Below are 72,089 nucleotides of genomic sequence, written 5' to 3'. Positions count from 1 at the left end.
CTTGATTTTTAGATTCACTTGTTGATAGATATGTATTTGTTGTTCAAAATTTTATCTTTACCTTTTTCTTCTTCCTTCTCTTCTTAAAGGATACCTTTCAGCATTTCATATAATACTGGTTTGGTAGTGATGAACTCCTTTAGCTTTTCCTTATCTGTGAAGCTCTTTATCTGACCTTCAATTCTGAATGATAGCTTTGCTGGGTAAAGTATCTTGGTTGTAGGTTCTTGGCATTCATCACTTTGAATATTTCTTGCCACTCCCTTCTGGCCTGCATAGTTTCTATTGAGAAATCAGCTGACAGTCGTATGGGTACTCCCTTGTAGATAATTAACTGTTTTTCTCTTGCTGCTTTTAATATTCTCTCTTTATCTTTTGCTCTTGGCATTTTAATGATGATGTGTCTTGGTGTGGTCCTCTTTGGATTCCTTTTGTTTGGGGTTTTCTGCACTTCCTGGACTTGTAAGTCTATTTCTTTCACCAGGTAGGGGAAGTTTTCTGTCATTATTTCTTCAAATAGGTTTTCAATATCTTGCTCTCTCTCTTCTTCTGGCACTCCTCTAATTCTGATGTTGGTATGCTTGAAGCTGTCCCAGAGGCTCCTTACACTCTCTTCATATTTTTGGATTCTTTTTTCTTTTTGCTTTTCTGATTAGGTGTTTTTTGCTTCTTCATATTTCAAATCTTCGACTTGATTCTTGTGATCCTTTAGTCTGCTGTTGGATTATTCTTTATTATTATTCTTTATTTCAGTCAGTGTGTGCTTAATTTTTAGTAGGTCCTTTTTCTTATCCTTGAGGGTCTCACTAGATTTATCGAGGGTCTCACTAAATTTATTGGCAGTTTCTAGAATATTCTTGAGTAACCTTATAATAGTAATTTTGAACTCTATATCCAGTAGTTTGCTTTCCTCCATTTCTTTCATTTGTGACCTGTTTCTTTGTCTCCACATTTTTATGCTTCCCTGTGTTGATAGAGTGGCTTTCTGTGCTAGGTGTCCTATAGGACCCAATGGCTCAGCCTCCCCAATTACCTGAGGTGGACATTTTTGGTGCACCCCTTTGTGGGCTTTGTGCACAATCTTGTTGTAGTTAAGCCTTGATTGTTGTTGGTATCACTGGGAGGAATTGACCTCCAGGCCAACTGGCTGTGAGAATCAGCTATGTCTACAGTGGGAGAACTTCTGTGATGGAGAGACCCTTATGGGGCAAGACTTGCTTCAGTGGGTCTCTGGTGCTCACTGAGTCTGCCCCCTTATGGATCTGAGAAGTTGTAATCTGGATGATCCCACTCTGACCATGGGGTACACTGGCTCTTGGGTCTCTAAGGAGGTGCTAATTTAGCCTCTGCCTGAGGCTACCCAACAGGAGTTACAGAGAGATCTGCAGATTCCTCTTCTTTGTTTGGGGTTTGGAGGTGCCCAGATGAGGCCCAGCTGTGAAGCAATGCAAGCTGCTGTGGGGCCCTGGGCCTTCTTTTGGATGTTCTGGGTCTCCCTGACCCAGCTGCAGTTTGTTAGGTAATTTTATATTGCAAAGGGCCAGGTCATTCATATGCAAAAGCCTCTGGGCACAGATTGGGTGGGACGTGGTCTCAGGGAATCAACAGGGTAGAGCCAACAGCTATGGCTGACCCTCAGTCCTGCCCTAAGAGGCCCCGAATCTCAGTGTCCCATAGTTAATCACTGCAAGCACCTCTGAGAGAAAGCCACCCTTGAGTTCTGCCCGATGCCAGACAGTCCAGTTTCTCCCCTTATGAGTCTGGATCCCCAGAGACTTGCCCAGAACTGGAGTTCAGAGCAGTCAGGAGCTTGTGTCTCTCTCCCGATTGAAAAAGACAACCGCGTCCTCAGTTGCCAGCCCTTTCCACATGCACCTCCATACCTCGCACTTTACTTCCTCACCTCCTTTGAGTCTCAGTGTGCTTTTCTCTTTCCTTCTAATTGTAGAATTTCCACTCAGCCAGCCTTCCTGTGGTTCTGGATTATGTCCGTTTTGTCTTTTAGTTGTAGTTTTGAAATGGTTGTGTGAGGCAGCAATTTCAGGTGTTTACCTATGCCGCCATCTTGGTTTCTCTCTCAGTATGACATTTTTAAAGAGGTAAACGAAAACAGCCTATCTAAAAGTGTATACCCTGATAAAATAGCTCACTGAAATTATCATGAATATTCTCCTACTTACTATCATGAGGGCACTAACAGAAACTAGATCATATTCCCTGATAATAACAACTGTAAAACTGAGGCCACTACCTTCAGGTAGTGGGCAAAAACAACATAAGATCTAAACCTCTAAAAGAAAAAACCTCACAAAGTAAGCATCTGGATAATTGAGCTTTCTGCTTGGGGACAATTTCTCAACTTCGTCCAAGTACCAGGGATTTCAGTAAAACACAGCAGTCCTTGAGAAAGTGCTTTGTATGTGACACAGGGTAGAGCTGGAGCTCTTAGCTGTGGCATCAAAGAAGTGCACATGGGGAGCCCCAGAAGTACATGTGGTTTTTGTTCAAAGCGCCTGGATGCAGGCCCAGCTGCACATGCGCAGGCAAGACCTCCCAAAGCTGACCAGAAAGGTAAGGATTGAGGAAGGTCCAGCTGTGCCCATGGGAGTTTAATGCAAGGAGGTGACTGAGTGATGATACAGCAAGGCCAATGCAGTTGAATGAAGTTTGATGTTATAGTTTCCCTAAAAAGGAGAGACACAGTGTGCAGGGCCACATGGGAAAGCAACAGGTGTTTCAGGAGGCAGAGCAGGAATGAAAGAGGGTCATAGGTCAGAGCCCTTGGGTGTTTTCCTGGGAAAAGGCAAAGCAGGGCGGAGGAAACAGCTTAGGGTCAGCTACTTTGAATTATGTTGGCAGGCTCTGGGCTTTAGGGTGATTTTGAGCTGTCTGGCTCCTGGCTCTGGTTGACTTCCCCTGAGCTGATGGTGTGTAAAGTAGATAAAGGGTCTGTGTAAAGAATGGACTCTGGGTCACAGGGGAGTTGTAAACAGCTTGACCATTAGTTTGATCCTATAATGAGTGGGTCCTAAATAGATAAGTACAGACTCTAAGAGCTCACAGCGAGGACACGATCCCAGATGGAAGGGCACAAGGGGTCACACTGACCAAATGCAGTGTGGGATTCTGACTGGATCCTGAGCAGGCAGCGGACACTAGGGGCAGTTGGGAAAATGAAAATAAGCTCTGTAGATTAGTCACTAGTGTCATGCCAATGTTAGTTTCCTGGTTGTAATAATTGTGTTAGATTCATATAAGATACTAACACTAGAGGAAGCTGGGTGAAAGATAGAAGTTCTTTACTGTCTCTGAAACATTTTTGTAAGTCTAAAATATTTCAAAATAGTAAGTTAGAAAGTGTTTTAAAAGATACTAATAAGAAATTATTATCATATTCAATGTAATATTCATTAAAGATACCATCAGGGCACCCTAATATACACCCTTGTTCCCTCAAATTACAATTGTGAGCTCCTCCTCTGTCAGTATTATGTATCCAGGTTCCCTGAGCTTTGGTGTAGCCTGGGGGTGTTGAGGCTGAGTCACATACAGATAGTTTCATGGGAAGCCGTGACACACCACCCAAGCATAGCTGTCCAGTGTTTAGATCAAATCTAAAAGCAAAGTGTTATGTAAACTGCTGAGGTCCCAGAAGAGCTCAGTGTACTGTTCTTGGATTCCCAAAGAAGTAACCTGGACGACTGGCTGTGAAAGGTCTGTGTTTATTAGGACTTACATGTGCAGCGCTGGTGGCCAACTATTGAAGTTACTGTGACACCGGCTTCCACCTGTGAGTTTGAACCACTAAGTCTCATCCTGTCTGTGGATGGGCTGCAATGTGGACACCAGCAGGTGGTATTGTTTTGCCACCATTCAGACATTCCAATCCAAGGTTTTAGAAAAAAAAAAAAAAAACAACAGAAAAAACAGGTCATGAAGAAAACACTGTTTGCTTGACTGAAGAGCTGGCCAGGCTCCCGAGGTTTCACAGTCCCCTCACTGATGGCCTTCACTGTACTTCCCACTGGGTGGGAGGGGGAGTTGGAGCATGAGAAGGGGCCCATGTTCCCATTTACCTCGCACAAAGGCAGACTGATTCTCAGGATGTGATGGATTCTCAGGACAGGGTGCCATAGCTCTTACCCACCATATGTGGCCCAGGAAAATTGCCAGAGACCCAACCAGTAGCCATTACAGCTATTCTCCACCCAGTCCATGGCGACTGGAACTTTCCTGAGAGAGACTCATGTTGGGGCCACTGTCAGAGATTTGGCAAGCATCTTTACACTCTGACAGCACCCTTCCTCCTACACCCAGGATCCCAAACAGTGAGTCATAGGGTCACAATCTCAGTTTCTGTTCTGGACAGTAAAGTCTTTAAAGATACAAAGATTTGGCCAGAATGACTGAAAGCACACTCTGTAATGAGAAGCACGATTGTCGTATCTAGATAGAATCACTCTTCTGAAAACACTAGAATCCCTGAACATAACTACAAAGCATCTTTCTTCTTTGTTATAATTCATGGCTTAAAAAACAGCGATCAGACCTGGCTGGTATTGCTCAGTAGATAGAGCACCAGCCTGCAGACCAAAGGGTTCCAGGTTTGATGCCGGCATGTACCTTGGTTGCAGGCTCCACCCCGGCCATGGTCAGGGTGCATGCAGGAGGCAACCAATTGATGTGTTTCTCTCACATCGATGTTTCTCTCTGTCTTTCCCTCTCTCTTCCATTCTCTCTAAAAACCAATAGAAAAATACCCTCGGGTGAGGATTAACAAAAACAAACAAACAAAAAATAAAAAAATAAAGGTGATTAAATGTTTAAAAAACACAGCAATCATATTTTCCTCACAGTTACGCAATGTGGGCGGGCTCATTTTTCCTTAACAAAGCACTAGCTGAGGTGGCTTAACTAGGCCTGGAGGACTTGCTTCCAGAATGGCTCATTCATGTGCCTGGGAAGCTGGAGCTGGGTGTCCTCTGGGAGCTGTGTCCCGGCATTTGGCCTGGGCCTTTGTTCCTCTCCACGTGGCTCCGTGGGCTTCCTCACAGCCTGGCAGCCGAGAAGATCACTTGAGGCCAGTTTACCACAGAGAAGTGGCCAATATTTGTTGTGAACTCTTTTCCCCCAAATTTACCATGGATTTGGTTTAACAAGTCTAATGTAGACCACCAGGACTTGTCTTATCAAATGAGGCATCATAGGATCTACACTCTTTTCTTCTTTTTTTCTCCTAAACTCTAAGGGACCCCACAAGACTTACAACCAGGGGAGCAGTGGGCAGCAGCAGCTCGATCCCCGCTAACCCCTGAACCTGTCTCCAAGACCTGCTTTTTCTTACTTTTCCTGCCTGTTACTTCTCCTACCTTAAGCCCTCCGTTTGTGTCACTGTCCCCGGCTTTAATAAACATACTCTCAAAAGCCACCTGGACTCATCTTGTGAAATCTTTCCTACAGGAAGTTAAGAACCCACACACTACCAGCGGGCCCTAGGCAGACACTCCTGAGCCCAGACCCACTCAGGTGGGCAGACTTTCACTGATTTTAGAGAGCGAGGAAGGGAGATGGGGTGAGAGACAGAAACATTGATGTGAGAGAGAAACATTGATCAATTGTCTCCCATATGCACTCCCCGTCTTGGGGGATTAAACCTACAACCTGGGTATGTGACCTGACCAGGAACCAAACCTGTGACCTTTCCGTGTACTGAACACTGCTCCAACCCAGTCACACTGGCCAGGGCAGGACTTGTCATATTGAATAAGGCTTCAAAGGACCCTCCACATCCTAACTGGATTTGTTTTTTTATCATAACATTCAATTGCGAGTGAAGGATGAGTTTAAAACGGATCTGATATTGCACAGTATCACTTTTAAACTGTCTCTCAAAAAGCCTGTCGCCCACCCTAGCTGGTTTGGCTCAGTGGATAGAGCATCCGCCTATGGACTGAAGGGTCCCCGTGTTGGATTCAGGTCAAGAGCACCCGCCCAGGATGTGGGCTCATCCCCAGTAGGGGATGTGCAGGAGGCAGCTGATCAATGATTCTCTCTCATCAGTGTTGTTTCAATCTCTCTCCCTCTCCCTTCCTCTCTGAAACAAAAGACAAAATATATATATTTTTTAAAAAGCCTGACAACCACCCCCTGCTTTATTGACCCACATTCCCAGTTATCAACACTGGATGATAACAGGAGACCGCTGGGATGACGGTGGGAGGTGGGGACCCTGCAGAGCACAGCGCCTCCAGCAGGACTCTAACACTCGCACAGGGACCACTTACTAGCCAAAAAGTGTCTGCCCCTGTGATCCTGTCCATGTCACTATTCAGGGGCTATTGCCACTATGGGGCACACCAACACTTGGAAGGCGGCTGAGTTTGTGGCTGAGGCAGCCCATCCTATGGGTCTGGATTTTCTGTGGTGGCTCCGTTTGGTGGTCCGAAAGCTTTGGCAAGTTTCAGCTGCTGCCTCATTGGGTGCCAGCACCTTCTGGAGAGTCATGCACTCTAAGCTGCACCAGAGCAGGTCACATGGGTGCGTCCTTACCTGGGAATATGCCCAGTAAGACTCTGTCTCTGGCTTGGGGTGGAAATGGGGAAGTGATGGAGAAATGAGAAGGGCAGTCTGGATGTCTAGGCCACTCCTTTGGAGGAATCCTGCCTCTGTCGTCTAATCTCTAGAGGTTATTTAAATCCTATTCATCTTCTTGTCTATGCTTCATCATCTCTTGGTTCCTCCTTGCAGCGAAAAGATGCAGACAGGGTTGAATCATATATGAGCATTCATTCCAGTACTGCTGGCAGGATGGGAGAGCAGCAGGTCATCTGCTCTGCCCCTCCCATAAGCCAGCTGCTTATATAGGATAGAGGGACAAAGATTACATGGGAGAGTAAGAATTACAGGCAGGAGAAAGTAGGTAAGGTATAATGGTTAAAGGTTACAGGCAATGTGGGCTGGAGGGTTACACAGGGTGGGGGTGGAGGGGTGCTTCCGGGTACTCCAGGTCTAGATCTTTCCATAATGATAGGTAGTTCTCAGGAAAGGAGGATGGACTGCATTCCAATGTTGGCTCCCATGTGCCGGAGCACACAACTCTCAACCAGGATAGACTGTACTTTCTGTAATCAGAACAGAACAATCATGGTTAACAGACCACGACTAATATTGCTTATAATTATAACTAGTCCCCACTGTCCATTTTTGTCCCTAACACAGCTACAACATTGGCTATCATCATGGCGAGACCTGCACAAAACAGGCAGGTCTCAGAGTCTGTGTGCAGGTGAAGAAGCCTGGGATTAATGTTACACCTTCAAGGCCCATGTGCCCAATGCTTCAAAGACCAAAATTCAAAAGGTCAGTTTGGAGTAAGGGAAGGTTTAATGATTAAGAAGGATCAGCTTGAGAAGATGGGGTGCCTTAGGGGCTTCCTTAAATCCATCTTAAGAGGGCCTAGAATTCAAGGGAAGGGAGAATGGGTGGGGCAAGGGGTGTGTGATGACTGCAGACATCTGGGTGCCAACAGGGGTCCAAGGAAGAGCAGGAAATCTCTAAATCTCTTTGTTCCAGGTCCTTTGACCCCTGCTCATCTGAGCCCCCCAAACTTGAGGCTTCTGCAAATCTCCATAGAATGGTTCAAGTAAAATTAGCATATCTCTAGCAGTTATTTTTTTAAATTTTATTTGTTGATTTTTAGAGAGAGAGGAAGAGAGGGAGGGAGAGAGAGAGAGAGAGAGAGAGAGAAACATCAATTTGTTGTTGCATTATTTATGCATTCATTGGTTGATTCTGACCAGGGATCAAAACCACAACCTGGGCATATCAGGATGACACTCTAACCAACTGAGCTACCCAGCCAGGGAACTATAACAGGAGCTCTTTAGCAGGAAGGCCCTGGGGGGAATGCAGGCTAGAATTAATAGTCAGAGAGCGAACATGCGCTCTGTTACATTAACACCATGACGGGCCTATGCTGATTGCCAGCTGATACTCCCAATGTGCTTTATTTTCTGCTCTGCCCATTCTCTTAGTCATTGCTCCCTGCATTTCCCCAGAACCTTCATGCTAAAGAGCTCTCCAGGTGAACGGTGACGCTGAGATGAGCTCGGCAAGCAGGATTGAGTTTAGAGAAGCAGAGGGCTACTGCTCGCTCAGGCAAGAAGCAAAACCTCCAAAGTTCTCATGGCTTTTATTGGGAAGTACAGCAAATAACAATGACAAACAGGCATGCCTATGAGATCATCTGAGCTAAGTTATACATTAAGCTGTTAATTTCCTGTATTGTTCAAAGACCGTTTCAACCTGTAGCTGTGTACCCTTCCTTGTACTTTCCATGCCCTCATGGACTATTTATTACCCAAGGAACTTCTGCCTCTGAACAATAAATCTTGCGTGCAAGACTTCGTTCTGACGTGGCCTGTTTGCAGGCCCCCGTCTGTTCTTGGCAGAACGTCCTCTTTTAGTTAACTTCTCTTTTCACTTGACCGGCTACATTCCCTGGCTGGGTAGCTCAGTTGGTTAGAGCGTGATCCTGATATGCCAAGGTTGCAGGTTCAGCCAGTGAGTTCTACATGCTCCCCCTCTCTGGATTGTGTTAAGAGGAAAAAAACAAGTGGTCCAAATGCTCACTTAACACAATCCACCAAGATCCCTAAAACGAGAGGTGGGGCAGGCCAACGCTCTAATCACTGAGCCACACCAGCCGGGGCAAACCTGCAATTTTTGGTGTACAAGACAACGCTCTGACCAACTGAGCTACCCAGCTAATGTCATCAACTACTTTTAAATCCTTATTATTTCCCTATCTTTCTGGAAATATATGCATGCGCGCGCACGCACACACACACACACACACACACACACACACACACAACACACACGCGATCGCATTTTTATACACCAATAATGAACATGAGATAGAATAACTGAAAAAAATCCCATTTACCATCCACTCATGTATTGATGGATTCTCGGGCTGGTTTCAGATCTTAGCTATCATAAGTAACACTGCAATGAACACAGGGTACATATATATTCATTTTTTAAAAATAATTTTTTAAAATTAAAACTTTATTGTTCAGATTATTACAGTTGTTCCTCTCCCCCCCCCCCCATAGCTCCCCTCCACCCGGTTCCCACACCACTCTCTGCCCTTACCCCCGCCACCCACTGTTCTCATCCATAGGTGTACAATTTTTGTCCAGTCTCTTCCCACATACCCCACACCCCTACCCACCCCCCCCAAGAAGAGTCAGTCCACTCCCTTTCTATGCCCCTGATTCTATTATATTCACCAGTTTATTCTGTTCATCAGATTATGAATTCACTTGATTTTTAGATTCACTTGTTGATAGATGTGTATTTGTTGTTCATAATTTGTATCTTTACCTTTTTCTTCTTCTTCCTCTTCTTAAAGGATACCTTTCAGCATTTCATATAATACTGGTTTGGTGGTGATGAGCTCCTTTAGCTTTTTCTTATCTGTGAAGCTCTTTATCAGACCTTCAGTTCTGAATGATAGCTTTGCTGGTTAAAGTAATCTAGAGTGTAGGTTCTTGCTATTCATCACTTTGAATATTTCTTGCCACTCCCTTCTGGCCTGCATAGTTTCTGTTGAGAAATCAGCTGACAGTCATATGGGTACTCCCTTTTAGGTAACTGACTGATTTTCTCTGGCTGCTTTTAAGATTCGCTCTTTGTCTTTTGCTCTTGGCATTTTAATTATGATGTGTCTTGGTGTGGTCCTCTTTGGATTCCTTTTGTTTGGGGTTCTCTGTGCTTCCTGGACTTGTAAGTCTATTTCTTTCACCACGTAGGGGATGTTTTCTGTCATTATTTCTTCAAATAGGTTTTCAATATCTTGCTCTCTCTCTTCTTCTGGCACCCCATAATTCGGATGTTGGTACGCTTGAAGTTGTCCCAGAGGCTCCTTACACTATCTTCATATTTTTGGATTCTCTTTCCTTTTTTCTTTTCCAGTTGGGTGTTTTTTGCTTCTTTGTATTTCAAATCTTTGACCTGATTCTTCCGATCCTCTAGTCTGCTGTTGGAACTCTGCATAATATCTTTTATTTCAGTCAGTGTATGCTTAATTTCTAGTTGGTCCTTTTTCATAACCTTGAGGATCTCACTAGATTTCTTGAGGGTCTCACTAAATTTATCGGCGGTTTCTAGAAAATTCTTGAAAAACCTTAAAAGTGTGGTTTTGAACTCTATATCCAGTATTTTACTTTCCTCCATTTCTCTCATTTGTGACCTCTTTCTTTGTCTCCGCATTTTTTATGCTTCCCTGTGTTGATGGAGTGGCTTTCTGTGTTAGGTGTCCTATAGGGCCCAGTGGCTCAGCCTCCCCAATTACTTGAGTTAGACACTCTTGGTGCACCCCTTTGTGGGTTTATGCACAGTCTTGCTGTATTTAAGCCTTGATTGTTGTAGGTATCACTGGGAGGAATTGACCTCCAGGCCAATTGGCTGTGAGAATCAGCTGTGTCTGCAGTGGGAGAATTTCTGAGCTGGAGACACCCTTCTGGAACAAGACTTGCTTCAGTGGGGCTTTGGTGTTCACTGAGTCTGCCCCCTGAGTGTGTCCCTTATGGATCTTAGGAGTTGTAATCTGGATGGTCCCACTCTCACCACTGGGTACACTGGCTCTTGGATCTCTAAGGAGGTGCTAATTTAGCCTCTGCCTGAGGCTACCGAGCAGGAGCTATGGAAAGATTCCTCTTCTTTGTTTGGGGCTTGAAGGTGCCCAGATGAGGCCCAGCTGTGAAGCAATGCAAGCTGCTGTGGGGCCTTGGACCTTCATTTGGAAGTTCTGGGTCTCTCTGATCCAGCTGCAGTTTGTTAGGTAATTTTCAGGTTGCAAAGGGTCAGGCCTTTCATGTGCAGAAGACTCTGCCCACAGCTTGGGTGGGGCGGGGTCTCAGGGGATCAACAGGGTGGAGGAAGCAGCTATGGCTGCTCCCCAGTCCTACCCTAATAGGCCCCGCATCTCAGTGTCCCGATAATTGCTGCAAGCACCTCTGAGAGAAAGCCGCCCTCGAGTTCTGCCCAATGCCAGACAGTCCAGTTTCTCCCCGTATGAGTCTGGGTCCCCAGAGATTCATCCGGAACTGGAGTTCAGAGCAGTTGGGAGCTTGAGACTACCTGCCGGAAGCCGGTCCACCCTTGCTGCTTGACACAGTCGCTGTAGGGAAGAACCATCTGCACAGCTTATGTTTCAAGGGACCTGGCGTATATGGCATATGTTTGCTCCCCCTCTTAACACTGTGTGTTTTAAACAGAACCACCTCCTCGAGAAAGGTTGTTTCCCCAGGTGAGGATTTTTCCCTGAAGTTAGGTAGGGAATAAAACCCCTTAACTAAGTGCCAGGCGGGTAGTTAATAACTTTAACTACTAACAATCACGATTAAGCTACATAATCTTTACTCCCTGGAATGGAGATTAGAAATACCCCAACCTTTGGAATAGAAATTGATAGGATTAAAATCAACTGGTATAAATACAGATGTAACAAGACAATAAAACACAGAACCTGGCTGGAGATCTTGGCTAGAACCTGGCTACAGAACCTGGCTAGGCTGCTGATCAACTGAACGCTGCCTCTGTGTCATTCCTTCTTCGCCAACTCCGTCCACACCTTTGGGAACCCCCGGACCTGCTGGGGTTGGACCCCAGCAACTCCCTCCCGATTGAAAAAGACAACCGTTTCCTCAGCTGCCTGCCCTCTCCACATGCGCCATGTCCTCAGCTGCCAGCCCTTTACAAGTGTGCCACATCCTCAGTTGCCAGCCCTTTCAGTGTGTGCCTCCGTACCTCTGCACTTTATTTCCGCACCTTCTCTGAGTCTCAGTGTCCTTTTCTCTTTCCTTCTAGTTGTAGAATTTCCACTTATCCAGCCTTCCTGTGGTTCTGCATGATGTCCGTTTTGTCTTTTAGTTGTATTTTTGAAGTGGTTGTGCGAGGCAGCAATTTCCGGTGTTTACCTATGCCACCATCTTGGTTTCTCCTACATATATATATTCTTTATGTCTGGTGTTTTGGGATTCTTAGGATATATTCCCAAAAGTGGAATCTCTGGGTCAAACAAACAACCAAGGAGATAGTAGGGATAAACTTAACCAAGGAGGTAAAAGACCTATGTTCAGAAAACTATAGAACATTGACAAAGGAAATAGAAGAAGACACAAACAAGTAGAAGCATATACTGCATTCATGGATTCAAACAATTAACATCATTAAAATATCCATCCTACCCAGAACAATCTACAGATTCAATGCAATTTCTATTAAAATTCAGCAATCTTGAAAAAGAAGAAGAAAGTTGGAGGGATCACCACACTAGATATCAGACTATACTACAAATCCATTGCAGTCAAAACAGCCTGGTACTAGCACAAGAACAGGCATATAGACCAATGGAACAGAACAGAGACCCCAGAAATCCATCCATGCCAATATGGTCAATTAATATTTGACAAAGGAGGTAAGAGCGGTTCTGAATGAAGTTTGCTCTCTAGTTTAGTTATAACTTTGATGTGGTTGTGAAAGGAGGCAAGTACTACATTTATCTATGCCTCCATCTTGACCAGAAGTTCACTACCTCTTTAGTTGGTGTAATTGGAAGCTCTTATCAGGCAGTAATAAAATCAATACAACGGGCTGAATTAATTGCCTTAACTCAGGTATGTCACTAGCTAAAGACCTTGACTGCAAATATATACACTGATAGCCGGTATGCTTCTTGAGTAGCACATGATTTGCCATGCTTTGGGAACAAAGAGGTTTCTTAACTTCCAAAGAGCAACCTATTACAAATGAACAACAGGTTGCAGAATTATTAAGGCCATTCAACAACCCAAATAATGGATGATAATTATGATATCAGGCTATTCTGAATTGGATACTAAGGAAGCTAAAGGAAATCAATTGGCAGGCAGAAGTGCTCAGCAAGCAGTCCTAAAGGATAAAGTTATCCAGATTTGCAAATATCTACCCCACAAAACACATTTTAAAACTGTTAACATTTCAGGAAACTGCCACAGACAAAAAAAAAATGGATATAGAAACAAAAGGAGGAACTTGTAACAGTAATCGACAATTGTGGATTGGACCCAATAAAAGCCCTGCTGGGGACCTGATAAACTGATGTCACAGGGGAATCAATACTATTGGGAACCTCCTCCCTCAATGGCCCTCAAAACTTATAGCCATGATTCTATTTGCCCTAAATACAACCCTGAAAGCCCACCCATGGGTCCCAGGAGCATTTCCTTTACCCCTGGGGCTTCTGAGATATGGCAGATGGATTTTATCCTAAGGCCACCATCTCAAGGATATAATTATGTATTTGTATTAATTTGTATGTTCACACATTGGACAGAGGCTTTTCCTTTCAGGAGAGCAACAACACAAACTATAAAGAATTTTTACTGAGAAAATAATCCCCATGTGGGAATTCTCTCTGCGTTACACAGTGATGGAAGTACTCATTTCACTGGACAAGTAATTACATCTATTTGTGAAATTTGGCCTATGTTGCAGCACTTTATTTTTAAAAAAATATATTTTATTGATTTTTTACAGAGAGGAAAGGAGAGGGATAGAGAGTTAGAAACATTGATGAGAGAGAAACACCGATCAGCTGCCTCCTGCACACTCCCCACTGGGTAGTGCCCGCATATGTTGCAGCATTTTCATTGCATTTATCACCTCTAATCCTCAGGATTGATGGACAAATTAATGAAACAATAAAGACCTAATGGGTAATATTAACAGGTGCTCTTAATCTCTCGTGGCCCAAAGCCACCCCTCATCTTGGTAATCTTTAGCCTGCAATCCATCCCTTTTGGGAGACATCAATGATCACCTTTTGAGATGATAAAGGGTTGCCTATAAGTTTTTCTCTCTCTTGGACCGTGACCAGCATGGCTAGAGAGCAAACGAGTCCTGAGTACGGGCGATGGAGAATTGAGAAAAATAAAGAGACAGACACAGAGACAGTAGGGAAAGCTGGGACCAGGTGGGACACTGCCCTCTGATGGCGAGACAGTGACACAGAACTAGTGCTGTGCGTTTATTATATACAGAGTGATACCAGGAAGTTTTACTAGAGTTTAAGACAAAAGAAATTATGTGAAATTGTGGTTAAAGATCAAGCTGCAATTCTGCATTCTTGTGGCTTCTTTGTAATTGTCACTCCTAGCTGAGTCCAGATAATTGCGTCCATTCCTAGTGCCTGGCTGAACTTAGATAATGAAACCTACCCCCTGGCGCCTGAGCTAAAGGTCAGGCTGGCTGACAGCATACCTGCCTCTGGCAAGGCATGTTTCCAGGACGTGACTCAGCGGACAATCAGCTCATGTGCCTTCCCAAGCGCTCTCTACAGTTTCCCTATGAGATCAGATGACGGGACTTAACAGACAACATTATTTAAAGGAGACCCATTAAAGTATTGCCAAGGTTTGGTAAACTCATTGCAGGAAAATGTCCAATTGGTAACCACTTCCTTTACAAGGAGCTTCCAGGATGCAAAGACTTGAAGGATCACCCACAGCAACCTGGATATTTTGTGTATTGGGAGCCATCAAATAAAGATTCTCTACATCCTAGTCAGAAGGGACCATGTTAGGTATTATTAACCAATCTGTTTGCAGCTACTCTGAAGGGTGTAAAATCATGGATTCGTGTTTCTTATTTAAAAAAGCAACCACACTCAGAATGGCCAACAGTTCTTGTCTCCTATTACAAAGGACCAAGGAGATCTCTGAGGATGAGAGGAAGAGGACATCTGGGTTATCAGCTATTCCAAGACCCCCCAACCCAACCTGCTAAAAGGTTAGACTTTAAGACTATTTATTACTTTTAGATTTTCTAATTTTAGATTTCTTTCTCATTGTATTTTGATATAGAGCTGTTGCTGTAAAACTTCGTTGGATTATATATATAGTAGATACCTGGTGCAGGAAAATTCATGCACTTGCGTGGGGGGTCTTTCAGCCTGGCCTGTGCCCTCTTACAGTCCAGGAACCCTCAGGGGATGTCCACCTGCTGGCTTAGACCCACTCCTTGGGCAGTCAGACATCCCTCTGGCAGCCCAGGAGCCCTAGGGAGATGTCCAACTAAGCCGTTAGTCAGACATCCTTAGGCTGTTGCAGAGGCGAGAGAGGCTCTTGCCACTGCCAGTGTGCTGGCTAGCCATGAGCTGGCTTCTGGCTGAGCAGCGCTCCCCTTGTGGAAGTACACTGACCAGTAGGGGGAAGCTCCTGCGTTGACCGCCTGCCCCCTGGTGGTCAGTGCACATCATAGAGACCGGTTGTTCCCGGTCATTCTGCTTTTTGGGTCAATTTGCATATTACCCTTTTATTATATAGGATACCTAATTCTAAATGAGCTAATATGGGATAAAATAGGAATAGAAAATGAAACTGATTTACAATCCTATACCTCTATCCCTGCTACATCTACATAGAAATTGTACATCCCCTTCCCTGACCAAACATGGAAAAGTTAGTTTGAAAGGCTGCTACTCTTTCCCACTTATTAGAAAATGACATTCTAATCACTCATTATGATGATAACACTGATTCTGGCTTTTTCCAATTATATTTTATTATTTTTTAGTTATAGTAACATTCAATATTGTACACATTAGTTTTATGGATACAGCATAGTGGTTAGACATTTATATAATTTATAAAGTGATCCCCTCAATAAGTCTAGTACCCAACTAGCACCATGCATAGTTATTATGATACTAGAGGCCCGGTGCACAAAATTCGTGCACAGGGGGTGGTCCCTCAGCCTAACCTGCACCTTCTGCAATCTGGGAGCCCTCAGGGGAGCCCTCTCCAATCCAATAGCCCTGACGGCTTAGGCCCACTCCCCGTGGTTCTCTGCTCTCTGTGGGGTGTGGCAGCTCCATGCCCATTGCCCAGAGGCTCTCCATGGCCCAGAGGCTCTCTGCAATAGGGGCGGAATGCTTGCGTCATCGCCATGCCTCATTGCTGCGGTGACGATGCAAGCGTCCCACCCCGGCCACTCTGTGTGCACGCGCTGCCCAAAGGCCCCCCTGGCTAGGGTGGAACGAAGCAAACATTCCGCTAGGCCGCTCATGCTGCCCACTGTCAGTGGCCAACCCCCCAGGGCTGGGGGACTCTGGTGGGGCTGAGGTGCCACTATCGTGTGGCTATGGGCGCATGCATATTTGTGACGGAGTGACTGTTAATTTGCATATTACCATTTTGTTATATAGGATTATTGATTCTGTTCCCTATGCCAGTGGTCGGCAAGCCACAGCTCGGGAGCCACATGCGGCTCTTTGGCCCCTTGAGTGTGGCTCTTCCACAAATACCATGTGTGGGCGCGCATGTACAGTAAGATTGAAACTTCATGGCCCATGCGCAGAAGTCGGTTTTTGGCCTGGGCGAGTCTATTTTGAAGAAGTGGCCTTAGAAGAAGTGCGGGTGTCGGTCGATCAGGTGAAGGGAGATGCGGCGCAGGCAGGTCACGGGATATGCAACACTGACGAGGTGCACATGATTCATGCATGAGTTGAGTGAGCTAGTCAGTCCACAGTCTCATGTGCAGTGGTTAGTGCTAGTCATGTCCACAAGTCGCACGCGGGTGACAAAAGTACCTACTCGAAGCATAAAGTTACCTGTATTTTTCCAACCAGCTGCAAATCCTACATTTTCAAGCATGAACCTTATCAAGAGTAAATTGAGAAATCGTCTTATTGATGAGAACCTGGAATCATGCCTAAAATTAAAACAACATACAAACCTGACTTACCCAAACTTTCCAAGGAGATGCAAGGCCATTGTTCACATTAGTGTTTGTCAGTCATTGTCATGATTTAAGTTTATGGATATTGTAAGGTAAATTGTAAGGAATTTAATTTTATTAATAAATAATATCATTATTAAGTATGATATCAAGTTTTATTCAATGTACCTATAGTTTAACTAAGACTTAAAACTTTAAGTAGAGTTTATTAAGTTAATTTTAGGGAACGTTGTGGAGTGAAAGAAGATGTACTGTCAAGGACTGAGAAAGGTATGTTGAGATGGTTTGGGCATATAGAGAGGATGAACGAAAGGAGGTAGACAAAACAAGTATACAAGACCAGTGTGGATGGGAGAGTTGGAAGGGGTCGACCTCAGCAAACGTACCTCAATAAGATTGAGGATGTTTTTAGCAAAGGCCAGCTTAGGAGTATCCTAATTAAGTTAATAACAATGTACCTACCTATAGAGTTTAAGTTTAAAAAATTTGGCTCTCAAAAGAAATTTCAATCATTGTACTGTTGATATTTGGCTCTGTTGACTAATGAGTTTGCCGACCACTGCCCTATGCTGTACTGCATATATCATGACTATTTTGTTACTACCAACTTGTCCTTAATCTTTTCATGTTTTTCACTCAGCCCCCAAATTCACCCCTTCCCTCTGGCAATCATCAGTCTGTCTTCTGCATTTATGAGTCTGTTTCTGTTTTGTTTCTGTTGCTCTTTAGATTCTACATATAATTGAAATCATATGGCATTTGTCTTTCTCTGACTGACTTATTTCACTTAGCATAATACCCCATAGGTCCATCTATGCTGTTGCAAATGATAAGATTTCATTCTGTTTTATGGCCAAGTAATATTCAATTGTATATATACCACATCTTTTTTATCCATTTTTCTATTGATAGACACTTAGGTTGTTTCCACATTTTGTCTGTTGTAAATAACACTGCAATGACATAGTGGTGCAGATATAGTTTTGAATTAGTGTTTTGGATTTCATCAATAAATCAACAAACAACAGTGTTGGTGAGGATGCAGAGAAAAGGGAACCTTCATGCACTGTTGGTGGGATTGCAAATAGATGCAGCCACTATGGAAAAACAGTATGGTGGTTCCTCAAAAAGTTGAAACTAGAGCTATCTTTTTTTTTAATTACTGTTCTTTTTTAAAAATATATTTTTATTGATTTTTTACAGAGAGGAAGGGAGAGAGACAGAGAGTCAGAAACATCGATGAGAGAGAAACATCGATTAGCTGCCTCCTGCACACCCCCTACTGGGGATGCGCCCGCAACCAAGGTACATGCCCTTGACTGGAATCGAACCCGGGACCCCTCAGTCCACAGACCGAAGCTCTATCCACCAAGCCAAACTGATCAGGGCAGAAAATAGAGCTATCTTATGAGCCAGCAATCCCACTTTTGGGAATTCATCTGAAGAAGTCCAAGATACTGTTTTACCCCACTATTAATAACTTAGTCACATACTATGAGCCAAATATTTGCTATTGGATTACTGTTATCATTTCTCTTTTTATTATGTAAATGTTATAATAAATGAAGAATGAAGAGGCACAACAGAAACAATAGGACTTGGATCACGACAGCCTGTAGATTAGAAATGATCCAGAGAGGTTTTCATCATTAACTGTCAGATCTATGCTGACTAAAGCCCAATGAGGAAGTCATTCTTGAAACAACATCAACAGTTTGGTCCACATTCATATCCCAGGTTGCCCCAAAGCCTCTTCCTCCTTGTTGGTCAAAATAAAAATGCTGAACACCAGCTAGCATAACTGCAATTGACCTCCTAGGAATGAGCCTCCCAGGTTCATGGGACCAGACAATGATCAAATTGGTCATCAATGCATCCCCCGCCTCATGTATGACCAAAAGGGGAAAAGGAGACTGGAAATGGTGCTCCAGCTTCTTCGGCTTCATCAGTAACCAACGGAAAGCAATGAGCTTTCCTAGGTTTTCTTACTAAGGCACAAGTCATCAGTGTGGTCACATGTCTGCTAGAGTTTCAACAATAGAGACTAATGATTACATTATAAATAAGAGTGCCCATTCGTTCTACACCGTAATGAAAATCATGTCAAATAATTTTGAAGTAATTTAATATGATTGCCACCATAGCACTATTTACTTGTAATTTGCATTAGCATATTATTAATTTGTAGTTTACATTATTTATTTATAACATATGTATTTATAATATGTCACGTAGTACCTGATGTTTATAATACTTCATTATTTATTTGTAACACATGCATTTATAATACTGTATTTTAAATATAGTATTTTAAATATCAAAGTTGCTAAAAGACTAGATCTGAATTGTTCCCACCACAAAAAGCAATAATTATGTGGCATGATAGTGGGATATGTAACTGCATCAAATCAACACATTGAACACCTTAAACTTACACAATGTTCAATGTCAATATCTTATGCTAGAGGCCTGGTGCATGATATTCGTGCACAGAATAAACTGGCAGTCAGACATCCCTCTCACAATCCAAGACCACTGGCTCCTAACTACTCAACTACCCACCTGCCTAATGCCCCCAACTGCCCTCCCCTGCAGGCCAGTTAGCCCCCAACTGCCTTCCTCTGCCAGCTTGATCTCGCCCCCAACTGCCCTCTCCTGCCAGCCGGTCGCCCCCAACTGTCCTCCCCTGCAGGCCTGATCATCCCTAAACCCCTGCCAGCCTGATCTCACCCCTAACTGCCTCTGCCTCGGCCCCCCACCACCTTATTTAGGAATCTAAAGAACAAATCACTAGAGTGTCTTTTTCGTCATGAAAAAGAGGTCCTAATGGCCACAAGGTTTTCCCACCCAACTCGTGAACTGGGGGAGAGCCTGGACAGGTTCTACAAGGGGCAGGCATTTATAACCTAACGAAGTTGCCTCTCCGCGGGGATACAGCGCCACCCTCTGGTGAGGAGGTGCAAGAACACCAGGAGGAACTAGGTGGGGGCTGTTGGCTAATCTCTGAGCAACCTGAACTTGCTTCTGAGTGTCTGGTTCTTTCTTTCCCTTATAAGAATTAGGAAAATCCCCCAGAAATACACAAATAAACTAAGTCAAGGTGGGAAGGGAAGCTTTTAGGGCCAGCAGGAAGATGTGAGTGCTGAGGCAGGCCTTTACCACATCTTTAGGAGACCAACTATTACAAAACAGGTGAGTAAATAGAGATACAGGGAGAAATATCCTTAGACTGTGAGTTCCTCACCTGGGAGTTGGCTGCCTTTTAACATCTGTGTCCAGACTATGACCCAAATTCATGGCTAAGACTCAGAAGAAGGGAAATATGCTCCAGAGGAAGACCTCCCTAAAAGTCTCCAGCTTGCCTGGAGTGTGGTAAGATTCTTCCATACTTTGGTTAGTTTTTCTTAAAGTATTGTACCTTGAGTGAATTGAAAATGGGGAGTGGGGAATAAGATGCTGGAACCCCTAACCAAGATGCAAGCTTTCTTGATGCTAACACAATGACTGGGCTGAAGCTGCTTGTCACTCAAGGATTGGTATCAATGTATGAGGGAGGAGTTAAGAAGGGCACTTGCTTTTATCAACATCATCCACCCAAAGGTGGTCAGAAGCACAGCTGTGATTGAACAAGGTAAGTCTATTGCTCGATGCGGTGATGGGAACCATGAGGAACTATGGGGTGTCTAAGAGGTTAGAAAGGAATTACTATAAAGGATTTGGGCTAATACTGTGATATGTTATTTTGAGGAGGGCTTAAAAAGTGGGAATATTCCCTGAGTTGGATGCTGTCAGGAAGCTGAGATAATTCTGTGACTGAGTGTTTTTATTATTAGGAAGAAGTAAGACTAGACTAGAGTGAGGTTAAAGCTGTGATTGGTAAGGAAGCAGCAGTCACTCATTTTAGTGAGGAAGGAGATGTTTGGCTGTTTTTATGGTTTGGACAACATTTATGTTTTTCTGTAGACCTGATTCCAGAGTGTCCTGATGTTTGCCTTTTCCCATCACAGTGAGAGTGGCCTTGCCTGACGCGGATGTTCTGTGACATTGATGTTCATCACAGAACGCCAAGGCCTGGCTGGGAGATCCAGGCCAGCTCCTGGATGTCAGGGATGTTTCTCTCTCTCCCTTTCAAATTATTTTAACATTAGTGAAAAAGGTCTTTTCCAAACAGTGTTAGAAATAAAGGACATGAGTCTCAAATTCAGCGGAACTCCTATTTGATTTTGGGAGACTTTCAAGTCTTAAGTGCTTATTTGTGTCAAAAATTAGAGACACAGGGATAGCAGAAAATTTAAAGATTGCATATAAATGCAAATGTATTTCCAACAACTTCCTTATAAATCAATTACATACACGGAGTGGCCAGATTATTATGACCACCTGAGTTTGTAGGCAAATTAGCCGTACACTGCATCATATGGGATATGGAAGCCAAAGGCCTGTTCGAACACCTTTGCTGTCTGCAGTTACCAAGATAAAACGTCTCCAATTCGCACAGGAACACAAGGATTGGACAACTGAGCATTGGAAAAAAGTCATGTGGTCTGATGAATCATGTTTCCAGTTGCATCATGCAGATGGCAGAGTGAGAATTTGGCTGAAACAGCATGAAAGCATGCACCCCACATGCATGAGTACAGCCCTTCAAGCTGGTGGGGGCAGTGTTATGGTTTGGGGCATGTTTTCCTGGCATGATTTGGGCCCTTTAATTTGTGTGGAACAACGTCTGAATAGCACAACATACCTAAGTATCGTTGCTGATCAGGTTCATCCTATCATGTTGATGGCGTATCCCAATGGAGATGGCTTCTTCCAACAAGACAATGCGCCATGCCACGGTGCTCATATTGCGCAGGAGTGGTTTCAAGAACGTGAGGGAGACTTTACCTTGCTTAGGTGGCCCCCACAATCACCAGATCTCAACCCAATTGAGCATCTGTGGGACGAAGTTAAAAGAGCCATCAGGCAGCTGGTTGCACAACCATCAAATCTCACAGAACTGGACAGTGCTATTCATCAGGCAGGTGTCAGATTCCTCTCATCACCTTTAAACATCTTGTGGAGTCAATGCCAAGAAGAATCACCACAGTATTGAAGGCAAAAGGTGGCCCAACGAAGTACTGATGGGGTGGTCATAATAATCTGGCCACTCAGTGTATACACTTTTAGTTAAAAATCAAAGATATCCTTGATTTCATTTGTTGCCAATCTAAATACTGTCTAAACATTATCAAAGGACAATAGTCACTCATTTTTCTCTGCTGAAATGGAAGTAGTTTCACTAGAGGCCCAGTGCACAAAATTTGTGCACTCGGGGGGTGTGCGGGGGGGGTCCCTCTGCCCGGCCTGTGCCCTCTCGCAGTCTGGGACCCCTCGGGAGATAACGACCTGCTGGCTTAGGCCTGCTCCTGGGTGGCAGAGGGCAGGCCCAATCCCTAGGTGCAGCCCCTGGTCGGGCTCAGAGCAGGGCCGATTGGGGAGCTGGGGCGCCGCCCCCTGTCATGCACAGAGCAGGGAGGATTGGGAGGTTGCGATGCCACCCTCAGTCATGCTCAGGGTAGGGCCGATTGGGGGGTTGGGGCACCGCCCCCTGTCACACTCAAGGCAGGGTCGATGGGGAGGTTGCGGCACCACCCCATGTCACTCACAGAGCAGGGCCCATCAGGGGGTTGGGGAGCTCCTCCCTGTCATGCACAGAGCAGGGCCCATCAGGGGGTTGGGGAGCTCCCACCTGTCATGCACAGAGCAGGGCCCATCAGGGGGTTGGGGAGCTCCCCCCTGTCACTCACAGAGTAGGGCCGATAGGGGAGTTGGCGCACTGCCCCCTGTCACCCACAGAGCAGGGCCGATCAGGGGGTTGGGGCACCACCACTCTCACACTCAGGGCAGGGCCGATGGGGAGGTTATGGCTCTACCCCATCACACACAGAGCAGGGCCCGTGGGGGTGGGGGGATTTGGGCGCTGGCCCCTGTCACACTGATCCCGGTGCCGGGAGACCTCACGGCTCCGCTGATCCCTGTGCTGGGAGGCATATTACCCTTTTACTATATAGAATAGAGGCCTGGTGCATGGGTGGGGGCTGGCTGGTTTGCCCTGAAGGGTGTCCTGGATCAGGGTGGGGGTCCCTACTGGGGTGCCTGGCCAGCCTGGGTGAGGGGATGATGGCTGTTTGCAGCTGGTCACACACCCTTTAGGGTGGGGGTCCCCACTGGGGTCCCTGGCCAGTCTTGGTGAGGGGTTGAGGGCTGTTTTCAGGCTGGGACTGAAGCTCCCAACTGCTTCTTTTTTTCTTTTTTTCTTTTTTATCCTGGGCTAGCTTTAGCTCTGAGGCTCCAGCTCTTAGGCCTCCGCTCCTGAAAGCAGGTATCTGGTTTGTTTCGGTTCTATAATCGAAACTCTGTATCAACTCCAGCTCTGAGATCCCAGCTCTCTGAAATCTGGTTTCTGGGATTGTTTAGCTCTATATTTGTTACAATGTTTGAAACTGCAGGCTCAGAGGCCTGCAGGTCAGGCGGGGAACGTTGGTTTCCTCCGTCACTGAAGCAAGCAAGCCTCATGTTAGTTTCAAGCTGCCTGGCTGCCGGCCACCATCTTGGCTGACAGTTAATTTGCATATCGCCCTGATTAGCCAATGAAAAGGGTAGCGGTCGTACACCAATTACCATCTTTCTCTTTTATTAGTGTAGATATAATTTCAGAGAGGAAGAGAGAGATAGAAACATCAATGATGAGAGAGAATCATTGATTGGCTGCCTCCTGAATGCTCCCCACCAGGGATGGAGCCTGCAACCAGGGCATGTGCCCTAAGAAGCAATCTAACTGTGACGTCCTGGTCATAGGTTGCTGCTCAACCACTGAGCCACCATGGCCAGGCAAAAGACTAGATGTTAGTGGTTCCCACCACAAAAAGAAAATGATAATCCTGTGCCATGGTATAGGTGTTAGATAATTCTACAGGGGCAATCATATTGCAATATATAGATGTATCAAATTAATACATTGAACACCTTAAACTGACACAAGGTTATGAGTCAATAAAATCCATCATCACCATATGATTTGGGGTGGATGAGAGCTAAAAGCTCTTTTCTCCAGAAATAGCTCTGTCTAGGCACATTTTTCAGTTAAACTGTTTTTTCCTTCATAAAAAGTGCCAAACAGCTTCAGCGTAGTCTTTGTGTTAGCATTAAGAAAGTTTGCATCTTGTTTAGCGGTTCTAGAATGTTATTCCTCACTCCCCATTTTTCAATTCACGCAAGGTACAGTACTTGAGGAAAACTAACCAAAGGATGGAAGAATCTTACCACACTCCAGGCAAGCTGGTAACCTTTAGGGAGGTCTTCCTTTGAAGCATATTTCCCTTCTCCCGAGTCTTAGCCATGAATTTGGGTCATAGTCTGGATACAGATGTTGAAAGGTAGCCAACTCCCAGGTGAGGCATTTACAGTCCAAGTATATTTCTCCCTATATCTCTATTTTGTTACTCACACATTTTGTAATAGCTGGTCTCCTAAAAATGTGGGAAAGGCCTGTCTCAGTACTCAAATCTTCCTGCTGGCCCTAAAAGCTTTCCTTCACACCTTGACTTAGTTTATTTGTGTATTTCTGTGGGATTTTCCTAATTCTTATAAGGGAAAGAAAGAACCAGACACTCAGAAAGCAACTTCCGGTTGCTCAGAGCCTGGCCTCCACCTAGTCCTTCCTGGTGTTCTTTCACCTCCTCACCAGAAGGTGGCGCTGTATCCCCACAGAGAGGCAACTTCATTAGGTTATAAATGCCTGCCCCTTGTTGAACCTGTCCAGGCTCTCTCCCAGTTCACTAGCTGGGTGGGAAAACCTTCTGGCCATTACGGACTTATTTTCATAAAGAAAAAAACACTCTAACTGAAAAATAACTCTATACAGACCTATTTCTGGGGAAGACAGCTTTTAGCTCTCCTCCACCTCAAATGCTGGCAATGATGACTGATTTTATGACATACTAGAGGCCCAGTACATGAAATTTGTGCACGGGGGCAGGGGAGGGGTGTTCTTCAGTCCAGCCTGCACTCTCTTCAATCTCGGACCCCTTGGGGGATGTCTGACTGCTGGTTTAGGTCACAGGGATCAGGCCTAAACCGGCAGTCGGACATCCCTCTTACAATCTGGGACCACTGGCTCCTAACCACTTGCCTGCCTGCCTGACTGATCGCCCCTAACCACTTCTGCCTGCCAGCCTGATCGCCTCCTAACTGCTCCCCTGCTGGCCTCATTGATGCCTAACTGCTCCCCTGCCAGCCAGATTGCCCCCAACTGCCCTCCCCTGCTGGCCTGATCTCCCCCAATGCTTTTATTAGTATAGACATGACCCTTCCCAGAAAATTTCACTAACCCTGCTTTACAATAAGGGCTTGACGATTGAATCACTGGGGCCAGGCACCAAGATTTCCTTTCTTTGAATAGCGAAGGGAATAATTATCTTGTCTTTAAGTTGCCTTGAACATCAAATGAGATAATGACTTAGAAAAGTATTAAAGCACCGTATAAAGACAACTGTCTTTTTCATGTACTGAAAAGACAATAAAGTGGTAAAATGAAAAACACTATTTTATTCTCCCCCTTCCTTCCTTTACAGCCTTTATTTAAACTTTGAAATTTATAAAACTTTCACTCCTATTTTCATTTCTTTAGATTCAATGTTACTTTGCGTTAGTTTCAGGTTTTATATTAGTTACAGAATAGTGGTTACACAAACATATACTTTACAAAGTGTTCCCCAATATTTCCAGTACCCACCTGGCCTCATACCATCATTACAACACTATTGACTATATTCCCTATTTAAGTGGCAATAGGTTTACAGGTGCCTTCCAATCTTTCTTTTGTGTTGCCTGCCCTTCCTTTTCTTTCTCACTTCTTCCCTAATTTTCTTTATATAGTATTTCAATTGCCCTCAAAGCTCAGCGAAGGCACTGGGACACGCTTAATCCATTTTACAGACCAGGAAACTGAGGCCAATTCCAGTTGGCTGTGGAACTGGACTCAGCACGCAGGGAGCCCTCACAGCTTCGGGGCAAACAGAACAAACCTCATTCCCAAGCACCTCTTCATCGTGGACGCTCCACATTCTTTCCTCTCCCCAGACCCCCACCCCCCATCTTCTGGGGAGCACGTGGTAGGCTTCGCACTCACTGTGCAGGCGCGCACAGACGTGGAGTGCTGTGAAGCGGGAACTGGGGGTGGGGCTGGGTGGGCATGGGCTTGCTTTTGGGCGGGAGCAGGAGTCCCGGCTTCTCAAGTGTGCAGGCCACAGAGGCAAGGCCCTGTGAGTGCTGGGAGCTTCGCAGAACTGTCGCAGTGGGGTACCTGGCAGCGTGGCGCCCCTCAACCCCTGCCTCAGGGCCACGGGTCCATGCCCCTCTGCCTGGGTGTCCTTCCACTCCTGCAGTCATCTCCTCTTGTTTCACCCGCATCTTGGGGCCACTGCAGAAGCTTGCTGTCCATTGGAGAGGCAAATCCCGCTTGCCGGCCCCCTGTCCCTGCCTGAGCCCCCTCCGGTGCACCCCACCTCGGCGCCGCTCTGCGCCCCTTGGGCCACCCGCTTCCTGGCGGGCAGCTTCCCCCGAAGCCACTGCACTCACCCGGGAGCCGCCCCTCAGGCGGGCCAAGAAGGACCAAGCCCAAAGGGAGTGAGTCTTGAACCCCCACATCCCATTTACTGGATGTCCTCCCACACCTCCTCTCTGTTTCATGTCTTGAACGGGTACTGGGTTTGGGCACCCTGTGTCCCAGCCACATGGCCTCCGGGCAGCCTGGTAGAGTCGGTCTCCGCGAAGCTGTGGATCTGTGGCCGGAGGCCTGGCCCGGGTCTCAGCAGCCCCATGCCTGCAGAGAGGGCTGTTGGAGGAGGACCAGAGCCCGTCCCTCATTAGCTCCCCAACTCTAGAGGAGGCACCACAGGCTCATGTCCCCTGGCTGCTCAGGCCTGCCCACCGAGCCTGCTAAACTGGTCATTACTGCTAAACTGGTCGTTACCTTATGGAGTAACAATTGGCATATTCCTCTCTTATTATATAGAATAATTGACATTGAGCATTGTGTAAGTGTAAGGTGTTCAATGTGTTGATTTGATACTTACATATCGCAATATGATTACCACATTAGCTAACAATTCTATCATGCCACATCGTTATCATTGCTTTTTGTGGAGGGAACAATAAAGATATTGTCTTTTAGCAACTTTGATGTTTATAATACTACTAATGGCCCAGTGCATGAAATTCGTGCATGAGGGTGTGTGTGTATCCCTCAGCCCGGCCTGCACCCTCTCCAATTTAGGATCCCTCTCACAATCCGGAACCGCTGGCTCCTAACTGCTCACCTACCTGCCTGCCTGATCTCCCCTAACCATTCTGCCTGCCAGCCTGCTTGCCCCCAATGCCCTCCCCCACCCCACCCCCAGCGGCCTTCTCACCCCCAACCTCCCCTCCCCCCCTGACGGCCTGCTCACCCCCAACTGCCCCCACTGCCAGCCTGATTGTCCCCAACTGGCCACCCCTCCCCTGATGGCCTCATCACCTCCAACTGCCCTCCCCTCCTGGCCTGATCGCCCCTAACCGCCTCTGCCTCGGCCCCACCACCATGGCTTTGTCCAGAAGGATATCCAGAAGGTCTCCCGGCCTAATTATCATATTACCCTTTTATAAGTATAGATATTTAAAATACAGTCTCAGCACTCAAATATATATACACTGCTTTGTTGTTGTTAATCCTCAACTGAGAATATTTTTTTCTATTGCCTTTTAAAGAGAGTGGAAAGGAGGGGATGGTGAGAGAAAGACGAGAGAGACACATCCATTGGTTGTCTCCCACACTCTCCCAGACTGGTGCTGGGGGCAGAACCTGGTACATGCTTTGATGGGACTCGAACCCAAGATGCTTTAGTGAACAGGCCAACACTCCAACCACTGAGTAATACTGGCCAGAGCTACCACTGCTTTTTTATCCACTTGTCTATTGATGTGCACTAGGGTTGCTTCCATAGGTTGGCTATTGTGCATAAAGCTGCAATGAGCATAGGGGTGCATTTTTCTCTCATATTAGTGTTTTGTGTTTCTTCCGGTCTATACACAGAAGTAGAATCTCTGGTCCGTAAGGCAGTTCTGTCTTTAATTTTTTAATGAACCTCCATACTGGTTTCCACAGTGGCTGCCCCAGTCTGCATTGCCACCGATAATGCACAAGGGCTCCCTTTTCTCCACATCCTCCCCAACACGTGGGTGGTTGATTTATTGATGGTAGCCATTCTGACAGGTGTGAAGTGATATCTCATTGTGGCTTTAATTTTCATTTTTCTGGTGATTAGTTATGTTGAGCATTTTTTCATATGTCCTCTTTGGAGAAGTGTCTATTCAAGTCCTTTACTATTTTTTAATTGGATTCATTGGGGAGTTTGTGTGTGTGTGTGTGTGTGTGTGTGTGTGTGTGTGTGTGTGTGTATTGATATATATGAGTTCTTTATAAATTTTTGGTGTTAACCTCTTATCAGATGTATCATTGGTGAATATGTTCTCCCATTCAGTGGGTGCTCTTTTCCTTTTGCTGATGGTTTCCTTTGCTGTGTAAAGACTTTTTAGTTTGACATAGTCCCATTTGTTCATTTTTTCTTTTGTTCCCCTTGCCCAAGAAGATATATTACAAAAAATATTACTAAGAGAAATCTTGAGGATTTTACTGCCTATGTTTTTCTTCTGGGAGTTTTGTGGTTCTGAGTCTTTAATCCATTTTTAGTTTATTCTTTGTGGTGGTATGGTTTCTTTTGCGGGGGTAGGGGCATGTTTCTGTCCAATTTTCCCATCACCATTTATTGAATAGATTGTCTTTACCCCATTGTACATTCTTGCCTCCTTTGTCAAATATTAATTTACCATAAAGTCATGGTTTTATTTTTGGATTCGCTATATTCCATTGATCTATATGTGCCTTTTTATACCAGCACAATGTTTTTTTTAAAAATATATTTTTATTGATTTGAGAGAGAGAAAGGAAGAGAGAGGGAGAGGGAGATAGAAACATTGATGAAAGGGAAACATCAACATCAATTGGCTGCCTCCTGCATGTGCCCTGCTGGGGACTGAGCTCGCAACCCGGGCATGTGCCCTGACATGTGTTGTGTTGATTTCATGGCCTTACAGTATAGTTTGTTATCAGGTAGCGTGATGCTTCAACTTTGTTCTTTTTTGTCGTGATTGCTATGATATTTAGAAACTTTTGAGGTTTTATATCAGAAATATTATTTTCACCATTAATTTCAGGGAAAGAAGTTGTCAAATAAGAAAACAAAACAAATGACATGTGGTGAATGAACCTAAGTTCTGTGAGTCACGAGGGAGACACATTGATGCTAAGGCTTTTGGAGTGACCCAGGGGAAGGGAATTTCAGACACGAGAACTTACAGGAGCAAAGGCCCCGTGGAAGAGAGAAACTGATCATATAGAACAGACATGGGCATTGAGCTTGGGTGAGGGAAGGAGGGGCAGTCAGAGACAGATCCCTCAGGATGAGGACATGGTGGGGTCAGAATAGTGAGCAACTCTGAGAACCTGGTGGGTCCTGTGTCTGTTCTCAGCCCTTCGTATGCATCCAGCCTTTTAATCATCTCAACTACCCCATGAGTTTAGGAATTACAGGGTCCCTGCTTTCCAGCTGGGGAAATGAGGCACTAACTGGCCCCAATTCACCTGGACCACGCTGGCAGCATCTGACAAAGTTGGGATTTGAACCCAGGATGTGTTTGGGCCCAGAGTGAATCCCTGACTACTGTGCTGTCCTGCTCAGGGCCTGACACCAGCACAACAGCAGGCCTTGTCCCGAACAGTGACTTGGTCCTCTCTCTGACCCCGAAACTAATACTGTGCCTGCACCGAGCAGACCTCTGTACCCATTTGCCCACTGCATGACTTATCTGTCTCCAGTTATCAGATGGGAAATGCAGGCTTACATTTGACAAGCCCGTGGTGTCATAGCCCCGCCAGGTTCCAAATCAGCTGCTGACCCTGCAGTGCTCTGCACCGAGCCTCCCACTGGGGCTTCCAGGTGCTCGTGACCAAGACACTCAGCAGGAAACAGACTGGCCCAGGAGTCTGCCTCTTCCTCTCTTTTTCTCTCCCACTCACTCACTCACAATCTGTATGCCTCTCCCTCTTTAATCACAGACATCAGGCCAGCAAAAGAATGACAAGAAAAAAAGAATAACAATAAGGGTTGGGAGCTGGGAGTGCGGGGCAGAGAACAAGAAACTAGCCCATCACAGTGAGGCAGAGGCTCTCTCCCTCCTCTCCTCTCCAGCCCCTCAGGGCAGCTCCCGTCCTCCCCACCTCCCATAGGAGCTGCAGGTGCAGGAACCACAAGGTGGCTCAGGGCTGGGTCATCTCCCCCACAGGGAGGACTATCCACCTCCCACCCTCACTCCTTGTCCCCTTGAAGAGAGAAGAATCCTGACCCAGAGTAGAGAGAGGATACTTAGGCTGACTGAGGAGACACTGATCGCTGTGGGCAGGGGCGGCTTTAGGAGCAGAGAGACGTTCCTGTGTAATCATTCCTCAGCAAGTTGCCACACGAAATCAGAAAGAACACATCTAACCTCACCAGAATCTAGGACATGGTTTTATCATTTGAAAACCATACCATCCACCCATTTCTCCTCATATCCTAGGGTGCGTGCTTCTAGCCAGATGTTTCAAGTTTCCAGGAAGATGGCTGGGTTATCCCTCATAAGCTGCAGATAATGAGAGAGACAGAGACAGCGCACTTTAGGAGAGATGCAGACACGGAGAGGGATGGGGAGGTGCAGGCCTGGGACTCCCACCCAGGAGGGCCCCAACCACCAGAGTCCATCCCTGCCTTAGCCCCCGTGTCCTGTCGTCACCTGAGTGAGGCAGGTCCTTACCTGGGACAGACTCTGGAGATGGGAGAGGTAAGGCACCGTGACTTCATGCCTTCAACCTTCAGTCTCACAACAAATCTCTTCTGGGGGCCAAACGACTCGGGACAGCAGAGCTCAAAGCAGGGCCAGAACGTGCACTTGGGGCCACAGAGGCGGGTCCGGCTGAGAGGCAGGATGGTGTCATCGTCACAGCATTGCTCCAAGGGGTTGTACATCTGGTGCCCACATCTGGGTGCTCGTTGGCACATCCACAGGCCTGAGGTGATGTGGGCCCCTGGACAGAAATTGCTGGTGAGCCCTGGACGGTGTGGCCCACACACCAAAGGGTCTTGGGTTCAATCCTGGTCAAGGGTGCATACCTGGGTTGCAGCTTGATCCCTGTCAGGTTCAAATCAGCCTGCTGACCCTACAGTGCTCTGCACCAAGCCTCCCACTGGGGCTTCCAGATGTTCCAGTCAGGGCAGATGTGGGAGGAAACCAATCTATGTATCTCTCTCATCTCTCTCTCTCTCTCTCTCTCTCTCTCTCTCTCTCTCTCTCTCTCATCTATCTTTCCCTTTTTCCCTCCCTTTCCCTCTCTCTAAAGATTAATGGAAAAATACCCTTGAACAATGATTAACAACAGCAACAGCAACAACAATGAAAAGAAAATACCTGGTGAGTTCAGGGAGGACCAGGCACGATCCTCAACCCCCAAATCAGGAGCCTCTGTGAACCACAATCCTACTTCCCAAGGCAGCCTCATCCCTCTTCATTTTTCCCCACCCTGCACTCACCTGTGTCTGCCTTTGACCAGTGGAGGAGGAGAACGATGGATATGCCGATGGAACCTGGAGGAGAAGGAAGGAGGGTTCAGGCTGAGGTTAGGGTTGTGGAACATAGGAAGGGCAGGCCAGTGTGGGGAAGGCTTAGTTCCCGATTTGCTCTGAAGGTTTGGGTTTGGAGTCATCTCTGCATAGATTCTAGTTCCTGACACAGACAGGAGTCCAGACTGCTGGACCTGAGCAGCCCGGACACTTTGAGGGGAGAGAATTCAAGGAGACTGCACTTGACAGGTGAGGAAATGCAGGGTAAGCTCTAGGAAGAGTTAAGAGTTTAAAATTTGCAGGTCAGGAGTGAGATTGTGATAAAGTCACAAATAACATGGGGGTGATGAAGAGGTGGAAAGCCAGGAAGTGAGTAGAAGAGAGCATTATATCTAAGGTTCCAAGGTACATTAGGGGTGTGATAGATAACACATAAGCTACACTTGGGGCTGGTGCCCTCTTACCAAAGCTTCTGGGCACCATGGTTCTTGATGACCCTCCAGAGCAGTCGATGGCACAGCAGCAGGAGGACTGGTTTCTGGGACTGTAGACTGGGACCTTTATATACTTGTGAGGTGCACCTCACATTACAACAGAGACACAGTGCTGACAAAAAGGGAGGGGCATGAAGAAACATCATTATGCGCGAGAAGAAAAGAACACATCAAAATTTTAATAAAATGTTCCTGAACCAGTTCCATTGGACTTCTGCTTTCCAAGATACTGCTACCCCCACTTTGGTTTAGATGGATTTCTTTGAACACTGTCCAGGAGAAGCCCTGTTTGAAAAGACCCCTTAGCACATCACCCACCAAAGGCGGGCTTGTCCTAGACTTCCCACATTTCTCACACAAATCCACCTCCAGACCTACACTATCTACAGTTCTACAGAGATTGTTTTCTTTAAAAAAAACACAAAACATTTATTGTTGAGAGTATTACAAAAGTCCCCTTCCCATACCACTCCCATTGCCCTCCCACTTGGTTCCCACCCCACCCCAGGCCTTCACTACCCTGCTGTCTGTGTCCACAGGTAATGCAAATATGCATATAAATTCTTTGGTTAATCTCCTTTGGGTCCCCCTTTCCTCTGAGATTCATCAACTCTTCCATGGTTCCGTGCCTCTGGTTCTTTTCTTTTTTCTCTTCAGGGAGGAAGGGAGAGGAAGAGAGAAATAGAAACATCAATGATGAGAGAGAATCATTGATTGGCTACCTCCTGCACACCTCCACCAGGGCTTGAGTCCATAACCCCAGGCATGTGCCCTGACCAGCAACCAATCCATGACCTCCTCATTCATAGGTTGATGCTCAGCCACTGAGCCATACCAGCTGGGCTCTGGTTCTATTTTATTCATCAGTTTATTTTGTTCATTAGCTTCCTTGTTCATTTACTTTTATTTTTAGATTTAGTTGTTGATAAGTATGCATTTATTACCATTTTATTGTTCATACTTTTCATCTTTTATTTCATCTTCTCCTTAAAGAAGACCCTTTAACATTTCATGTAATATATTTTTGGTGTTAATGAACTCCTTTAACTTTTTCTTGCCTGGGAAGCTCTTTATCTGACCTTCAATTCTAAATGACAGCTTTGCTGGGTAGAGTAATTTTAGTTGTAGGCCCCAGGTTCCTTTCAAGATGCTGCCTAGTGCTGAAGCTCAAAGTGAGTGAGTCTGAGTAAGTCCGTGTACCGACCCTTTAAGAGGAACTGACTGGGACTCTCCCAGTCTCTGTGTCACTCAGCCATACTCCCCAATGGATTTTACAGCCAGAAAGTGTGGGGACTTCTCTTTCTGGCACTGAAGCCCTGGGCTGGAGATCTGGTGTGGGGCAGGGAACCCTCACTCCTGAGGGAAACCTCCATGTCCAAGGTATCCCTCCCAATTTTAAACTGCCACATGTGGGCGTGGGACCAGCTGGTCCCATGATTCTGCTCCGAGTCTGCCCCTCCTGCCAGGCTTGATGTGCTTCTCTTTTAATTCCCTAGTTGTAGTACTTCTGCTCAGCTACAGTTCAGGTGGTTCTGTATTTCAGTTGTAAATTTTGATGAGTACCACATTATCTATGCTGCCATCATGACTGGAACTCTTCAGAGTTTTTTAGGGAAAATTATGAAGTTGCAGCATGATCTAGAAGAAGAGCAGGGGCCAATGGAACCCTGGTAGGGAGAATGAAATGTGAATAGAGAGATGCAGGATAGAGACCTCCGAATTTCATAAAACTGACTGAAAGAGAGCCTAGTCCAAAGAAAGGTTCTATCCATGTTTCTCACTATTATTTTACTAGAGGCCTGGTGCACAAATCCCTGCACATTGGAAGGAAATTAATTAGAAGAAATATTTTAGAGGCCAGGGAGGGACCGGAGGAGGTTAAAATTCTCTACAAAAAATTCTCTATAGGTTTGGACATTTATGTCCACACTATTGAACATTTGAAAAGTGGTTCATGAAATGAAGACACTGAATTTTTCATTTTGTTTAATTTTAATTCATTGAAAAGCAGCGTGTGTGCAGGGGCTGCCATATTGGATTCATGCTCCTGAGAGAGACACTGCTGCCTCAGATGCTGACCGTCCCCAGGTCCCCCAAGGTCGCCTCACCTGGAAAACACTTCTGAGCTACGGCCTGGAGTCAGCAGGTCCTGGGTACCCTGGGTTCCAGGAACTCACTCTTGGTTTCAATCACTCTGGCTCTTCCCAGGGTTATTGTTTCCAAGCTGAGGCTGAACCTGTCCCAGGTGATTCTAGCATAAGGTGCACCTGTCTCAGAGCTCACAGCCTCAAAGGGCTTCTGGTTTCCTTCTCCTAACGCAGTGGTTCTCAACCTTGGCCTGACAGGAGTGAGCGCTCGTGTCCAAGGTGACCCAGCGGGTGATGGCGAGAACCGTAAGCAGCATGTTGACTGTTGTCCTTGTTGCTGTGGGACTGGCACCAGGAGATGGAAAGCTGGAGACCTTAATCCCGAAGCCCTGGACGTGCCGTTGCAAGGCCTCCTCCAGGGCTCCCATATATTTCTATTTTACTTATTATCATAGCATAGATTTAAAATGTATTCATTAAAAATAGTCTTTTTTTTAGATTTTAGGCAACATAGAAATTTGTTAAGTATGTAGTTATTACTTTATGTACTTTTGTTTCCCTTTTAATTTTACCCTGCCCCATGTCATCTAATGTCTTTTTATTTTTCAATTAGATTACATTCAATATTACTTTGTATTAGTTTCAGGTATACTCAAAAGTAAAGTGTCCCCTCAATGTTTCGGGTACCCACCAGGCCCCATGTATACGGATCACAGTACAAACCGACTATACTCCCTACGCTATCATCTACTAATAGAGTTAGTGCGCACCCTTGTGGTGCTGCTCAGACATTGTAGACAAGTAGTGTTTTAGGCGCTTACACTGGCCACGCATCTTCTCTGCATTAAACATGCTTTTATATTATTCCTTTTGAATTTATTCAACTCACTTGTTGAAAAAAATCCAATGAATTGGAATTACTCTGGCTAAAAATACTCAATTTATATATAGACTCAGAAGTTAGCTTTCCCCTCATTCTAGGTCCTTCTCTTTATTCTGCCCCCGTTTGAGACTTCAAACTGCACAACACTGTTCAAAGCTGTAGACTATTAGGTGTCATTGTCTTTATTCTGCTCACTGACACTGCAGAGAAGTTATTCTTCATCACTGCTCAACAAAATCATATATGCTCACTGTTTAATCATCACTTGTACTTTTTCATTTCATTTTTCCAGCTTCCTTGCATTATTATAGTGTCACTGGATTTTAAGAGCTTGTTTATAACTAAAGATGTTAACCATTTCTCATGCATTGCAAATGATATACCATGTTTTTTGTTACTATTTTACTCTGATGTTTTACTTTTTGGTTGTATCAAACTTGTGCATTAAATATAATCATATTCTGGTTTTTGGTTTTTTTTTTAAAAAAAAAGACTATTAGTAGATAGAATACTAAATGTACCCAGTCGTTTATTTTAGCCACATATGATCAGAATAGGGATATGAAAGGTATCAAAAGAGAAAATATCCAGTTTTCCAGCAAATTTTAGGGGATATATATAGAATTTACAGGACTTGCTGAGTACACACACACACACACACACACACACACACACACATCTGTTTCTCAGTTCCTGCCTCTCCAAATAACAAGATTCTCAAATTAAAAAAACAGAATCTTGGCAAAGATCAAATCCAGAGTGAGGCTGTTAGGTTCTCTTTAAGACCTCCGAAATATCCAGGGTGATGCCATCACACAAAGCCTTTCAGCAGAGTATTATGCACTCTCTGTCTCAAGGTCAGTCTCCCAGATGCCGCCACGTAAATTAAAGGGGATCTAAGAATCTGAAGGTAACTGAATATCAAAGAAATATACAGTGTGGGGGGTTATTAATAAATATTTATTGTTCAAATTATTACAGTTGTTCCTCTTCCCCCCTCCCCATAGCTCCCCTCCACCCGGTTCCCACCCCAAACCATGCCCTTACCCTCCATTGTCCTCATCCATAGGTGTACGATTTTTGTCCAGTCTCTTCCCACAACCTCCACACCCCTTTCCCCTCAAGAATTGTCAGTCTGCTCCATTTCCATGCCCCTGATTCTATTACATTCACCAGTTTATTCTCTTCATCAGATTTTTTATTCATTTTATTTTTAGATTCACTTGTTGATAGATATGTATTTGTTGTCACTTTGTTGTTCATAATTTTTATCTTTAACATTTTCTTCTTCCTCTTCTTAAAGAATACTCTTCAGCATTTCATCTAATGCTGGTTTGGTGGTGATGAACTCCTTTAGCTTTTTCTTACCTGTGAAGCTTTTTACCTGACCTTCAATTTAAATGATAGCTTTGCTGGTAGAGTAATCTTGGTTCTAGGTTCTTGCTATTCATGCCTTTGAATATTTCTTGCCATTCCCTTCTGGAATGCATGGTTTCTGTTGAGAAATCAGCTGACAGTCGTATGGGTACTCCCTTGTAAGAAACTAACTGGTTTTTCTCTTGCTGCTTTTAAGATTCTTTCTTTGTCTTTTGCCCTTGGCATTTTAATTATGATGTGTCGTGGTGTGATCCTCTTTGGATTTCTCTTGTTTGGGGTTCTCTGCTCTTCCTGGACCTGTAAGTCTATTTCTTTCACCAAGTAGGGGAAGTTTTCTGTCCTAATTTCTTCAAATAGGTTTTCAATATCTTGCTCTCTCTCTTCTTATGGCACCCCAATAATTCAGATGTTGGTATGCTTGAAGTTGTCCCAGAGGCTCCTTATACTATCTTCATATTTTTGGATTCTTTTTTCTTTTTGCTCTTCTGGTTGGGTGTTTTTTGCTTCTTCGTATTTCAAATCTTTGACTTGATTCTTGGTATCCTCTAGTCTACTGTTGAATCCCTGTATATTATTCTTTATTTCAGTCAGTGTATGCTTAATTTCTGACTGGTCCTTTTCCATTTTTTTTTAATTATTTTTTTATTTTTTATTTTTTTGGCATTCTCACTAAGATCCTTGAAGGTCTTATTAAATTCCTCAGAGGTTTCTAGAAGATTCTTGAGTAACTTTTTAACTGTAGTTTTGAACTCTATATTTCTTTCACTTGTGACATGTTTCTTTGACTCTGCATTTTGGCTGTTTCCCTGTGTTTGTTTCTGTGCATTGGGTAGCTGCTAAGTCTCCTTGAGTTGGTAGAGTGGCTTTGTGTGTTAGGTGTCCTATAGGGCCCAGTGGCTCAGCCTTCCCAATACCTGAGGTGGACACTCTTGGTGCACCCCTTTGTGTGCTGTGTGCACAGTCTTGTTGTAGTTGAGCCTTGACTGCTGTTGGTATCACTGGGAGGAATTGACCTCCAGGCCAATTGGCTGTGAGGACCAGCTGTGTCTACAATGAAAGAGCCGCTGTGCAGGAGACACCCTTATGGGGCAGGACTTGCTTCAGTGGACCTTTGGTGCTCACTGAGTCTGCCCCTTGAGTGTGTCTGTTATGGATGTGAAGAGTTGTAATCCGGTATGGTCTCACATTGACCACTGGGTACACTGGCTTTTGGATCTCCAAGGAGGTGCAAAGTCAACCACTGCCTGAGGCCGCCCAGCAGGAGCTACAGAGAGATCTGCAGATTCCTTCTCTTTGTATTGGGTTTGCAAGTGCCCAGAGGAGGCCCAGCTGTGAAGCAAGGCAGGCTACTGCTGGTGCAGGCCTTGGGCCTTCTTTTGAAAACTTTGGGGCTCCTTGACCCAGCTCCAGGTTTGTTTGAGAAGTTTTAGGCTGAGAAAGGACAGGCCATTCATATGCAAAAGCTGCTGCACACAGCTTGGGTAGAGTTGTAAACTGGGTAGCATGGGGTCTCAGGGAATCTCCAGGGCAGAGCAAGCAGCAATGGCTGCCAGTCAGCCCTGCACCAGGGAGGTCTCTGCACAGGAACATTGACCATTGCGAGCATCTCCATCTGGAAGAAAGCCTCCCGCGCGTTCCTGCCCCGATGCCAGACAGTCCAGTTTCTCCCCGTATGTATCTGGGTCCCCCAAAGTCTCGCTCGGCACTGGAGCTCAGAGCAAGTGGGAGCTTGTATCTCACTCCAGATTAAAAAAGCAGCCCCACCGGGTGCCAGCCTTTTCCGTGCCTCCGCACTTCCTACCAGTCTGAATGCACTTTCTTCACCTTTCTAGTTGTGGAACTCCCACTCAGCCAGCTTTCCCATGGTTCTGATAGTTGTTATGTATTTTAGTTGTAATTATGATATGCTTGTGGGAGGCAGCAGGTACAGGTATTTACCTATGCCGCCATCTTGGTTCTCTACAGGACATATGTAATACTTTCAACAATAAGGATTTTTAAAAAAAGAAAGAAAGATAGTGACTCAATTTGGATCATATGGCATACCTCAGAGCCCCCTGTTTCCATGGGATCTGTGAATGTGTTTTCTTTATTGGATACTTACAGGTCCAACATCAGGAGGGCTGTTAATTCATTGAGCTTGAAGAGGACATTGAGCTCTGGGAGGTTAAGTCATTGGACAAAATCCCACTTGTAAGTGGTGGAGTCAGACCCCTGAAATCATGGGAGAGAATTATGAGCATATTATTTAAAACTATGAAGGTTCCACAGCTAGAAACTGTAAACAGCATTGGGCTCATGAATGCAAATAGGATGGAGATCAAAGAGGAAAGGGAGAATTTTATTTCTCATTAAAAAAACACGCGCTGGATGTTTTGCCTTATATACGCATGTTTTTGAAAATGAATGTAGGTTCTGTGGGTCAGGAAGGCCTCTAAAGAGGGGGACACATTGATGCTGAGGCTTTTGGAGTGACCTAGGGAAAGAGAATTTCAGACAAGAGAAATAACAGGAGCGAAAACCCTGAGGCAGAGGGAAACTGATCATATAGTAGAACAGACAGAGAGGCATTGAGGCTGGGATGAGAAGGAGGGATGTGGGAGGGACAGTCAGAAACTTGCATCCCTCAGGATGTGGACCTGCTGGGGGTCAGAATAGTGAGAAACTCTGAGAACCTGGTGGGTCCTGTGTCTGTTCTCAGCCCTTCATATGAATCCAGCCATTTAATCATCTCGACTACCCCATGAGCTTAGGAATTACAGGGTCCCTGCTTTCCAGCTGGGGAAATGAGGCACTTAGAGGCTATAGTAACTGGCCCAAATTCACCTGGACCATGCTGGCAGCATCTGACAACGTTGGGATTTGAACCCAGGATGTGTTTGGGCCCAGAGTGAATCCCTGACTACTGTGCTGTCCTGCTCAGGGCCTGATACCAGCACAACAGCAGGCCTAGTCCCGCATAGCGACTCGGTCCTCTCTCTGACCCCGACACTAATACTGTGCCTGCACCGAGCAGACCTCTGTACCCATTTGCCCACTGCATGACTTATCTGTCTCCAGTTTTCAGATGGGAAATGCAGGCTTACATTTGACAAGCCTGTGGTCACACAGCCCTGCCAGGTTCCAAATCAGCTGCTGACCCTGCAGTGCTCTGACCGAGCCTCCCACTGGGCTTCCAGGTGCTCGTGACCAAGACGGTCAGCAGGAAACAGACTGGCCCAGGAGTCTGCCTCTTCCTCTCTTTTTCTCTCCCACTCACTCACTCACAATCTGTATGCCTCTCCCTCTAATCACAGACATCAGGCATCAAAAGAATGACAAGAAAAAAGAATGACAGGAAGTGTTAGGAGCTGAGAGTGAGGGGCAGAGAACAAGAAACTAGCCCATCACAGTGAGGCAGAGGCTCTCTCCCTCCTCTCCTCTCCAGCCCCTCAGGGCAGCTTCCACATCCCCACCTCCCACAGGAGCTGCAGGTGCAGGAACCAGGAGGTGGCTCTGGGGCTGGGTTGTCTACACCACACAGAAAGGAATACCCACCTCCACATCCTCACGCCTTGCCCACTTGTTGAGAGATGAACCCTGACCCAGAGGAGAGAGAGGACACTTAGGCTGACTGAGGAGACACTGATCGCTGTGGGCAGGGGGGGTTTTAGGAGCAGAGAGAAGTCCTATGTAATCATTCCTCAGCAAGTTGCCACGGGAAATTCAGAAGAACACATCTAACCTCACCAGATACTAGGAAATGTTTTCATGATTTAAAAACCATGCCACACACCCATTCTTCCTCATATCCTAGATTGTAGCCTTTTGGCCAGTGTTCCCAAGTTCCAGGAGGATAGCCAGGTTGTCCCACATAAGCTACAGAAAGTGATACAGAGATTATTTAAAGATGCCAACAAGGAGAAAGATGGGGAGATGCAGAATTGGGGTCCCCACCCAGGAGGGCCCCAACCACCAGAGTCCTTCCCTGCCATAATCCCCTCTTCCTGTTGTCACCTGAGTGAGGTAGGGTCCTTACCTGGGATAGACCCTGGTGATGGGAGAGGTAGGGCACCAAGATGTCTTGCCCATAACCTTCAACTTTCATCAAACCTGGTCTGGGGGCCTGACGACTCAGGACAGCAGAGCTCAAGTCAGGGCCAGAATGTGCAGTTGGGGCCACAGAGGTGGGTCCGGTTCAGGGGCAGGATGGTGTCATCGTCACAGCATTGCTCCAAGGGGTTGTACATCCGGTGCCCACACCTGGGTGCTTGCTGGCACAGCCACAGGTCAGCGTTCATGTGGGCCCCTGGAGAGAAATTGCGGTGACTTCAAGGAGAACCAGGCACTATCTCCATGCCCTGAATCAGGGGCCTCTTTAAAACCACTTCCCAAGGGTAGCTTCATCCCTCTTCATTCTCCCCCACCCGACACTCACCTGTACCTGACTTTGAGCACTGGAGGAGGAGGAAGACTAATATGCAGATGAAACCTGGAGAAGAAGGAAGAAGGGTTAAGGCTGAGGATGGGATTGTGGACCTCAGGGAGGGCAGGCCAGTGTGGGGAAGCTTAGTTTCACATTTGTTTTAAAGGTTTGGATTTGGGGTTATCTCTGCATAGGGTCTAGTTCCTGACACAGGTAGGAGTCCAGAAAGCTGGACCTGGGCAGCCTGGACCCGATAAAGGGAGAGAATGTGGGGGAAATTCTTTGAACCATAGCTTAGAATTCTAAGAATGCAGTGAAGTTTCCCAGTTGGGAGGAGGTCGGAACAGGTATTAAAGATATCAATAAAGTGACTTGGAAGGAGAAAGGAAGCTGAGGTTAGACGGCAGGGGTGGGGGGGGTTGGGGATGGAATTTGGGTGCATGGTTGCTTTGGGGAATATAATTGGGTATGAGTAGATCTTGGAGATGGAGCTCTCCTGTATTTCAACTACTGGGCAACATGACTTTGGATAAAGTTTGAGAGATAAAGGACATGTTCAAAAGAATAGAACATAAATTTTTTTATAGATGCAATAATATGACTATAATATAGGAGAAAACATGATTATCTAAAATGATACAGAAAAAGCATTTGACAAAATCTACACTTTCATAATTTTAAAAAACCCAACAAAGACAAGCTATTAATGAAAGAGAACTTCCTCGGCCCAATAAAGGGTATCCAATCAGATATCAAGCTGTATTACAAAGCCACTGTTCTCAAAACTTCCTGGTACTGGCACAAGAACAGACATATAGATCAATGGAATAGAATAGAGAGCCCAGAAATCGGCCCAAACCAATATGCTCAATTAATATTTGACAAAGGAGGCAAGAACATACAATGGAGTCAAGACAGTCTCTTCAATAAATGGTGTTGGGAAAACTGGACAGATACATGCAAGAAAATGAAACTAGACCACCAACTTACACCATACACAAAAATAAACTCAAAATGGATAAAGGACTTAAGTATACAACGGGAAACCATACAAATACTAGAAGAATCCAAAGGCAACAAAATCTCAGACATATGCCGAAGCAATTTCTTCACTGATACAGCTCCTAGGGCACTTGAAACTAAAGAGAAAATGAACAAATGGGACTACATCAAAATAAAAAGCTTCTGCACAGCAAAAGAAACCATCAACAAAACAACAAGAAAGCCCACTGCGTGGGAAAACATATTTGCCAATGTCATATCTGATAAGGGCCTAATCTCCAAAATTTATAGGGAACTCATACAACTTAACAAAAGGAAGATAAACAATCCAATCAAAAAATGGGCAAAGGCCGAACCGGTTTGGCTCAGTGGATAGAGCGTCGGCCTGCAGACTCAAGGGTCCCGGGTTCGATTCCGGTCAAGGGCATGTACCCTGGTTGCGGTCACATCCCCAGTGGGGGGCGTGAAGGAGGCAGCTGATCGATCTCTCTCATCGATGTTTCTAACTCTCTGTCCCTCTCCCTTCTTCTCTATAAAAAATCAATAAAATATATTTTTTAAAAAAATGGGCAAAGGATCTAAATCAGGGGTGGGCAAACTTTGACTCGAGGGCCACAATGGGTTCTTAAACTGGACCGGAGGGCCGGAACAAAAGCATGGATGGAGTGTTTGTGTGAACTAATTTAAATTCAAAGTAAACATCATTACATAAAAGGGTACGGTCTTTTTTTTTTTTTAGTTTTATTCATTTCAAACGGGCCGGATTCGGCCCATGGGCCGTAGTTTGCCCATGGCTAATAAATAGACACCTTTCAAAAGAGGACATTCAGAAAGCCAAGAGACATATGAAAACATGCTCAAAGTCACTAATCATCTGAGAGATGCAAATCAAAACAACAATGAGGTACCATCTCACACCTGTCAGAATGGCTATCATCAACAAGTCAACAAACGACAAGTGCTGGAGAGGATGTGGAGAAAAAGAAACATTCGTGCACTGCTGGTGGGAATGCAGACTGGTGCAGCCACTATGGAAGACAGTATGGAGTTTCCTCAAAAAACTACAAATGGAACTCCCATTTGACCCTGTGATCCCACTTCTAGGAATATATCCCAAGAAACCAGAAACACCAATCAGAATGGATATATGCACCCATATGTTCATAGCAGCACAATTCACCATAGCTAAGATCTGGAAACAGCCTAAGTGCCCATCAGTAGATGAATGGATTTGAAAACTGTGGTACATCTACACGATGGAATACTATGCTGCTGTAAAAAAGAAGGAACTCTTACCATTTGCAACAGCATGGATGGAACTGGAGAGCATTATGCTAAGTGAAATAAGCCAGTCAATGAAGGAAAAATACCACATGATCTCACTCATTCATGGATAATAGAGACCATTATAAACTTTTGAACAATAATAGATACAGAGGCAGAGCTGCCTCAAACAGATTGTCAAACTACAGCGGGAAGGCCGGGGAGGGTTGGGGGGCAGAAGAGGGGAGGGTAAGAGATCAACTGAAGGACTTGTATGCATGCATATAAGCATAACCAATGGACATAAGACACTGGGGGGTAGGGGAGGCCAGGGGATTGTCAAGGGTGGGGTAAAAAATAAGACATATGTAATACCCTTTGTAATACTTTAAGCAATAAAAAAAATAAAATAAAGGGTATCCACAATAAAGCTCACAACGTATCACACTTAATGGTGAAAGACTGAATGCTCTCTCTTTAGCATTAAGAGCAGGACAAGTATGTCCATTCTCATTACTCTATTCAACATAGCACTGGATGTTTAAGCCAGATAAATTAGGCCAGAAAAGGAATAAAGTACATTCAGATTGTAAAAGAAGTAAAACTATTTCTATTTGTAAATGACATGATCTTGTATATTAAAAATTCTAAGAAAGCTACCAACACCCTACATAACTAACTGACAAAGTCAGCAAGGTTGTGAGATAGAAAATCAACATATAAAAATCAATTGTATACACCATCTGAAAATGAAATTAAGAAAATAATTCTACTTATAATAGACCAAAATTAAGTACTCATGAATAGTGTAAACTTTGTACATTAAAATAAGCACAACATTGTTGAAAGTGAAGCAAATACATAAATAAACTGAAATGCATCCATGTTCATAGACTGGAAGACTGCAGAAATTAACAATCTGATCCTACAACTTGCATTGAAATGCAAAGGACCTGAGTTACTTCAAAGGAATGGCAGCATGAGAGAACTTGACCTCTCCCCCTGAAATGTCAACAGGTTAGCCAACTATAATTCAACAACGAAATCCTTCTCAACACAGACCCATGCCTGAGGGACCCATGCATTGGAACATCTAAAGGTGGGCAACCAGGAATAAACAGGGAAACGAGAAGGGAGAAAAGCGCAGAAGTCACAGAGAAGCCCTGCACCTGAGAGCTTGTGGCTCAACTGGGAGAGAGAGGAAGTGGCAGTAGCAGGTGCTTCCTTCTGCTAGGAGGAACAAAGATCTGGGGGGGGGGGGGGAATGGAAGGGGGAACGGGACAGCCCAGCAGAGCCAGCGGCAAGGGAGCAAACAGTGTCTGAGTCTGCAGTTCCCTGACAAAACACTGGGTTCTGCTGTATGGCTTTCCACTGTTGGCAGGGTGGTGGTGTTTCAAAGAAATGGAACCACAGAGCCCTGCTGCCAATTGGACTCCTCAAACTCACCTCCCATTGTCCTTGGACTCGGGTCTAGGAGCATATCTTTAAACCAAGAGCTATTGTAGTAGAACTGCTGTTTTCCTCTGTGAGTATTCCCCAGGAGGGGTGCTTGAGGTCAGGGTCACCATTACAGTGAGGACAAAAAAACCCCACCCCCAAGTAGAGCTGCTGCACTGTCTTACAGAAGCTGTGGAAGTCAAGACTGGTAGATCAGAGGTAAAAAATATTGTGCTTCAGCTCCATCTACTAGAAAATACTAGAAAGACCGCCTCATTAATATAGATAATATGAATGTCTAGGCAAAGGAGAACAACAAACACCATGAATAACCATGGTAATAAGAATAACCAGAAAGAAAATGAAAAATCCAGGAAAGCAAGCAGAAGCACATGGAAATATATAAATGACAGAGATTTCAAGATTGCAGTTCTGAAAATACTCAACAAGATGCAAGAAAATGCAGACAGAAAATTCAATGCACTCAGAAAACAAATCAATGAACAAAATGAGTACTTTACCAAAGAGATTGAAATTTTTAAAAAGAACCAATCAGAAATCCTGGAAATGAAGCATAAATTAAGGAGATTAAGAGTGAACCACTAACAACAAGAAAGACCACTGCATGGGAGAACATATTTGCCAATGTTATCTCAGATAAGGGATTAAACTCCAAAATTTACAGGAAACTCATACAACTTAACAAAAGGAAGATGAACAATTCAATCCAAAAATGGGCAAAGGACCTAAATACACACTTTCAAAAGAAGGTATACAGAAGAGACGTATGAAAACATGCTCCAAGTCACTAATCATCCAAGAGATGCAAATCAAAACAACAATGAGGTACCATCTCACACCTGTCAGAATGGCTATCATCAACAAATCAACAAAAGACAAGTGCTGGCCAGGATGTGAAAAAAAAAAGGAACCCTTGTGCACTGCTAGTGGGGATGCTGACTGGTGCAGTAATTGTGAAAAACAATATAGAATTTCCTCAAAAAGTTAAAAATGGAACTCCCGTTTGACACCGTAATTCTACTTCTAGGAATATATCCCAAGAAATCAGAAACACCAATCAGAAAGGATATATGCACTCCTATGTTCATAGCAGCACAATTTACCATAGCTAAGATTTGGAGACAGCCTAAGTGCCATCAGTGGATTAAAAAACTGTGGTACGCTCTAACCGGTTTGGCTCAGTGGATAGAGCATTGGCCTGCGGACTGAAGGGTCCCAGGTTCAATTCCAGTCAAGGACATGTACCTTGGTTTCAGGCACATCCCCAGTGCGGGGTGTGCAGGAGGCAGCTGATCGATGTTTCTAACTCTCTATCCCTCTCCCTTCCTCTCTGTAAAAAAATCAATAAAATATATTTTTTTAAAAAAACACACAAAAAACTGTGGTACATCTACACCAGTGATTCCCAAAGTGGGCGCTACCGCCCCCTGGTGGGCGCTGCAGCGATCCAGGGGAGCGGTGATGGCCACAGGTGCATTTGGGGGCATATATCTTTCTGTTTAATTGCTATTAAAATTTTTAAAAAATTAATTTCCAGGGGGCGCTGAGTAATATTTTCTCTGGAAAGGGGGCGATAGGCCAAATAAGTTTGGGAACCACTGATCTACACAATAGAATACTACGCTGCTGTAAAAAGGAAGGAACTTTTACCATTACAACAGCATTGGATGGACCTGGAGAGCATTATGCTAAACGAAATAAGCCAGTCGGAGAAAGATAAATATCACATGATCTCACTCATTTGTGGAGTATAATGAACAACATAAACTGATGAACAAAAATAGATCCAGAGACAGAGAAACACTGAACAGACCTTCAAACCTCAAAGGGAAGGCAGAGGACATGGACGCGGGGAGGGATGGGGTGTGTGTGTAAGAGACCAACCAAAGGACTTGTATGCATGCATATTAGCATGACCAATGGACACAGACATTGGGGCGGTGGGGGCTTGTCCTGGGTGGTGGGAGTGGCCAGGGAGGGGTCGAGAAGGGGGGGAAGGAGACATATGTGATACTTTAAACAATATAAATAAATAAATAAATAAGTGAACTACTGAGCATATAATACAGAGCCAACCAGATGGAGGAAAGAATTAGTGATATTGAAGATAGGAGTCAATAAATAACACAGAGGGAAGGAGAGAGACCTGAGCATAGAGAAAAATGAAAGAACTCTATGAGAACTATCTGACTCCATCAGAAAAAGCAATATTATAATTATAGGCATTCTGGAGGAGGAAGAGAGGGAGCATGAAACAGAGAGTCTATCCAAATAAATAGTGGATGAGAACTTCCGAAACCTATGGAAAGAACTAGATCATTGAATCCAAGAAGCAAACAGAACATCTAGTTACCTCAATCCAAAGAAGCCCTCTGCAAGGCACTTGGTATTGAAGCTGTCAAAAATTAATGACAAAGAAAAAATTCTCAAAGCAGCCAGGGGAAAGAAGAAAATGACCTATAAAGGAAAACCCATCAGAATTTCTTCCAACTTCTCAACAGAAACTCTACAAGCCAGAAGAGAGTGGAAGCAAATATCCAAATGTCTGAAAGAGATAAATTACCAGCCATGAATAATATATTCAGCAATATTATCCTTTAAATATGAAGAAGAAATAAAGATGTTCCCAAAGATGCAGAAACAAAGGGATTTATCACCAGAAAACTTCCATCGCAGGAAATACTCAAGGGAGTTAGTCTACCTGAAACAAAGGACATAAGGTCACAACATCATGAGTAAGATCACCAAAAATCTTACAACATAAACAAGGATAATTTGTGACAACCAAAACGTGGTGGTGGCGGGGGGGCGGGGGGTTAAGGTCTGAATTGTCAAAGGATAATGAAGATCAGATACACTCAAAAGAAGAAAAAAAAACTACAGTATATATGCAACTTTAGAAAAATCTCCAAACCAGGACATGTAGCTTTAAAAAAGAGAAACAGAGGAAAGAAATATGGAATACCACCAAACAAACACAATAGAGAGAAACGCAATGGAAAAGAACCAATGGAGGCACAGAGCTACCAGAGAACAAAAGATAGAAAGGCTATAGGGAATCCTCATACATCACAATTACCCTAAGTATAAATAGTCTGAATTCACCAATAAAGAGGCATAGGGTAGCAGAGTGGGTCAAAAAACAAAACCAACCATATGCTGCCTATAAGAGACACATCTAAGGGGCAAAGACAAAGGCAGATTCAAAGTAAAAGGATGGAAAATGATTCTCAAAGAAAATAACATACACAGAAAAGCAGGTGTAGCCATACTTATATCTGACAAAACAGATTTCAAGATAGCAAGAGACAAAGATGGACACTTTATAATGATAAAGGGGACACTACATTAAAAAAAAAAACACTTCTTAATATATATGCACCAAAGCAGGGAGCTCCGAAATATATAAAACAGCTACTCACAGAATTAAAGCGATAAACAGATCAAGACACAATCATAGTTGAAGACCTCAATATTCCATTGACAGCTTTAGACAGATCAACCAAACAGAAAGTCAATAAAGAAATATCAGCCTTAAATGAAATACTAGACCAAATGGACATAATTGACATTTACAGAAGCTTTCGTCCCAGAACATCAGATTATACATTCTTCTCCAGTGCACATGGAACATTTTCAAGGATAGGTCATATATTGGATTGCAAAACTAGCATCAACAAATTTAAGAAGTTTGAAATTATACCATGCATATTCTCTAACTATTGTGTATTGAAATTAGAAATCAACTGCAAAAAGGAACTAAAGAAACCAACAAATACATGGAGATTTAATGACATACTACTAGAAAATGACTGGGTCAAAGAAGAAATAAAAGATGAGATCAAAAGAGAGAGAGAGAGAAATGAGAATGACAAAACTTCTGGGATACAGCAAAAGCAATAATAAGAGGTAAGTTTATATCATTACAGGCCTACCTCAAGAAACAAGAGAAATCTCAAGTAAACAACCTACATCACATCTTAAAAAAATAGAGAAAGAAGAACAAAAACAACCCAAAGTCAGCAGAAGAGAGGAACTAATAAAAATTAGAACAGAATTGAATGAAATAGAGAACAAAAAGACTATATAGCTGTAACCGGTTTGCCTCAGTGGATAGAGCATCGGCCTGCAGACGCAAGGGTCCCAGGTTCAATTCCGGCCAAGGGCATGTACCTTGGTTGCGGGCACATCCCCAGTGGTGGGGGGTGCAGGAGGCAGCTGATTGATGCTTCTCTCTCATTTATGTTTCTAACTCTATCCCTCTCCCTTCCTCTCTGTAAAAAAGCAATAAAATACATTTTTTTAAAAAGACTATATAAAAAGTTAATAAAACATGAGCTGATTCTGTGAAAAGATTAATAAAATTGACAAACCCCTGACTAGACTCACTAAGGAAAACAGGGGAAACACTCATATAAACAAAATCAGACATCACAGATATGCAAAGGACAATACTAGACTATTATAAAAGACTATATGCCACCAAATTCAATAATCTAGAAGAAATGGATAAGTTCCTAGAAATATATAACTTTTCTAGACTAAATCATAAAGAATTGGAAAATATACACAGGCCAATCAGCAGTGAGGATATTGAAACAACCATCAAAAACCTCCAAAAAAATAAAAGTCCAGGATCAGATGGCTTCACCAGTGAATTCTACCAAACATTCAAAGAAGATTTAAAACCTATCCTTCTCAAACTCTTTTAAAAAACTGAAGAAAAGGTAATACTCCCCAACACATTCTATGAGGCCAATATAACCATTATATCAACACCTGGCAACAATGACACACAGAAAGAAAAGTACAGACCAATATCTCTGATTAATACAGATGCAAAAATCCTAAACAAAATACTAGCAAATCAAATACAACAGTACATCAAAAAAATAATACATCATGATCAAGTGGGGCTCATTCCAGGGACACAAGGATGGTTCAACATATGCAAATCAATCAATATAGTACACCACATTATGCAAAAGAAAGGATATATGCACCCCTATGTTCATAGTGGCACAATTTACCATAGCTAAGATTTGGAAACAGTTTAAGTGCCCATCAGCAGATGAGTGGATTAAAAAACTGTGGTACATCTACACAGTGGAATACTACACTGCGGTAAAAAAGAAGAAATTCTTACCATTTGCAACAACATGGATGGAACTGGAGAGCATTATGCTACGTGAAATAAGCCACTCAGAGAAAGATAAATATCACATGATCTCGCTCATTTGTGGAATATAATGAACATAAATTGATGAACAAAAACAGATCTAGAGACAAAGAAGCAATGATCAGACCATCAAACCTCAGAGGAAGGGAGGGGAGGATGGGGTAAAGGGGAGATATCAACCAAAGGACTTGTATGCATGCATATGAGCCTAACCAATGGATACAGACACCAGGGGGTGAGGACATGAGTGGAAGGGGTGGGGGTGGCCAAAGGGGAGATAGGGACACATATGTAATACCTTAATCAATAAAGAAAAATGTTAAAAAGAAAGGGATAGGGACTTCCAAAATGGCGACCAGCAGCAAGGTAGGGAGGGAGAGAGTGTGAGAGCGCAAGGAAATGATAGAGGAGTGTGTGGACACGTGTGGTGTGTGTGTATGAGTTAGGGACAGTTAGATTCTGCAGTTCTTCTAAGGGGCTGCTAAACCGGGCAGTCTTAGGTGGTGGAGTCCCGCTCCCTGCGCGGACACTCCTGGGCGGCCAACACAGGCACGGCAACCACGCCATCTTGGGAAACAGAGCTGCTTGAGACTAGGATCCTGGCCTCAGCACCACCCAGTCTGATCTCAGACGCATACCAGGACCCTGCAGCCACTGGGGACAGAGACCTGTGACCACAGCTACAGACCTGCGGACACCAAAAGTTCAGAAATCCCCGGGGCAGATCCGTGAGTAACAGAGCCCATCCCCCCTTCCCGCAGGCTTGCGGGCAGCGCCAGAGTAACTAATTGATAGACCCACCCCTTACCGGGGCCTCAGCGCTCCAGGAACTTTAGCCTAGAAGGGAGCGAGCACCTTGGAACTGATCCTATGTGCACTGCTGGCTTCTGAGCCCTGGGCTGGGAGCAAACGCGTGATCCCCAGGAACTGAGCCTACGCGCACTGCTGGCTTCTGAGCCCTGGGCTGGGAGCAATTGCGGGAACACCGGGAATTTGTCCCACGTATCCCAGGCCCAGGGTCCCCGATTCTCTGGGCAGGAGGCAGCACCAAGCACCAGTGATTTGACTGTGTTTCTTTTCACCTGCACCTGAGATCCTGATTTCCTGTGCATTCTTACTAAGAGCCAGTGACTCCAATTCCTGGTGCAAGGGCACACAGGGACCCTGATTCTCAAGGCAAGGTCTCGCGAAGCAACAGAGACTCTGATACTGGATTCTGGGGAACTCTGACTCCGGGCGCATGCTAGGGGGCTCTGGTTTTCAACACACTTCAGGGGGGTCTCTGTTTCAGCACGATGCAGGCAGGGTCCCTGATTCTAAGGGCGCATACGAGGCCACATTGAGCACTGACAACACTGACTCTGAGCGAGCCTGGTTCCCACCAACCCACAACAACCACACATCTTAGTGTCAGAGCTCTTCAGTGACACTAAGGTGGTGGGAGGCTCCCACTGCACACGGCCCAGGACCACGCAACTCAACGTTTGAACCATCGGGAGATAATCAGAATGAAGAGACGAAACAACACTCAGAGGAAAGACAATGAGGAGTCACCAAGAAAGGACATGAATGAAGTTGAAGCATGCAACATGACAGGAAAAGAATTCAGAATAATGGTTGTACAATTCATTCACCGGATGGATGAGAAAATCAACAACCTATGCAAGAATCAGGAAGAAATGAAAAGTGATATAGCTACAATCAAAAACACCATGGAAAGTTTCAACAGCAGACTAGAAGAAGCAGAGGACCGAATTAGTGAATTAGAAGATAAGGCAGAGAAACAAGCTCAATCTGAACAGCAACTGGAGAAAAAAAATAAAAAGCAGGAGGAGAGCCTAAGGGAGCTTCGGGACAACATGAAACGAAGTAACATACGCATAATAGGGCTGCAAGAAGGACAAGAAGAGCAGCAAGGATTAGAAAATCTATTTGAAGAAATAATGTCAGAAAACTTCCCAGATATGGGGAAGAAAAAAGTTACACAAGTACAGAGAGTCCCAGACAAGATGAACCCCAAAAGACCCACACCAAGACACGTCATAATAACGATGGCAAATGAGCAAGACAAAGACAGAATCTTAAAGGCTGCAAGAGAGAAACAAAGAGTTACCTACAAAGGATCCCCCATCAGATTCTCAAATGATTTCTCAACAGAAACACATCAGGCCAGAAAAGAATGGACAGAAACTTACAAAGTGATGCAAAGCAAAGGACTGAATCCAAGAATACTCTATCCAGCAAGGCTATCATTCAAAATTGAAGGGGAAATAAGAAGCTTCACAGACAAAAAAAGGCTAAGGGAGTTTATCACCACCAAGTCAGCAATGCAAGAAATGCTAAAGGGACTGGTGTAAAAAGAAGAACTAAAAAGCCCAGAAAGAAAGCAGCCACACACACAAAAAAAAATAGAAATGGCTACAAACAAGTACCTTTCAATAATAACTTTAAACGTAAATGGACTAAATGGTCCTATCAAAAGACATCAAGTGGCTGAATGGATAAAAAAACATGACCCATATATTTTCTGTCTACAAGAGACCCACCTCATTAGAATGGACTCACACAGACTGAAAGTGAAGGGATGGAAAAATATCTTTCAGGCAAATGGAAATGAAAAAGAAGCTGGGGTAGCAATACTTATATCAGACAAAATAGACCTCAAAGTGAAGGCCATAACAAGAGATAAGGAAGGCCAACTCATAATACTAAAGGGATCAATACAACAAGAGGATATAACCCTGATAAACATATATGCACCCAATGCAGGAGCACCCACATACATAAGAAAACTCCTGGAAGATATCAGGGGAGAGATCGACAACAATACAATCATAGTAGGGGACTTTAATACACCACTGGCATCACTGGATAAATCCGCTAGACAAAAACTCAGCAAAGAAACAGCAATCCTAAATGACTCACTAGATCAGATGGACTTAATGGACATCTTCAGAACACTTCACCCCAAAGCCACAAAATATACGTTCTTCTCAAGTGCTCATGGGACATCTTAAAAATAGACCACATATTGGGTCACAAACAAAGTCTCCCCAAATTCAAGAAGATTGAAATCATACCAAGCATCTTCTCAGACCACAAGGCCATAATATTAGAAATAAACTACAATAAAAACAACTCAAAATACTCAAACACTTGGAAGCTGAATAGCGTGTTATTAAATATTGATTGGGTTACCAATGAGATCAAAGAAGAAATTAAAAACATCCTGGAAACTAATGACAATGAAAACACAACAATCCAAAACCTTTGGGATGCAATGAAAGCTGTCCTGAGAGGGAAGTTTATAGCTCTACAGGCCTATCTCAACAAACAAGAAAAAATGGTAGTAAATCATCTAAATCTACAGCTCAAAGAATTAGAAAGAGAGCAACAAGAAAAGCCCAGAGTGAGCAGAAGGAAGGAGATAATAAAGATTAGAGCAGAAATAAATAACATAGAGACCAAAAAAACAATACAGAAAATCAATGAAACCAAGAGCTGGTTCTTTGAAAGGATAAACAAGATTGACAAACCTCTAGCCAGGCTCACCAAGAAGCAAAGAGAAAGGACCCAAATCAACAAAATCAGAAATGATAGAGGCGAAATAACAACAGATCCCACAGAAATACAAATGATTGTTAAAAAATACTATGGACAACTCTACTCCAAGAAACTAGACAACCTGGAGGAAATGGACATATTCCTAGAAAAATACAACATTCCAAAACTTAATCAGGAAGATTCTAAAAATCTCAATAGGCCAATAACTATGGAAGAAATTGAAGCAGTCATCAAAAAGCTTCCAGCAAGCCGAAACCGGTTTGGCTCAGTGGATAGAGCATCGGCCTGCGGACTGAAAGGTCCCAGGTTCGATTCCGGTCAAGGGCATGTACCTGGGTTGCGGGCATATCCCCAGTGGGAGATGTGCAGGAGGCAGCTGATCGATGTTTCTCTCTCATCGATGTTTCTAACTCTCTGTCTCTCTCCCTTCCTCTCTGTAAAAAATCAATAAAATATAAAAAAAAAAAAAAAAAAGCTTCCAGCAAACAAAAGCCCAGGACCAGACGGCTTCACAGGGGAGTTTTACCAAACATTCAAGGAAGAACTAAAACCTATCCTCCTCAGACTACTACAAAAAATCCAAGAGGAAGAAACACTTCCAAGCTCATTCTATGAAGCCAGCATCACCCTAATACCAAAACCAGGTAAAGACAACACAATGAAAGAGAATTACAGGCCAATATCCCTCATGAACATAGATGCCAAAATCCTCAACAAAATCTTAGCAAATTGGATCCAGCAGTACATCAGAAAGATCATACACCACGACCAAGTAGGATTTATTCCAGGGATGCAAGGATGGTACAATATCCGCAAATCAATAAACGTGATACATCACATAAACAAACTGAAAGAAAAAAACCACATAGTCATATCAATTGATGCAGAAAAAGCGTTTGACAAAATTCAACACCCATTTTTGATAAAAACTCTCAGCAAGGTGGGAATTGAAGGATCATACCTCAACATAATAAAAGCCATATATGACAGGCCCACAGCCAACATCATACTCAATGGACAAAAACTAACACCATTTCCCCTTAGAACAGGAACAAGACAGGGATGCCCACTCTCACCACTCCTGTTCGACATAGTACTGGAAGTATTAGCCACTGCAATTAGACAAGCAAAAGAAATAAAAGGCATCCAAATTGGAAAAGAAGAAGTAAAACTGTCCTTATTTGCAGATGACATGATATTATACTTAAAAAACCCTAAAGACTCCATCAATAAACTATTAGACTTAATAAAAGAATTTGGCAATGTAGCAGGATACAAAATTAACACCAAGAAATCTATGGCATTTCTATACAGCAATAGTGAATGTGCAGAAAGAGAGACTAAAAAAGCAATCCCATTTACCATCGCACCAAAAAAATTAAGCTACCTAGGAATAAACTTAACTAAAGAGGTAAAAGACCTCTTCTCAGAAAACTACAGGACATTGAAAAAAGAGATAGAGGAAGACATAAAGAGATGGAAGAACATACCATGTTCTTGGATTGGTAGAATCAACATCATTAAAATGTCCATACTGCCCAAAGCAATCTATAAATTCAACGCACTTCCCATTAAAATACCAATGGCATATTTCACAGACCTAGAACGTACTCTCCAAAAATTCATCTGGAATGAAAAACGACCCCGAATAGCTACAGCGATCCTGAGAAAGAACAAAGTAGGTGAGATCTCAATACCAGATATCAAGCTGTATTACAAAGCCGCTGTTCTCAAAACTGCCTGGTACTGGCACAAGAACAGACATATAGATCAATGGAATAGAATAGAGAGCCCAGAAATCGGCCCAAACCAATATGCTCAATTAATATTTGACAAAGGAGGCAAGAACATACAATGGAGTCAAGATAGTCTCTTCAATAAATGGTGTTGGGAAAATTGGACAGATACTTGCAAGAAAATGAAACTAGACCACCAACTTACACCATACACAAAAATAAACTCAAAATGGATAAAGGACTTAAATATACGACGGGAAACCATACAAATACTAGAAGAATCCAAAGGCATATGCCGAAGCAGTTTCTTCACTGATACAGCTCCTAGGGCACTTGAAACTAAAGAGAAAATGAACAAATGGGACTACATCAAAATAAAAAGCTTCTGCACAGCAAAAGAAACCATCAACAAAACAACAAGAAAACCCACTGTGTGGGAAAACATATTTGCCAATGTCATATCTGATAAGGGCATAATCTCCAAAATTTATAGGGAACTCATACAACTTAATAAAAAGAAGATAAACAATCCAATCAAAAAATGGGCAAAGGATCTAAATAGACACCTTTCAAAAGAGGACATTCAGAAAGCCAAGAGACATATGAAAACATGCTCAAAGTCACTAATCATCCGAGAGATGCAAATCAAAACAACAATGAGGTACCATCTCACACCTGTCAGAATGGCTATCATCAACAAATCAATGAACGACAAGTGCTGGAGAGGATGTGGAGAAAAAGGAACACTTGTGCACTGCTGGTGGGAATGCAGACTGGTGCAGCCACTATGGAAGACAGTATGGAGTTTCCTCAAAAAACTACAAATGGAACTCCCATTTGATCCTGTGATCCCACTTCTAGGAATATATCTCAAGAAACCAGAAACACCAATCAGAAAGGATATACGCACCCCTATGTTCATAGCAGCACAATTCACCATAGCTAAGATCTGGAAACAGCCTAAGTGCCCATCAGTAGATGAATGGATTTGAAAACTGTGGTACATCTACACGATGGAATACTATGCTGCTGTAAAAAAGAAGGAACTCTTACCATTTGCAACAGCATGGATGGAACTGGAGAGCATTATGCTAAGTGAAAGAAGCCAGTCAATGAAGGAAGAATACCACATGATGTGACTCATTTCTGGATAATAAAGACAATTATAAACTTATGAACAAAAATAGATACAGAGGCAGAGCTGCCTTGAACAGACTGTCAAACTACAGCAGGAAGGCCGGGGAGGGTGGGAGGGCAGGAGGGGAGTGGGTAAGAGATCAACCAAAGGACTTGTATGCATGCATATAAGCATAACCGATGGACATAAGACACTGTGGGGTAGGGGAGGCCAGGGGATTGTCGAGGGTGGGGGGAAAAAAGGAGACATATGTAATACTCTTTGTAATACTTTAAGCAATAAAAAAAAATTAAAAAAAAAAAGAAAAAGAAAGGGATAACAATCATATGATCTTATCAATAGATGCAGAAAAAGTATGTAGTAAGGTACAACATCCATTTATGATTAAAACACTCAATACAATGGGAGTAGAAGGAAAGAACCTCAACATAATGAAGGCCATCTATGATAAACCCTCAGCTAATATACTCAATGGTGAAAAACTGAAAGCTTTTCCTCTTAGATCAGGAACAAGACAAGGATGTCCACTCTTATCACTCTTATTCAACATAGTGCTGGAAGTCCTACCCAGAGCAATAAGACAAGAGAAAGAAGTAAAAGACATACAAATAGGGAAAGAAAAAATAAAACTGTCACTTTTTGCAGACGATATAATTCTGTATATAGAAAATACTAAAGACTCCACCAAAAAAAAACCTATTAGAAACAATAGCAAATACAGTCAAGTTGCAGGATACAAAATCAATGTTCAAAAAATAATTGCCTTCCTGTATACTAGCAACAAAACTTCAAAAAAAGAAATGAAAATATACAATTACTTTTGCAATTGCAACCAAAAGAATAAAATACCTAGGAATAAACAAAGAATGTGAAAGACCTATATACTGAAAATTACAAAGCATTATTAAAAGAGATTGAAAAAGACACAACAAAATGGAAAAATATGTGTGTTCATGGATTGGAAGAATCAACATAGTTAAATTGGCCATATTATCCAAAGCAATTATACAAATTTAATTCAATCCCTATCAAATCTTAATGTCATTTTTTAAAGAAATAGAAAGAGAAATCACCAGATTTTCATGGTACCACAAAAGACCCCAAGTAGCCAAAGCAATCCTGAGGGGAAAAAAGAACGAAGCTGGAGGTAGTATGCTACTTGATTTCAAGTTATACTACAGAGCTATGAACATCAAAACAGCATGATATTGGCAGAGAAACAGACACACAAATCAATGGAACAGAATAGAGAGCTCAGCCATAAAACCACATGTGTATGGACAGATAGCTTTCGACAAAGGAATCAGAAACACAATGGAATAAAGATAGTCTCTTCAATAAATGGTGCTGAGAAAACTGGAAAGCCACCTGAAAAAGAATGAAACTGGATTACAGTTTTTCCCTTTGTACAAAAATTAATTCAAAATGAATCAAAGACCTAAATATAAGACCCCAAACAATAAGTTACATAGAATAAAATATCGGTACCAAACTTATGGACCTCGGTCATAGAACATTTTATGAACTTGACCCCAAAGGCAAGGGGAGTAGAGGCAAAAGTATAAGTGAATGGGACTATATCAAACTAAGAAGCTTCTGCACAACAGAAGAAGCTGACAACAAAACAAAGAGGCAGCCAACCAGATGAGTTTGTAAACAGTAGCTCTGACAAAGGTTTCATCTCCAAAATATATAAAGAACTCATAAAACTCAACACCAAGCAAATCATCCAGTCAAAAAGTGGGCAGAGAACCAGAAAATACACCTCTCCCAAGAAGACACACAAACAGCCAATAAATATATGAAAAGATGTTCAACCTCACTGGCAATTGGGGAAATGCAAATCAAAACTATAATGAGATACCACCTCACACCTGTTAGAGTGGCCATTATCAACAAGATAAGCAATAACAAGAGTTGGAGAGGTTTCAGAAAAAAGGGAACCCTCATTTACTGTTGGTGGGAATGTAGACTGGTACTACCACTATGGAAATCTATCCCTCTCCTGGATAGATACCTTAAAAATTCAAAATCATGTATTGGCCAAGATACACGCAACTCTTCATTGCAGCATTACTCATGGTGACCAAGACATGGAAACAACCAAAGTGTCCTGCATTCGAGGACTGGATAAAGAAGATGTGGGACATATACACAATGGAATACTACTCAGCCATAAGAAAGGATGATATAGTGCCATTTGCAACAACATGGATGGACCTTGAGAACATTATGCTAAGTGAAATCAGTCAGTCACATGACTTCACTCATATTTCAGATATAAAACTGAAACTTGTGAACACAAACAGCAGTTGGTGGTTGCCAGAAGGAAGGGATGGGAGCAGAGAGGGACCTAATATATGGTGACAGGAGAAGATTTGACTTTGGGTGATGGGATACAGATCTTATAACATAGAAACCCACACGTGAAACCTATATGTTCATGTTGCCCAATGTTAGCCCAATAAATTCACTTTAAAAAATGCAAAGGACCCAAAATAGCCAAAACAATCTTGAAAAAGAAAAGCAAAGTTGTTGAAATGGCACTCTCTGATTTCAAAGCTTACTGAAAAGATACAGTAGACAAAACACTGTGATACTGACATTTAGTATTTATATCCTATACTAGAGGCCCAGTGCACAAAAATTTGTGCACTCGGGGTGGAGGGGGGTCCCTCAGCCTGGCCTGTGCCCTCTCGCAGTCTGGGACCCTTCGGGAGATAACGACCTGCTGGCTTAGGCCTGCTCCCGGGTGGCAGAGGGCAGGCCCAATCCCTAGGTGCAGCCCCTGGTCAGGCTCAGAGCAGAGCCGATTGGGGAGTTGGGGCGCCGCCCCCTGTCATGCACAGAACAGGGTGGATGGGGAGGTTGCGATGCCACCCTCAGTCATGCTCAGGGTAGGGCCGATTGGGGGGTTGGGGCACCGCCCCCTGTCACACACAGAGCAGGGCCCACCAGGGGGTTGGGGAGCTCCCCCATCACGCACAGAGCAGGGCCCATCAGGGGGTTGGGGAGCTCCCACCTGTCACGCACAGAGCAGGGCCCATCAGGAGGTTGAGGAGCTCCCCCCTGTCACTCACAGAGTAGGGCCAATAGGGGAGTTGGGGCACCGTCTCCTGTCACACACAGAGCAGGGCGGATCAGCGGGTTGGGGCGCCACCACTGTCATACTCAGGGCAGGGCTGATGGGGAGGTTATAGCTCTACCCCATCACACACAGAGCAGGGCCCGTGGGGGGGGTGGAGGGGGGCACCGCCCTCTATCACTCACAGAGCAGGGCCGATCAGGGGGTTGGGGCGCCGCCACTCTCACACTCAGAGCAGGGCCGATGGGGAGGTTATGGCTCTACCCAGTCACACACAAAGCAGGGCCCGTGGGCGGGGGGGGGGGGGGGGGGTTGGGGTGCCGCACCCTGTCACACACAGAGCAGGGCCGATCAGGGGGTTTGGGTGCTGCCCCCTGTCACGCTGATCCCAGTGCCAGGGGGCATATTACCCTTTTACTATATAGCATAGAGGCCTGGTGCACGGGTGGGGCTGGCTGGTTGGCCCTGAAAGGTGTCCTGGATCAGGGTGGGGGTCCCCACTGGGGTGCCTGGTCAGCCTGGGTCAGGGGATGATGGCTGTTTGCAGCTGGTCACATACCCTTCAGGGTGGGGGTCCCCACTGGGGTGCCTGGCCAGCCTGGGTGAGGGGCTGAGGGCTGTTTTCAGGCTGGGGGTGACTGAAGCTCCCAACTGCTCCTTTTTTCCTTTTTTTTTTATTCTGGGCCAGCTTTAGCTTGAGGCTTGGCTCCAGCTCTTAGGCCTCCATTGCTGAAAGTAGGTTTGTGGCCTTTGCTTACAATGTTGCCATCATGCTGCCTGAAGTCCGGCGGTATTTGTTACATAGTTTCTTAAACTGCAGGCTCAGAGGCCTGCAGCGCAGGCGGGGAAAGTTGGTTTCCTCCGTCACTGAGGCAAGCAAGCCTCATGTTAGTTTCAAGCTGCCTGGCTGCCGGCCGCCATCTTGGCTGTCAGTTAATTTGCATATCTCACTGATTAGCCAATGGGAAGGGTAGCGGTCGTACGCCAATTACCATGTTTCTCTTTTATTAGTGTAGATAATAAAAGCCTAATATGCTCTGTCCAGTCGTCCATTCAACCAATCAAAGCATAATATGCTAATGATATGCTAATGTTGCTCAACCCCTCGCTATAACATGCATTGACCACCAGGGGGCAGATAGTCGACCACTTGGCCAGTTGCTATAATGTGCACTGACCACCAGGGGACAGACGCTTTGACCGGTAGGTTAGCTTGCTGCTGGGGTCCAGCCAATCGGGACTGAGTGAGATGGGCCAGACACACCCTGGAGTCCTCCCTGGTTCCTCCCTAGCTGGCCAACCTCCCGCAACCCTCCCCGGCCCCATGGGGTCCCTTGGCCTGGCCTGCGCCCTCTCACAATCTGGGCTGAGGGACCCACCCCTGGAGTGCACGAATTTCGTGCACGGGGCCTCTAGTCCATATAATAAAAGGCTAATATGCAAATCGACCGAACGGCAGAGCTATGGGCCGCTATGATGCACACTGACCACCAGGGGGCAGACTCTCAATGTAGGAGCTGCCCCCTGCGGTCAGTGTGCTCCCACAGGGGGAGTGCCACTTAGCCAGAAACCAGGCTCACGGCTGGCAAGCAAAGCGGAGCACTAAGGATATCTGACTAAGCTGACAGACATTCCTGAGGGCTCCTGAACTGCAAGAGGGTGCAGGACTCCCCCACCCCCCTCAGTGCATGAATTTCATGCACTGGGCCTCTAGCATCCATATATTTAGTATATATATCCACATTTCCATATAGATCAATGGATAGAATTAACATTCCAGAAATAAACCCTCACATTTATGATCAATTAAATTTCAACAAAAGTGTTAAGACCATTAAATGGGGAGGAAATCATCTTTTCAACAAATGGTGCTGGGAAAATTGGATGTCCATATACAAAAAAGAGAAGAAGGACAAGGACAAAAAATAAAAAGAAGAGGGAGAAGAAGATATGTCTCTTGGTATATACCATGTAGAAAGATAAGCTCAAAACTTACCATAGACCTAAATACAAGAGCTAAAGCTAAAAGTGGGCAGAGGGCCAGAAAACAGTGGAGTAAATCTTAATGACCCTGGGTTAGTATGTGTTTAAACTTAGGTATGACATCTAAAGTGCAAGAGGCAAAGAAAAAAATAGACCTTATCAAAAAAAAAAACAAAAAACTATGCACTTCAGGCCTTGGTCAAGTAGCTCAGTTGTTTAAAGCTTTGTCCCCATACACCAAAGTTGCGAGTTGGATTTGCAGACAGGGCACATACAAGAAGCAACCAATGAATGAGAAATCAATGTTTCTCTCTCTTTTTTTCTCTCCCTTACTCTCTCTCTCTCTCTCTCTAAATAAAAAAAAAAAAATTTTTACCACCTGTGCAAAAGATAGCAGTGTAGATAAATGCCTGTAATCGCTGCCTCCCACAACCACATCAAAATTATAACTAAAATATAGAACAACCACCATCCAGAACCTGACTGAAAGCTGACTGAATGGAATTCCTACTAGATAAGTAAAGAAGAAAGCACACTGAAATTGGTAGGAGGTGAAGAGGCTGGAACAGGCTGGTCCGGCACCCATGTGTGCTGTTTTCTCAATCAGGAGGGAAATCATCTCTGTGGAGGCTTCCCGGAGGAGCAAGGGGTCTCAGCTCCACACCAGACCCTGAGCCCAGGGTCCCAGAGCTGGGAAAAGAAGTCCCTAAGGCCAGTAAGAACTACAGGCTATAAAAATCAGTGTGGATTGGGGCTCAGTGACACAGAGGCTGCTGGAGACCCAGCTGTTTCTCTTAAAAGGCCAGCACCACAAACTGAACTTAAAAGGTCTCACATCCTCTGAGCTCCGGCACCAGTGCAAGGCTCTGGGGGACACATACGAGGAGGAACTGGATTGTCTGGCATTAGGACAGGAATTTGGGGGAGGCTTTTTCCCAGACAGAGATATTCTCACAGGGATCATTGTTCCTAAGCTGGGACCTCCTCGGTTGCAGGGTTGACTGGCAGCCATTTCCGTTTGCTCTACCAGGGTGATTCCCTAAAACCCCACTTCCTCCAATTTACAAACCTACCCAAGCTGTGTGCAGCAGCTTTTGCATATGAATGGCCTGTCCTTTCTCAGTCTAAAACCTCTCAAACAAACCTGGAGCTGGGTCAAGAAGCCCCAAAATTTTCAAAAGAAGGCCCAAGGCCTGCACCAGCAGTAACCTGCCTTGCTTCACAGCTGGGCCTCCTCTGGGCACTTGCAAACCCAATACAAAGAGGAGGAATCTGCGGATCTCTCTGTAGGTCCTGCTGGGTGGCCCCAGGCAGTGGCTGACTTTGCACCTCCCTGGAGACCCAAGAGCCAGTGTACCCAGTGCTGAGTGTGAGACCATACCGGATTACAACTCTACACATCCCTAAGCGACACACTCAAGGGGCAGACTCAGTGAGCACCAAAGCACCACTGAAGCAAGTCCTGTTCCATAGGAGTGTCTCCTGCACAGTAGCTCTTCCACTGTAGTCACAGCTGGTCCTCACAGCCAATTGGCCTGGAGGTCAATTTCTCCCAGTGACACCAACAGCTATCAAGTCTCAACTACAACAAGACTGTGCACACGGCCCACAAAGGGGTGCACCAAGAGTGAGTGCACCCACTATACAAGACCACTCTACCAACTTAAGGAGACATAGCAGCTCTATCCAATACATAGAAACAAACACAGGGAAACAGCCAAAATTCAGAGACAAAGAAACATGTCACAAATGAAAGAAATTGATGAAAGCCAACTACTGAATATAGATTTCAAAACCATGGTTATAAGGTTACTCAAGAATCTTCTAGAAACATCAAAAATATGGAAAAGGACCAGTCAGAAATTAAGCATACACTGACTGAAATAAAGAATAATATACAGGGATTCAACCGTAGAGTAGGGGATTCTAAGAATCAAATCAATGATTTGAAATATGAGGAAGCAGAAAACACCCAACCAGAAGAGCAAAAAGAAAAAATAATCCAAAACTATGAAGATAGTGTAAGGAGCCTCTGGGACAACTTCAAGCGTATCAACATTCACATTACGGAGATACCAGAAGAAGAGAGAGAATGAGATATTGAAAACCTTCCCCTACCTGGTGAAAGAAATAGACTTACAAGTCCAGGAGGCACAGAGTCCCAAACAAGAAGAACCCAAAGAGGACCACATCAAGACACATCATAATTAAAATGCCAAGGGCTAAAGACAAACAGATAATCTTAAAAGCAGCAAGAGAAAAGCAGTAGCTACCTACAAGGGAATGCCCATACGACTGTCAGCTGATTTCTCTACAGCAACTATGCAAACCAGAAGAGAGTGGCAAGAAATATTCAAAATGATGGATAGCAAGAACCTACAACCAAGATTACTCTACCAGCAAAACTATCATTTAGCACTGAAGGTCAGATAAAGAGCTTCACAGACAAGAAAAAGCTAAAGGAGTTCATTACCACCAAATCAGCATTATATGAAATGTTGAAGAGTATTCTTTAAGAAGAGGAAGAAGAAGAAGAAATAGATCAAAAATATGAACAGCAATTACATATTCTATCAACAATTGAATCTAAAAATCAAAATAAATGAATAAGAAATCTAATGATCAGAATAAACTGGTGAATAAAATAGAATCAAAGGCATAGAAATGGAACAGACTGATGATTCTCAGAGGGAAAGGGGGTAGGGGTGGGAAGAGATTAAACAAAGATCTTATATACATTACCTATGGACACAGACAATAGGGTGTCGAAGGCCTGGGGCGTGGTAGGAACCGGGTGGAGGTGGGCAATGAGGGAAAACAGAGGGACATCTGTAATAATATTAACAATAAATATTTTTTTAAAAAACACCTGTGCATTACAAACAATAATATCAAGGAAGTTGCAAGGCAATGCACGTAATGAAACAATATATAATCAAACCTCGATTCTTGAATGTCTCCCATCTCAAACAATTCATTTCTCAACCTCGAAACCCTTTCATGCTGATACCTGTATGACCAGTCATGCATTTCACAGGTGACAAACAAAGGAGAGAATGTGAGAGTATTAGTCAATTTACCACTTTAAAATCTCAGGTTATTGTGTTGTGAATATTTTTGTGGTGTTTTTTGTTTGTTTGCTTGCTTGCTTTTGTTGCTGTTTATAATTATTATTAGATTTTGGGGTTTTTGCTGTACATTTTCTTTCCTTTTTGTTAAATTTTCATTTACATTTCATGTCCTTTTTGTTTTTAAAGTGTTTATTTATAGATTAAACAGTACATTATACATGTACTATATATAAGAAGGTTAAAACAGGGAATCATTTGGAGGTCTGGAATGGATTAATTCAATTTACATTATTTCTAATGGGGAAAAAATGATTCGGTTTTCAAACAGCCTTCCAGAACAAATTAAGTTTGAGAAACAAGGTTCCGGTTGGGGGGCAGGAGGTAGGGGGGTAAGAGATCAACTAAAGGACTTGTATGCATGCATATAAGCATAATCCACTGTATTTTCAAATCATACATATGATAAGGGATGAGTATCCAGAATATATTTAAGAACTCTTAAAACTCAATAATAAAAAGACAAATAATCCAATTTAAAAGTGGGAAAGTATCTGAATAGACATATTTCCAAAAAAGGACATATAAATGGCCAATAAGCATATGAAAAGAAGCTGAACATCATTATTCATTAAGGGAATGCAAATTAAAACTACAGCTCAGAGTGAATTTGAGATTGACTCTGAGTAGAGGGGTCCAGGAGACTGGACTTACAGGTAAAGAAATATAGGGTAGGCTCTAGGAAGAGTTAAGAGTCTAAAATTGGCAGGTCAGGAGAGAGATTGTTATAAAGTCACAAATAACATGGGGATAATTACATGGGGAAGCCAAGAACTGAATAGAAAGGAGAATTAAGTTTGAGGTTCTGAGGTACATGAGGGGGGTGGGGTGATAACACACAAGCTAGACTTGGGGCTAGAGGCCCTTACCAAAGATTCTGGGCACCATGGTACTTGATTTCCTTCCAGAGCAGTTGATGGCAGAGCAGCTGAAATACCAGGTTTGGGACTGTATACTGTGACTTATATATGTACACCTGTAACACCTACAAATCCCATATTACAATGAAGGCATATGCTATCTGAAAGGGAGGGGCATGCAGAGTCATGGTTACATGTTTAAAAAAAAACCCACATCAATGATTTAATGGTGGTCTGAACCAGTTCTAACTGAGTGTCACATTATAGTATCTCAAATCCTCAAGATAAATACTATCTTGGAAACTACCCAAGTTGTGACATCTTTCTGTGAATACTGATGAAGGGGAAACCCAGTTAGCAAAGATTCATTGGCATATAACCCACCAAACTCTGGATTTCCCACACTTCTCACACAATCCACCTCAGACCTACACTGTCTACAATTCCTCAGTTTTTAGTAGAAATAATGACATTGCAGCATGCTTTAGAAGGAGAGCAGGGGCTGCAGGAACCCTGGTAGAGAGAATAAAAAAGTCACAGATAGATGTAGATAGAGATCTCTGGGATTCATAAAACCAACTGAAAGAGCACCTTGTAGAGTGCCTGGTCCAAAGAAAGGCTCCATCCATGATTCTCACTGTTATTGTATTATCATCACTGTTGTTGCCACGAGATAAGTGGGTTATTCCTTGGCCCCTCTGTTCTCTGCTGGCTTCCTCCCATGTCACAGTGAATAGGTTGGGAAGGTGAAAGAGAGGAGGCAGAAACTTTCAGACCTGGTAAAGCTCATGGTTAGTGGAGGGACTCCCTCCCCTTAAGTGTGTGTGCAGTACTTTAGTATGAGAGGTCCATGCATTCACGTATGTTAGCCCTCCTCTCTTAATTTGGCAGGTGTCTGTGTGGGTTGGTATATATGTTGGCAGGTTTCCTTAATGTGTCCTGCCCACGCACCTGTCAGGAGTCCCACCTGTGGAGACTCATCTCCCATTTACACAGCACAGCTGCTGGAAACACAAATCCAGAGGACCTACATTCCTGCTTCCTAAGCTCTTAAATTAGCTTGGCACTTCATTCCTAATTCTCAATCTACAAGCAAGGAATTCCTGACTAAAATAGAAAGCCCTCAATAAATAGTACAACTGACTATGAAACAAAATCACAAAGAGTATTACTAGAGGAATTCATGTCTGTGTAATTAAGTTATCTACATAGAAATCCATGGAAGCTACTGTCGAGCCAGAGGCATGGCTGATAGATTCAGTCAGTCACAAAACAATATGCCCTTTTTAGATTCAGACAGTTTAATACTTACATAGACAATGAAAGTAAGTCTAGTGCCAGGTGCCAGCTGCCTCTGCTCCTTGCACAGGGCGACGTCAAAAGGGGTCAGGTGACTGCAGCAAGGATGACAGGACCCTGTTGCTGAGGAGAGAATGCCATCTGTGTCTGAGCACTTTTGTAGCCTGAAGCTCAACCCCATGGGTGTGAGGTAGAAGCCTCAGACCCGTCATCACTGGGAGACGACAAGGAGAAACGCTCTTAGGACAGAGTCCCTGAAGGATAGAGAAGCAGTGAGAACAGCGTTGTGACAGCTCTTCATAAGCCTCCCAGGGCTCTCCTGTCCCGGGAGGATTAGAGTGTCCTGTCAAAGTTAAGATTAGCTGCACCCAATCCTGGCTTATATGTTGACACATGCTGACACATGAAAGTACCAGGAAACTGAAACCAACTCCCCAAATCTCCTTTTAAAAAATTCCTGGAAGTAATCATTGAAATTGAAAGGTTGTAGGATGCAAAGTAAACACACATCAAACTAAAAAGCTTCTGCACAGCAAAAGAAAACATCAACAAAATGAAAAGGGATCTCACGGTATGGGAAAACATATTTGTCAATGATACTTCTGATAAGGAGTCAATTTCCAAAATATATAAAGAACTTATGCAACACAACAATGGGAAAACAAACAACCCAATTAAAAACTGGGCAAAGAACCTGGTAGACACTTCTCCAAAGAGGACATACAGATGGCCAAAAGACATATGAAAAAATGCTCAACATCAATAATCATCAGATGCAAATTAAAACCAAATGGAGTTATCACCTCCCACCTTTTGGAATGACTATCATCAATAAAACAACAAATAAGTGCTGGCGAGGATTCGGAGAACAGGGAACCTTGTGCAGTGTTGGTGGGAATGCAGACTGGTGCAGCCACTGTGGAAAGCAGTATGGAATTTCCTCAAAAAAGTAAACATGAACTGCCTTTTGACCCAGCAATCCCACTCCTGGAAAATATTTGAAGAGACACTAATTTGAAAGAATATCAACACTCCTAGGTTCATTGCAGCATTATTTACAATAGTCAAGATCAGGAAACACCCCAAGTGTCCATCAGTAGATGAGTGGATAAAAAACTGTGGTACATTTACACAATGGAATACTACTCAACCATTAAAAAACACACACACAAGGAAATCTTACCTTTTGTGACAGCATGGATGGACCTGGAGATTATTATGCTAAGTGAAATAAGCCAATCAGAGAAAGACAAGTACCATATGATCTCATTTATATGTGAAATCTAATGAACAAAATTAACTGACAAACAAATAAAGACAGACTCAATACAGCAAACAGACTGAAAAAGGTGAAGGGATTAAGAAAAACACACACAAACACACATACACACACACCTATATTGTATTGTGTTCACCACCCCAAGTCACATCTTCCATCACCATTTATCTTCCCTTTATCCTCTTCTTACCTCCACCCACCCATCACCATACTGTCTGTGTCTATGAGTTTGGGGGAAGTTTTTATGCTTAATCCCTTGACCTTTTTCACCCAGCCTCCCAAACCCCTCTCCTTTGACAGCTCTCATTCTGTTTTCTGTATCTATGGGTCTGTTTCTATTTTGTTAGTTAGTTTCTTTTGTTCACTAGATTCCACATATAAGTGAAATCCTATGGTACTTGTCTCTCTCTAGCTGGCTTATTTCACTTAGCATAATAATCTCCAGATTTATCCATGCTGTCACAAAAGACAAGATTTGCTTCTTTTTTTACAGCTGAGTAGTATTCCATTGTGTAAATGTACCACAGCTTGCCCTGGACCATGTTGCTAAGTGGTTAGAGTGTCACCCCGAGCACCAAGGGGTCCCGGGTTGGATTCCTGGTCAGGCATACGTACCTGAGTTTCAGATTTGATCCCTTGCCCCAGTCAGGAGGCAACCAATCCATATGTCTCTCTCACATCAATGTTTCTCTCTCTTTTATTCTCTCTAAAAATCAATGGAAAAATATCCTTGGGTGAGTATTAACAAAATAGAAAGCCCTTGATAAAAAATAAATATACCCACAGCTTTTAATCCACTCATCTATTTAGAGCAGTGGTTCTCAACCTGTGGGTCGCGACCCCTTTGGGGGTCGAACAACACTTTCACAGGGGTCGCCTAAATACATCCTGCATATCAGATATTTACATTACAATTCATAACAGTAACAAAATTACAGTTATGAAGTAGCAACAAAAATAATTCTATGGTTGGGGGTCACCACAACATGAGAAATTATATAAAAGGGTCACAGCATTAGGAAGGTTGAGAACCACTGACTTAGAGGCACATGGGTTGTTTCCAAAATCTTGGCTATCCTATATAATAAAAGCCCAGCAACCGAACAGTGGAACGACCAGAACAATCAGAACGACTGGTCAGCCAGTCACTATGTTGCTCACTGACCACCCGGAGGCAGACGCTCAATGCACTGGTGGTCAGTGCTCTCCCACAGTGGGAGCGTCACTCAGCTGACCGCAGCAGGTGCAGGCACTAGACCAGGGGTGGGCAAACTTTTTGACTCGAGGGCCACAATGGGTTCTTAAACTGGACCGGAGGGCCGGAACAAAAGCATGGATGGAGTGTTTGTGTGAACTAATATAAATTCAAAGTAAACATCATTACATAAAAGGGTACGATCTTTTTTTTTTTTTTAGTTTTATTCATTTCAAACGGGCCACATCCGGCCTGCGGGCCGTAGTTTGCCCACAGCTGCACTAGACTGACCCCACCAGTGCACGAATTTTGCAGAGTCAACAATCACTTACCAGTATTTATCTTTTTATTTTTTGACATCTTCATGGGCTCAGAACGCTTCAATCCCTATTGCATCTGCGCACTCTCCATCTCCATATCTAATTATAGCATCAACTGACGTCAGTAACAATAAGGCTCATGATTGGAGGAAGCCTGTTTGACAAGGTATAGGCAGCTACACACCGCAGGGCTCTCTCCTCCGCTGACTTCCAGACACCCCTCGATTTTCAGTCTAATGATTTTAGAAAAAAATAGTGTTATGCTATACCTTAAATATGGTATATTCTTTCAAATTAGTGTTTTGGGTTTCTTCATATATATTCCCAGAAATGGAATCCCTGGGTCATAAAGCAGTTCCTTCTTTATTATTTTATTTGTTGGTTTTAGAAAAAGAGAGAGAGAGAGAGAGAGAGAGAGAGAGAGAGAGAGAGAGAGAGAGAGAAACATTGATCTGTTGTTCCACCCATCTATGCATTCACTGGTTCATTCATGTATATGCCCAGACCAAGGATCAAATCTGCAGCACTGAAGTATTGGGATGATGTTCCAACCAACTAAGCTACCCCACCAGGGCTCCAATTTTTTGAGGTAACTCCACACTGCTTTCACAGTAGCTGCACCAATCTGCACTCCCACCAACAGTACACAAAGGTTCCCTTTTCTCCACATCCTAACCAAAACTTGTTATTTGGTAATTTATTGTTGATAGCCATTCTGACAAGTGTGAGGTGAGATCTCATTGTGGTTTTACTTTGCACTTCTCTGATGATTAGTGACATTGAGCATCTTTTCATATGTCTACTGGCCATCTTTATATGTTCTTTGGTGACGTGTCTATTCAGGTTCTTTGCCCTTTTTTAGTTAGATTGTTCGTTTTGGTATTAAATTGTATGAGTTCTTTATAAATTTTGGCTATTCATTCCTTATCAGATGTATCATTGGCTAATATGTTCTCCCATTCAGTGGGTTGTCTTTCATTTTGTTGATGGTTTCTTTTGCTGTGCAAAAACATTTTAGTTTGATGTAGTTCCATTTGTTTATTTTTTTCTTTTTCTTTACTATATTTTTGTTGATTTCAGAGAGAAAGGGAGAGGGAGAAAGAGATAGAAACATCAATGATGAGAGAAAATCATTAATCGACTGCCTCTTGCACACCCCCTACTGGTGATTGAGCCCACAACCTGGGCATATGTCCTGACTGGGAATTGAACTGTGACCTCCTGGTTCATAGATAAATACTCAACCACTGAGCACACTGGCCTACCTGTCAATTTTTTATTTTGTTTTTCTTGCCTGGGAGGTATATTAGAAAAAATAGTACTATGAGAAATGTTCAAGATTATACTGCATATGTTTTCTTCTAGGATTTTTATGGTTTTGAGTCTAACATTTAAGTCTTTAATCCATTTTGAGTTTATTTTTGTATATGATGTAAGAAGGTGGTCTGGTTTCTTTTTCTTTCCCTTTCTTTTTTTTCTTTTCTTTTTCCTCTTTCTTTCTTTCTTTCTTTCTTTTTTTTTTTTTTTTGCATATATCTGTCCAATTTTCCTAACATCATTTATTGAATAGACTATCTTTATGCTATTGTATATTCCTGTCTCCTTTGTCAAATATTAATTGATCATAATGGTGTGGGTTCATTTCTTGGCTCTCTATTCTCTTCCATTGATCTATACTTCTGGGCGGGGGTTGCCAATACCATGCTATTTTGATTACTATGGCCTTGTACTAGTATAGTTTAATGTCAGGTAGCATGATTCCTCCAACTTTGTTTTTCTTTCTGAAGATTGCTGTAGATAGTCAGGATCTTTTGTGGTTCCACGTACATTTTTTAAAAATATCTTTTTTATCTATTCTAGAGAGAGAAACAGGAAGAGAGAGGGAGAGAAACATTGATTGGCTGCCTCTGATATGTGTACCCTGACCAATCCAGGACCAAACCCCAAACCTAGGCATATGCCCTAACCAGGAATCAAAACAGCAACCTTTTGGTGCAGGGGACGACACTCAACCAACTGAATCCCACAGGCCAGGGCTCATATACATTTTTTTGAAGTATTGGTTCTAGTTCTGTGAAATATGCCATTGATATCTTGATAGGAATTGCATTGAATCCATAGATTGCTTTGTATGGTATGAACATTTTAATGACGTTAATTCTCCCTATCCATGAACACAGTATATGCTCCCACTTATTTGTATCTCCTTCAGTTTCTTTCTTCAGTGTCTCATAATTTTCCAAGTGCATGCCTTTTACATCCTTGGATAATTTATTCCTAGGTTTTTTTATATAAATGTAAATGGAATTGTTTTTAGTTCTGCTTTCTAATAGTTTATTATTGGTATATATAAATGCAACTGATTTCTGGATATTTATTTTGTATCCTGCTACTTTACTGAATTCATTTACCAGTTCTAGTAGTTTTTTGGTGGAATTTTAGGATTCTCTGTGTACAGTATCATATCATCTGCAAAAAAAAATGACAGTTTTAGTTCTTTCTTTCCAATTTGGATGCCTTTATTTCTCCTTGTTGTCTGATTGCTGTGTCTAGAATTTTGAGCACTATGATGAATAAGTGGTGAAAGTGAATATCCCTATCTTGTTCCTGATCTGAAGGAAAATTGTTTTAGCTTTTGCCCATTGAGTATGATGTTGGCTGTAAGTTTGTCATATGTGGCCTTTATTGAGTTGATGTATATTCCCTCTATTCCCACTTTGCTGGGAGTTTTTTAATCACAAATTGGCACTGAATTGTATCACATGTTTCTTCTGCATCTATTGATATGATCATGTGATTTTTATCCTTCATTTTGTTTATGCGATGTATCACA

Source organism: Myotis nattereri (assembly GCF_964212035.1).
Source record: "Myotis nattereri genome assembly, chromosome: 15".
NCBI classification, from domain to species: Eukaryota; Metazoa; Chordata; class Mammalia; order Chiroptera; family Vespertilionidae; genus Myotis; species Myotis nattereri.
This window is presented reverse-complemented; position numbering follows the sequence as displayed.